The sequence below is a fragment of the Osmerus mordax genome, chromosome 10 (genome assembly GCF_038355195.1).
Source record: "Osmerus mordax isolate fOsmMor3 chromosome 10, fOsmMor3.pri, whole genome shotgun sequence".
Lineage (NCBI taxonomy): Eukaryota > Metazoa > Chordata > Actinopteri > Osmeriformes > Osmeridae > Osmerus > Osmerus mordax.
This window is the reverse complement of record NC_090059.1, coordinates 12,361,803-12,431,940: the sequence shown is the minus strand read 5'-3', so window position 1 is coordinate 12,431,940 and position 70,138 is coordinate 12,361,803. Positions and strand designations below refer to the sequence as shown.

Below are 70,138 nucleotides of genomic sequence, written 5' to 3'. Positions count from 1 at the left end.
CATAATAAATTATATCAACAATGTTTAATCCATTGTTATAATAGCCCCCTTAAACACAAAAGAGGATCAAGTCACAAAAATCGTTTGTAGTTTAATCAGATTACAATCCTGGGATTAAAAACCATCATGGAAAGACTAAAGGCCTTTAGGGTATATGAGATTTCCGAAATAAATGGACATGGTAGTTCATGCGTCATCCCCAGTTATGGACAGTAAAGCAGGTGTCTGATGGCTTTAACAGTGGTGGAATCACACCACTTAGTTTACAGAGATGGGTGGAGCCCCCTGAATTGTGCTACCAGACACAAATGTTTCAGTTTAGGCTTGTGGAGCACTGTAAATCTAACCCCTGGCATGCAACGATGACTGCGCCAAATGAACTCATCATAATTCATTTGATTTTATATAACACATAATCCTGCAATCCAGAGGTAGAAGCTTTAAACTGTGGCAAACATATTTTGGTAGTGTACACATACACACATACACAAGCAAGGTTATATAAATTTAGTTATGAAAATAATAATCATATCATGAGTTTAAAAAGCACAGAGTGCACAGGGATCATCATTACTAATGAATTGCTTGGCTTCTAATTGTGTTACACAATGAAGGCATCGCCTGGCGTTGGTTACGATGACCCACAGACATCAAGTGCAATATATCAGGAAGACATGGCACCAGGCAGCAGATTCACCACCAAAACGACCATCAACAGGTCTCTTCTCTCTAACCAAGTTGATACTGTTCATCACTAGCATACTGCCCTCTAAAGACTCTCTGTCAACAGAAACACAGTGACATCTTTCTAAACTCCAAAGCCGCCAATATGATCCTGAAATTATATCTGTGTCCATCTGTGAGAGATGCTGGAGACAAGGTGAGTGAGATGAAGGTCAAACATCACCATGAACAGTCGTGTTTGCAACGTGGGGCATCCAGCAGCACGCTGATGGTGCAACAGTACAGTTGTTTTACTCACTCATACAAGAGATGGCAATTATTGGTTGAAAAAGCGATCAGGAAAAATAAGAAGTATTCTATGTTGTTATATCTGTCTCAAAACAATCTTGATCATGAATCACAAATCTCAAAACAACCCTAACAGGCTCTGAAGTCCAAAAAAATTCTAAATGAAGTCGGATGTAGGACAAGCAGATATCAGCTATACACCAATAATTCAACTACAGTACATTTGCACTGTATGAGATATTTTGTTAAAAACATGCACAACAAAAACGCCTCTCTGTTTTCATCTCTTCCTCTCAGTAATCTTTGCTTCGAGAAACACAAGACAACTGATGATGCAACAGGATTAAGCCTGTGTGAGATTAACCATGAGAGTACAGGGAGGAGAATGGTAAAGTCTAGTTCACTTTAGAAATCTGTCGTGGTCAACCTACCAGCAGAAGAGAAGTTTCTCATCATGGTGACTGGTGGGCAGGAGGCCAACTCCTCTCGGGCAGATCAGCAGAAACGCTGTGAGAAGCTAGAAGGTCCAGCGCTGACCAGACATGTCCTGCGTATGTGAGTGTGTATGAGCGTGTGTTTGCCCCTGCCGCCCTGCATCCCCACATGCTGCCCCAGAGGAACCCTTGGAGTGCACTCAGGCAGCAGCTCATTGGCTTAGCCAGGGATTTAACGTTTGTTAGAACACGCCCCCAACGGGCACACGCAAAGCTCAAAGGCAGAGCTCAGATTATGTAATTACTTTCATCTTGGTCATCATCACTAGCATCATCCGGCAGCAGTGACCAGGGCCGGGCAGAACCAGGAGGGAGGTTGGTGGGGGTGGGGCAGGGGAACTGAGGAGGTGGGGATGAGGGAGGAGAGGATTAGTGGGGGTAAAGTAGAAGAAATAAAGATGTGGTAATGAGGGCCTGCCTGACTTGATGAGATAATATGTTGCTTTCCATCATATCCACCAAAAACAACTTTGAAGAGAGAGAGAGAGAGAGAGAGAGAGAGAGAGAGAGAGAGAGAGAGAGAGAGAGAGAGAGAGAGAGAGAGAGAGAGAGAGAGAGAGAGAGAGAGAGAGAGAGAGAGAGAGAGAGAGAGAGAGAGAGAGAGAGAGAGAGAGAGAGAGAAAGAAAGAAAGAAAGAATTAGACAGACAGAGAGAAATCCCTGTCTGCAGCCTGGTCTAGCCCCCCCTTCCCTGTCTGTCACATTTCCAGGAGGATGACATCATGTTGTTGCACCCAGCAGTGTGCCCGTTGATGCCCTCCTCTCCTGCCCTCCTCTCCTGCCCTCCTCTCCTGCCCTCCTCTACTGCCTTCCTCTGGGACTCTAAGCTAGAGGCACTGGCAGACTTCTCCACAGTTGATGTCAGCATATTTTTATTATTATTTATTTAGATATTTTGTCACTTCAGAAAATGTTAGAGTGAAGATTCAAAACAAAAAAAATAATACTTTTGAATATCTTCAAGATTATATTTCTAACAGAATAAATACTACTATTGCCTATGAAATATGCCATTACGGTGAATGTAGTGTAACCAATATGTTGAGATGTCACAACAAAGCTGCTATAAAAGGGTATACTAAATGTATTTCCGTGCAGGGTCACTGTGACTACTCTGTCCTTTATTAACCTCTGTGTCTGTTGCACAATAGACAGACAGAGCTGGCCAGCCATGCACAAAGACCATCTTCATCCTCCACACTCCTCCAACACAGGGGCCCTGATTCCTCTACAAGGACCCCATTGAGAAAGACTAAGGGTGAAAGGAAAGAGGGAGAGGCCATGGGTGAGAGGGGGGAGAGGAGAAAGAGAGAAAGGAGAAAATGTGAGAGAAAGATAAATATATAGAGGAAACTTTGTCGGGGAAACATTTTTGAATAAACTGCCAATGGAAGATAGGAAGAAATTGTATGCTTTTGTTTTACCTAGTACAAAGAATGAGATGGTACATTTGGTGCAGATACCATATTTTTCTAAATTAAAAGCATATGTCTGTAGACTGGTTAATTCTAATAGCATAATTAAACTGTAAAATAACCGTGATTGTTGGGCTAAATGACCCATACTTAATGTCTGTGATTTAGGCAGCAGATGGGGCCCCATTGTTCATCTACACACATACACACACACATACACTTCACAAATCACAAATAAAACAAACCTATGTTTTTCGAAAGGCTGGAAACATCTGAATGCAACACATGTATGTTATGGGTTCTAGGCTTAATGTTACGTAATGTCACCACATAGGCTCCTACAACTCAGTTAAGACCATTAGTTAACCACTACCGCACTACAACAGACCCAGCCCAGCCCAACCCAGCATAGGCCAGCACAGGCATTGCCAGCCCAGCCCAGCTGTACCCAGTCTCAGTGGAATCAGAATTAACATTTAATGGCTTCAGTATCAGAGAGACAAAAATAGACAGTGCAGCACCCGACGTCATGCTCCAGCCTAATGTGACCAAGCACAATCTTCTGCAACCGCAGCCCAGTGGACCTCGTATAGTATGACATAGGATAGTCCTGCTCCATTCATCTAGGATACACTACATATTCCTTGCATCACACTGTCCTATTGTAATCTTTCGCGAACACTCCATGGGATTGATAGTGCTTGACAACCAGTCTCAAGTTCGCCTCCATGTTTGTGACCCAGGTGCGAGATGGACTAACGACGCACTGCTGTGCCCTCCAGACAGACCCAGGCAAATCTGACACTGCGAGAGGAGAAAGGATGATCTCTCTGTCTTTGTCTTTGAAACACCCAAATATGGACTTCCTGTCTGCTTCGGGGTAACATGCAATGTCACAATAATTTTCAATTAATTAATGGCATTTCTGAGTGTATGAGACTTGCTGGGGCCAAGAGCCAACTGCAGTTTACTGCAGAGCTTCTTCAGCAGTAGGTTGATCTGGTAGTTGCTAGAGGACGCTAGAGGGAGGAGGGCAGTAGACTGCCTGGAGTCACTGCACAGAGACATTGTTGAACCATTTCCCTGGCTGTTTTACAAGGCAAAGCAGTAGTAGAAGGACATGGTACACACAGACACTCTGCTCTCACCAACAGACACTCACAACTCGGCCATTTGCATAGCCAGTCTAATCAGGGTTTTACAAGGCTTCAACTACGTATAAATGGCTGTCATTTGCATTTGTGAGCAACCATTCTGCTGATAATCTGTCACAAGAGGCACACACACATACACAAATGCACATGCACACACACACACACACACATTCACAGTAACAAGATAGTAAGGGTGTGGACCCTGCCAGGAACAGTTATTGGCAAGACAAGGTGGGAGAAACACATGGTTTGTGTGAAATGGTGCCGCCAATGTTAGCTTCTCACATTTGACACACACCAACACAACCAAGAAGACAGTCTGTCCTCTCTGGCATTAGAATCCATTAGACTGTAGTCCCATATAGAACATGAACCTTTTAAAGCAACACTATTATGTACAGTTGTGGTGGTAGCACCTTAAGCCACTGACAAACCTTTACTGGTCATTTATTTTCAAATTGTATTTTGCTTTTGCAGTAATAGGAATATTTATTTTTTCTGAAAGTACAAGAATGTAAATTATAATCTTTGGCTTTCTTTCACCAAAACAAAAAAAAAAACGAGTGATGCAAGAACTAGCAACATTAACATGCCATTTATTTGTGCTTACACAATGCCACTATTAACTTAATCTCCTTTTAGGAAATGACCATTTCCACTCCAGAGTGCTGGTACACACACACACACACACACACACACACACACACACACACACACTGTGGGAGAACACCAGGTGTGGCTTAAAGCTGTAATTCTGCTTTGCATGCTGGGTATAATACTTGACAGATGACATTTGCATGTGGATGTTGTAACGCTGTGGTGAGACTCCCAGCTGAACCCTCCAGGAGAGAGACAGAGCCAAGCCCCAGGGGAGTGCTTCTGTCCTGGGGCAACCTCCATCGCCCTGCCCCCACAGACACAGCCTCCATAAAATATCCTGCTGTTTAATGGAGACTTTTCAGTCTCAATGATTAACTGTCTTCAAGCAAGATGGAGATCAAGTGCATTGCCATCATTAGGATTAACCTACTATGCATACATCAAGTTTACAGCAGAACAAGCATGAGCCAGCTCTGCTACTAACATGAAAGGTGAATTAGTGAATCAACCTTCTCTTTGACAATCACAAAGAGTCAATAACCTGACTTTGTTGTTTGGGTGACATGTTGGTTCATATACTCATTCTCATGGCAGCTCAGCTAGGGTGTAATAAATGGTTCCTTTTATGTGGGCAGGGTCAGCTACAATAGCAGTTGGTGGTTCCTGTCCTGTCTGGTCGGGTCCCACTCCTTTCACATACATCTTGTGCTACGGTTTGGTCAGCTCAGTTTTCCATCTAATGAGGAAGGATTTAAGCAGGGAAAGAGGGGAGGTTGTATCTGTACTGAATGTAAGGAACAACTTCCATGAGAGAAATCCTTTCCAGCAGATCAAAGAGAGGGCTGGTTACATCAACAGTGACAATGCTAATCTCGCCCACCACTTCAATAGCTCTTTCTTTCCCTCTCCCTCCTCTTACTGTATTCTAATGACAGCAGTGGTGAAGGGACGCCGGGTTTCCTAACACAAGACAAGGAGAGGGAGAGAGAGAGAAAGAGAGAGAGAGTTAAAGAGAGAGAGAGAGGAGAGAGGGAGGGAGAGACAGAGGGAGAAAGAGAGAGAGAGAAAGAAAGAGAAAGAAAGCCAGAGAGAGAAAACGAAAGAAAGAAAGAGTGAATGAGAGAAAGAAACAGAAAGAAAGAAACCAAGAAAGGGGTAAGGGGTGGAAAGCAAGGAACACAAGGGAAGGAATATCAAGCAGGCTCAGTCTCTAGGGCTCCACCTGCCCTTCACAACTTTGGCTCCATGCTCCATGTAAGCCTGCAGCTAAAGAACAGACACATTACTGACATGACAGATAGGAATCGATGACTATTTTGTCATTGTTTTGCTAAAAATGTGTCACAATCCGCCCATAATAGACTGCCTATCATCTAGGTACTGTATGCATCATACAGTAGGAAGCGCAACCTCCCAAACATCCACGTCAGCTACATTCTGTGTAGTAAGCTACATTCTATGATGTAATGCATTCGCCTAATTGGTCGCTTTGTTCCTGCTTTCTGGTGTGTCTTCTTAGCTGGGTGGTGTTGAAAATCTAATGCAGAATATACACATTATCATGTAATGCAATGTTCATATAATGTCATTCGCGTCAGTCCATTTAGGTTCATAGACTGAAGATCAGAGAAAAGCTGCGTAAGGATCTGCCCTACAGAGTGCACCTCCTTGCGCTGCGCTGTGGTCCGTGTCCATGGTGCTGAAACACTGCGCGAGCAGCGCACCGGCACGTCCGGTAAGAGCAACACAATGAAATCTGCGTGAGAAATGTCCACATTTTCTTAAATAACTATGTCATCACATGTGATCCAGAGTAGAATTACCGCAATTTCCCAGCAAGGTTCCTTTATAAGATCAAATATATGAAATGTTTTTTATTGAGATCTTTCTAATTTACCCTTCCTACAAAAAGCTGTGGCATGCATTAACCAATGGACACATGTGCTCATAATGGTCAAATGAACACCTAAGCCCCAAAGGATCTATCAAGCCAATTAAACACACAGCTAGACTACAACACAACCAATACGCATCCGGGGGTCCGGTCAGCATCGCCACCTACCCTCTCGGTCGCATAGCTGAATAGCGTCCAAGCTCAGGTTCTTTATGTCCACGCACGGGCTGGTCGGGCTGCTGATACTGTGTTCCACGCGTGGAACCTCCATTTCCAATTGTGATTCCGTGAATTTTCTCTCCAACTGTGAATTTTACCTCCGCCGTGTCGCAGGATTGATCTTCACCTCAATACAGTCAGGCCGTCCACTCACACTCATTTGCTGTGCTGTGCTTCCCCTCCTCCTCTCGTTCTCCGTTTGCCTCCTCTGGCTACTCTAGTGAGCGTCAGCACATCGTCATGGCCATACGACTGTTCAGCAAATGTTCTACGAGACGCGGCACTTTAACGTCAGAAAACGGAGAAATGTGGGTCTCAGGTAAACATGTAAATCCTGGCACCACCATGAATCCTTCGTACATGATTTATTAATGAAAATCCACAGGCTGCCAGCCAGCCACAAGTGTTTATGAAGCCGGATGGGACATAATAAACGGGAAGAAGGGATTTTGAGCATGTGTAAAGTTAATGAAAGAGTTCCTCTGTTACCAGATAACCCAGCTGCTGTCCGTGTCTCTTTGGAACAATTGAATCCTCCTTCATCGCTTTTTTCATCATCAAATGGATCTTACAAATTGCCTTGATTACTTGACACAATCAAGTTAATTTTAATTCAATGTGTCTGTTGGCCACTGGGGCCTCCACAAGGGCACTTGGGTGGTCTACATGACTGGTCTCACAGAAGTCTTCCTGTAGTAAACGCTAGCAGCCTCAGTTGTGGGTTATTGAGAATCAGAGAAAAACGTAGGAGAATGGGAGATGAGGATGTAGGAGAAAAGAGGAAAGGAAAGGAGGAGAGGATATAAGAAGACGGAGGATGGAAGGACGGATTACAGAAAATGAGAGGAGTGATGAAGCAGAGGAGAGAAGCAGAGGAAGAGAAGCGAGGAGGGATGGGAGGACAGAGGAGGAGAAGGGAAATGGAGAGGAGAGGACTATTTCCAGAGAGAGAGAGAGAGAGAGAGAGAGAGAGAGAGAGAGAGAGAGAGAGAGAGAGAGACAGACAGAGACAGACAGAGAGAGAGAGAGAGAGAGAGAGAGAGAGAGAGAGAGAGAGAGAGAGAGAGAGAGATGGAGCCATCTGAAGGCGAGCGTTGATCACACATTGTCATTGGCACATCAGATTATCTACTTATAAGGAGCGGGTTACGCAAGACTTCAGAGAACAGAGGGAGAGAGAAGCCCCACTGTGAAGAGTTCAACCCTGAGAGCCGAGAGAGAGGCCAGCGGGGGTACCCCCCAGGGGAAGAGGGGGGGGGGGGGGGGGGGTTAGGACTGAGGGGTTGTGTCTGGGTTGAGAGGGTACTGTGGGAACTGGGAAAAGCAACACAAAAAAAGAGAACATCGTTATGACAAGAACCTGTGCAACCAACACAGATCAACCCCCTATCCCTGTACGTCAGGCCCTTCACAGGACCAAAATATGTTCTGACAAGGTCAGAGAGCAGTGTTTGAGATTACATGTTCCAGGCCTTATTGGGAGAAACTGCTTTTGAACCACCCCTGTACACTAGTCATTGTTATGCCCATGTTAGGAGGAGACAAACCCTGGCCCACTGCCAGCCTGTGACCTGAGCCTGGGTCTGTCTGTCCAGCCGAGGGGAGCCTGGCCCACTGCCAGCCTGTGGCCCGAGCCTGGATCTGTCTGTCCAGCCGAGGGGAGCCTGGCCCACTGCCAGCCTGTGGCCCGAGCCTTGGTCTGTCTGTCCAGCTGAGGGGAGTGGACCCAGACCATGGTGCCCAACAGGACAGACCTGGGAGACCAAACGCTTGACTGGCTCTCAATCACCCACTGTGTGCCTGTGTATGCACCTTCCCAACACACACATATGCAAGCACACAAACACACACACTGTGTCAGTGATGTCACATCCCTTATCAGCCCTCCCATCCATCACCAGCATCACTTTTTGTTACATGCATTCGAGCATGCATAAGGGTGACGTCTTTTGCGGAACATAAGATATTAATTCACCATCTATCTCAGTGCACGTTAATGAAGCCATACCCCCCCCCCCCAGTGTGTCATCAGCAGCTTTAAATGTATCCGAGTCTGCCCTCTGGAAATTCTAGCTGTATTAAACTATAAATAACCCTGGATAAATAATTCACAGGTATGACAAGACAGAATATTTCAGATGCTCTGAGATCCAACAATGTCAAATGGGGTGTTCTGGCCCCCTCTAGTGCGTAAGAGGATGAAGTAATCTTAAATTTACATTTACATTTAGTCATTTAGCATTCATTCATTTAATTTAGTCATTTAGCAGACACTCTTATCCAGAGCAACTTACAGTAAGTACAGGGACATTCCCCCCGAGGCAAGTAGGGTGAAGTGTCTTACCCAAGGACACTACGTCATTTGGCAGAGCCGGGAATCGTAACCGGTAACCTTCAGATTACTAGCCCGACTCCCTAACAGCTCAGCCACCTGACTCCACCTCAATCTTGCAGAATGAATATTATGTAGTAAGCCAGCTCACATGAAGGGCTTTTTCCTGTACATGAGCTACATGAGCTACATAAATGTGTGGCTGTCAGTGTAGGTTGATGTCAATACAACAATGCCAGTCGAGCACAGGGTATAGCCTTGTGATATATCTTCAGATTGGTCATATAGAAAACACAAGCTACAGCTGGGTTGATGGAGGAACATTCATCCTTGGTCCCAGGGCGCCACTAAAAGTGAAAAGCAAAAACTGCTAAGAAAGTAAGGGGAAACCTTACTGCCTGAGGTCAACCTCAAATGACACACACACACGCACACAAAGGATGTGAAATGTGATAGGCTGGAATAGTCACCTCTAATTAGGGCTGGCTGGATTAAGGCTCTGATAGGAGGGTCAGAGAGCCACATCCTGTAGGGGCTTCCTTCTGTTTAACCAGTAATATTAGAAAGGCAATTATTTAGAGACCCTCCCTCTTCTCTCTCTCTCTCTCTCTTTTTCCCTCCTACTTGATCTGTCTCCTGCCCACACAGTAAATATTGTATATTTTCATGAATATAATGAAACCAAATGCTTGTTACTGTAGCCTATAATGTGAAACAGATGATGGTGGAAACAAAGAATGAAGAAAGGAAACACATATTTGACATTGTCTGATTTCACAGTATTTTACAGTATAATTATCCATAATTATCCACATAACCACGGCCAGTTCATTTTTCCGGAGTGGATGCTATGAACATCCTAAAACTCACATGTGAATGGCTTGATGAGTGTGGACAACTTGTGGGTTAGTACACACACACACTGGGGACAGCAGCATTGCGGTGAGATTGTTGCATACATTTATCAGCAAGAAAAGCAATCATTCTTTCAAGAGAAAAAAGAAAAGCCAAAAAAAGGGAATTGTTGAATTTTTTTCTATAGCAGTCGTCACCACAAACCACCAGTCAGATCCATCATACTGCATTCCTGCTGTCTATACAGTAGCTGATGGAATGTGGCTGTCTCTTTACTGTAAACACCTAGCATGGTCATGGCCAAGGAAGTGGTGTGGTGTTAGTAGATAGAGACCTATTCTAACATCTTATTAGCAAATGCCGTTTTTACATTAGTGACAATTGAGAAGTGAGCCTACTCTATAGATGGGCGATGCAAGTATACTCTGCAGGCTTCTGCATGCCCTTGACTTCTTGGCAGGGCCAGGGCCCCTTGAGACTAACACCTCTGATTAAAAACACTAGCGCTGCAATATGTCTCCATGTCTAGTGAAGTGCTTACTCTCTTAAATCAGATTTATTCTCAATTTTATTAGATGCCCCTCAGCTGAGGCGTTAGCCACCACCAGTCTTCATTGGGTCAGAATAAATCTACTAAATCATATTTAGCATAATTATTCCTTAAGGGAGGTAAATAGTGTCTATAAGAGACTGACGTCAGTTTTGAAGTGTTGCTGACGCCTTCCCATAATTCTCTCTGTCCCACATGGTCGTCACGCCATTCCGGGGCTGGACGCTTCTGTAGCACAGAGGTGACATCACTGACATAGTTGTTCAGTTCTGTAAGAACTAAGGCTGGCTTCCATCCTGTGTTCTAGGGAGTGGTCGCTTTCTGGCCCAATTACACTCAGTTTAACCTTGTCCAGACCCACCACTTCCTATTACTTTCTATATGCAGTAAAGTTTGTTAAAGCAGAGTTTGTGTGAAATGTGGATGTGCTTGCGGTTAACAAGTCCAAATATCTCCCCATCTGGACCTCCAGGGACTTCCTTTTTGGTCTTGGGGCAAGGTTTTCCCACTGGGGACACCTACCCAATAGATCTGGAGGGGCTGGGGGTCAGCCCAGTGGGGAAGGTTTCCTTCAACACGGAGGAGCTACTTAACTCACCATCTTGTTTAAAGGTATTTAGAGAGAAAACCTCACAGATTTGCAAAGCCTGCCCTGTGGCTAACAGTGTTACAGTAAGTTAGTTCAGAGATTGAACCATATACAGGTATGCATTTATAATGTAATGTATACTCAATTATGTTTATTGTAAAGGACAGTGCTAAGACAGTATAAAAAACACTCACTCTGGTAAAGACTATGATTTTTAATGTTTTGTAACAATGCCTCAAAATGGGATATAACAAATATAAACAGTATAAAAAACTATGGAACAACTTTCTCTGAGAACAGTGTGAATAACAACTGCATCTGCGACTAGGTCAAAAGGTCAACTGTAAGGCACTGGGAGATGTGTAATCAACAGACATGCTGAGTGTGGCTATACTCAAGCCATGCCATTTGTACATTCATTCCATTATATATCATGTCCCTTATATTATCCTTCTGTATTAAAGTATTCCTCTGTGACAGTGATGGTCCCTAGCTTACCATCATTACAACTCAACTCTGTTGCTGGTTTGTGGAATAACAATCGGTTGGCCGGTAGGATGAACTCTGAAGTACCAACAAGTACCAAAGTAAAATACATTAAGCATATTTGGATGGAGGTATTTGAATGGGCGTCACCAGAATCAAGGAGGTGTGAAGATTCACTAACTTATCATCTAGCCCTTAGCTCTAGGAGCCAGGCCATGTCCCCCCATCTCCAAACCACCTCCTTTACACATGTAGAGATGTCTCTCGACAATGTCCACATCATGACTGGGAGTTTACAGCCCTACATAAAGTATAAGTCTCTGTTTCAATAATATTCCCTGTTTAAAATAATTGTGTTTGATATATAGAAGCTGTGAACCGAACCTTTACTAAACACGTAAATACCTGTTGTACCTCTAGCAATACACAAAGTCAACATTCCATAATTTCAAAGTCAACACACAATTTTAGCATTACAGTAAAACATTGGATATTTCTAAGACACTGAACTGCCCAAGGAACACTGTAACCATTCCATGAGTGGTTTACATTTACACACACACTCTGAACCTGGTGGCCGCGTACCTTCTAGAACTGGGGCTTCATGTCTGTTTGAGTTGTGCTTGATTTCCACAGTCCTGCATCATGATCAAGCACATTTTATGAGATGAATCCATTTGTTCCACTGGACCAGGAGAGATCAATCAAGCACTCCTCAACTCATTATAAAGGACTGCACCACCGAGTTCAGAATGGAGGAACATTGAATACAGACATGCAGAGAATAGGCATTTTTGATGCAAGGCACTGCTGTTGGTTGTCTACAACTAGAAAAAATGGCTTTTGTAACAGACAACTATGAACATTCACAGTTTGACATCAACACAACACTACCTAATGTCCTTCATTGGCGGAGTGTAGAAGTCCTATTGGCTACTTTGGTCCGGAGATGACAAATGTTGTAACAAAAACAATTTCAGGACAGGAAACAAGATACAAAAACTGTACAATCAATACTGAATAGTGTCCATATAGTCCTCACCTATACTGACTGGACAGAACATGGATGCTCCAGTCTTTCCACATTCAGATATGTAAGGCAGCAACACATCTTTACAAGGCATGAACTCATCTCTGGGTGGTGCTGTTGACGTGCAGTCTCACCAAAAACACCTCATCCCAAAGAATAAGACCATGCACAAGTGGTGTTATTGTATTATGAAACACACAACTTTGATTCTGTTCTATAGAATGACATCCCACAGTAGTTAATCCCAGAATCTAGTTTAAGGAAGACAAAACTAATGCATTGGCTTTAAATAATATAGGAATCCATAGAGAAATTGTAGAATTACTTCCTACACCTCTAAAGGGACAGTTCACTAATGCATTCCGGGCCATAATCACAACTCCCTCTAGAAATTCAAATCCAAACAACCCAAGGATTTCCTGTAGAGTCCTGTCTTATTATTGACATGTGGAGCAGAGGACAAATGTATCCACAGGCAAGTTATTTGGTAATAAATCATTTTAAAGTGCAAGAAACTTGAACAACACCAATGGTATTTGATTCCCCTTAACGGGTTGTTTTGTCTGCTCCTGTCTGGTCCCTTTTAGAGATGTCCACTCTGCCACCTCTGAGGAGTCCTTCAAATATGACCCCTTGGGTATACACACAGCATACACTTATTGTATGTACAACTCTTCACAAAAAAAGTACAAATAATAACCCTAATCAACCACAGAAGGTTTTTAAATGGCCTCTTCCTCAATGTTCCTTTTTGGGGTTACTCTTTTGTCCAGTTGGCTGCAACCGCTGATGAACTCAGGGCTCTGATTGGTTCTACCACCTGCCACTCACACTAGCGATGTCTGTGTGGAACTGGCGCGTTAGCCGGCCACTAGCGCCCCCTTCCAGGAAGGATGATCTAATGTTGGAGGCAGGCTCAAACAGCTTCCTCCTGTTCTTGTTCAGTTCTGATATAGAGGGAGAGGGAGGAATAAATACAGTTTTATTAATAAAAAAATATAGAAGCCCATAGGATTAGTTATCAAGACCATTCCATAACACCAAGACAAAAATACAAAAAAGTAATTCTTCAGCCTATCTCGTCTTCATTCTGGAACAAATGAGGTGACTTCCAACGTCTGAGGGCGAGGAAGATGAAGCACCCGTCTTCAAGATTGGACGAAAGTAAAACAAGCAATGCTCCTTCTTTAAGACTCTTTAAGTGACTGGACTGTCAGCACACGGTGATCAGCACACACTACCTCAGTTCCCAGGTTGGGCCCAGACTGGAGTATGAATGCGCTATTCCAGCCAAAGGCAACACAGGGCCCGACGGGCTGCTGTTAGGAGAGGGCTTTTCATGTGAGAGGAGTGGCACTCTCTGTTTATTGTGCTCTGGGCTGGCAGACAGACAGGACCTGACTGGACCGAACATGAGGAAGGACGTTTATGAGGATGAAAGAGAGATGGAGTGTGTCTGAGATGTGTGTGTGTGTGTGCACGTGTGGGAGGGGAAGTGCGTTACATGTGTATTGTGTGTGTGACTCCAGATGACAGTGGGTCGGTGAGTCCATGTTGGCCTGTGAGCTCAGTAGAACCATAATGATCCAGCAAAAATCTTCTCCTGTTTTCTGGAGCCTGCCTAACCACACCAGGAAGCCAAGGAACTCATAAATACGTAAGTTCCTTATTTAAGTAGTTAATGTTATTGATATTTCAGTCAAGATCCACACGATGTTTTGTAACCACCTGGGATCTACATGAGCTAACTCTTGCATGAGTGTGTGTTTACCTGAGATGGCTAGCAGCATCTTCCTGCGGGCTCCGAAGGTAGAGATCCCCAACTCCTTCAGGTCCTGGTCTGTCAGGGTCAGGAACGTCTGGAGATCAATCTAACACACACACACAAACGCACACGCACAGGCACACACACACACACACACAGTAATCAATTACCACATGCAGTTATTGAAAGTCACAAAAATGACAAAGCATCTTACATTGATAAAATGACATTGTGCCTGTTCTCGATCATTTCTATAGTGCTCTGTTCTGTGCTGACAGGGGATGTTACCTCCTGCTGTTGGAAGATGTCTGTGTACTTCCCCAGGCCCAGCTTGCTGAAGAGCTCAGGCAGGTCGGAGCCTTTGAAGGAGGAGTTGAGGCTGCAGGCCTTACTGGAGGCCAGGGAGGAGGCCAGGGAGGAGGCCAGGGAGGAGGCCAGGGAGGAGGCCAGGGAGGAGGAGAGGGAGGAGGACAAACAGTCCACGTAGCCCCCTCCTCCTCCACCCCCACACCCCCCAGCACTGCTGCTGCTGCTCAGGTACTGCTCCACTGGGGACAGCGCACAAGAAACATCGGCACTGGACATTGAGAAAATGTTCTAATGATTCACGTTAAGTACATTTTTATATATCTATATAAACTGATATGTTAACATTTTGCATACATGTTCCTTAGTAGACAATATGATTTCTTGTTCTATTATGATTGCAGGCTGTGTATGTATCATACAGTACTTGGTGCTTAACCAGTTTCAGTCGGGGGAGGCGTCTCACACAACTCACCTGCTTTGTTCTGCTTCCTCTTGGGACAGAGGCCTGATGGGTATTCTGAGTGGGCGGACAGAGCCAAGCTGTTCCTGTCTCTCCAGTTGTCTGATTCGCTGCCATTTCCCAGGACCTCCCTACTATTGGAGCGGGACAGGGACAGAGGTGGATCCTGATAGGACACAGAGGCAGGGGGAGGATCAGTGGGAGTTCTGCTCACACATACATGACACAGAAACACACAGAGTTCACCCTGATACCCAGACCAGTAAGGAAAACCTGGGATACTGTGGATGAGTTAGGGAGGTGTTTTGTACGTTCCTGTGGTGTTCCAGAAGGTTCCTACCTCGTAGGTGGTGCTCATGGAGGGTTTGTAGGGTACGTGGTTGGCCCTGCGCAGCTCCTTGATGGCCTCAGCAGGCATGGACTTGGAGAAGCCCAGACCAGACCAGGTGTTGGTCGGGGTTCGAACCTCCGTCACCACTGGCTTCTTCAACATGGCTGGAGACAGACAGCTCCATATCAGTGGACACTAGGATTATGCAGCTACAACAACGATACGTGTTGACAGTAGATTGATTTTACTAAAGTTATCAGTGCTATGAGAACATTTATCAAGTTAGAACATAATAAACAAGTAAGAGACCAAGTTAGATTCAAATCTGTTCAAAAATGTCCACTTAAAAGGAATTGAATTGGAGGCAGACATCCTAACCCAGACTGCGAGATAAATTACATGCTTTCACTGGTCACATCATCATTTACAGAATGTTACAGAGGCCATTACCCTCAACAAAACAAGGCATTGTGTGTGTGTGTTGGTGTGTATGTGTATACTGTAAATCAGAAATAGAGATATAATGATATGCTGGGGCCAGCCAGACTAGTAGCTCGAGAGCCCCAGGCTCTGCTACCACTGCAACCAGACAACATCTTTTACAATTTGTGTCATGTGTTATGGTATGTCATGGCTTTATTTTAGACTATCAACACTCCAGCCTTTATATTTATATAGCCTTATGATTAGTATACTATTTATACAGTACTCCATTAAATGCTCCAGTGAAAATACAGTTACACTTTATCTTTCTCTCTCCCTTTCTCTCTGACCCCCTTCTTACCTTTAGTTGCCAGAAGTTTCTTCTGCTCGTAGTCAAAGGCCTGCATGGCGAAAAACCAGAGACACATTGTGTTTATATTCTACAAGTTATACAGCGGGCAGGTCACGCAGATCTGACCTACATTTCCCAGATCCCCTCACGGTCCAGTCAGCCCACTGTTTATCATTACCCCATTCTGTCACTAGGGTTTAGCAGGGCTGCAGTCGCACACTCTCATTCTAGGGTGATATTTCCATCTGAGCTGACATGTCAAAGGGGGAGAGAGTGGTAGGGAGGGAAGGAAGAAGGTCACAAGGGCTGAATTGTGTTTCCATACGGTCATGAAGGACACCAAGAGATGGGAAGTGCCATGGAGGAGATAAGGGAGATAGACTTTGGAAAAACAGAAAGATGGTGAGATGAGAGTAAGTGTGGACAGGTAGCTAGAACATTTGATCAACGAAGAGGAAAATAGTGCGAGACAGGTAGAGCTTGAAACAGGGGGGGTCACACAGTAGTTGACATTGAGTATCAGTGAATGGATGGAAGGATTTGAAAGATGACAGATGGAGGGAGGTAGTTGGACGCATGGACTGAGGGACATGAGGAGGGGCATTACATGCGTCCATACCTCCATGTTGGCATACGAGGGCTGAGGTTCCAGCCTGATCCTGTCAGAGGTGTGGTGCTGGGCAGCTGCTGCCCGTTCCGCTGCCCTCTCACTGCCCGGCGCCCGCTTGTCTGCCACAGGGCTGTCAGACGCACTGGAGTCAGAGTCAGACAGGAGGCAGTCGGAACTGGACAGGGTGGGAAGGGGAGGTTCAGTAACTCACTTTACCTAAGGCAGTTAGAGGGGGAGGTTGTGTAGAATGCTTGGTGGGGGGTAGGTTAGGGTACTTACTGCAGGTGAGAGTGCTTGGAGCCCTGCAGCAGATCCAGAGCCTGTCGCTTCCCTGAGGCGGTCTTACAGGAAGCCAGCATCTGCTTCAGCTCCACGCCACTTCCTGACTGGGAGGGGCTTCTGGGCATGCCCACCTCCACAAATGCATCATTGGAGCCTGTAACACACAACCATGCACGTCAAACACACACTTTCTTCTTAGCACAGCTCATAATCTCTTTCATTCAAATACATCTGTTGTTCCTTCATTCCTTTCAGCTATCACTGTTCATACGTGACTTAAAAATGTGGAGTTATTCAGTTCCAGTACCCTGGTCCTGGACAGTCTTGCTGGAGCAAGGTTCTGATGGACAGCGACTGCCGGGCTCCTGGGCCGAGTCGCTGTGGTTACTATGGTTGCTGTGGTTACCATGGTTGCCGTGGTTGGGGTTCAGCACCTGGTCAGCCAGGCAACCTGTTGTTGACATACGACTGTACACGGAGCTGGGGTGCTGGACACACGCACATACACACACACATTATTGTTACAAAACTACATAGAAATTCTTGATGGACTCACTCATTTAAGAAGGACCGTCCAAGCTCCTACCTTGACAAGCCCGTTGAGCACACTGACAGCCTTGCTGCAGTCAGGGACCCCATTGGTCTGGGAGTCTCTGGGGGTGAGGCCAGGGGGAGGGGAATGAGTGGAGTGTGTGTACGCCTGGAGGGGGGTCAGGCCTGGTGGGGGGGAGGGGGTGGAGTGTGTCTGTGTGTATCCCTGAAGGGGTGCGAGGCCGGGGGGGGGAGATGGGGTGGAGTGTGTGTATCCATGGACACTGGAGAGCAGGATGCTGGTGAGACGGGCCTGGTTGGCTTGATGGATCAGCAAGGGAGGGGAGAACCCTGGAGAACACAGACAGATGCCCTCAGCCAGGATGGAGACATACAGGGGTCATCTGTGTGTGTGTGTGTGTGTGTGTGTGTGTTGGGGAGCCTTACCAGGTGTGCCGACCGTGTTGGGGAGGGAGGGGGGCCAGGGGGTGGGGGTCCCAGAGCCGTGGCCAGGGGTGTGCAGGGGGCTGATGGAACTGTTGAGAGCGTTGAGCAGAGAGCTGTGAGCAGCGGAACTGGACATGGAGGCTGAGACTGGACCCAACAGACCTGAGAGAGAGAGAGAGATAATTAGTTAAAAGCCTAAACCAAACCCTACAAATATCCCTAGGCGTAAACACACTACAGAACTCTCCATAAGACTCGACCATGAAAAAAAACAAGTGAATGTTCAGGGCCTGTGGGTTAGAAAACAGTCATTACGCTCCTGAAATACACATCAGATCAGTCAGAGCTACAATCAGCAGAAGCTCTGCTCGCTATAGAGCAGGTCTCTACCGCACGGTGGTTAGCCAGTCCAGGAAACAAGCTAGCTTTACTAACTGTTGACGCTATATCCAGTATCCATGCAGACACAACTGAAGCAGAGCCAGCACGCATAGCTCCGACCTGCGACCGGCGGAACAAAAGCTACTAAAATGACAAACACAAACCACCAGACAAGGTTGAATTTGAGGTGAATCCAGCTCTGCGACTGAAATGTGACGACGACATGCTGTCGTAAATAAACAGGATGTTTGAGAATAGTCAGGATAGTTGTGGATTGTGGATGTGTTTCGTCTCACCCAGGCTGGTGAGTCCCAGGCCAGCGGCGGCTGTGGCCGAGGCCAGGATATCCAGCGCTGTTGGGGTCCCGGCTGGGCCTGTAGAGGGGGGGCTGCAGCGGGACCCGGGGCCGGGGGAGCAGGGCGAGGAGGAGGAGGAGAGGAGGAGGAGAGGTGGAGCGGAGGAGAGCCCGGTGGTGTCCAGCCCCAGAAGAAACCTTCTGGCCTCGTACATGTTGACTGCATTCCTCTCCACGCTCTTCACTATTACAGACTAGAGGAGAGGAGGGAGGGAGGGGTAAGGACGAGGGGATGGAGATGGAAGGAGAGTGACGAGCAACAGATACAAAAAGAAAGAGTGAATAGACAGAAGTGAGACACCAGAAGGGAACCTCCACTCTCCACTGACAGAGTTGGGAGTCAAAGATCCCGAGCTTCTGGAAGGCCCTGAGAATATCTCTCCGTTCCACCAGAATCAGCCAAACGGACCAGCTCAAACAAAGCTATCAGGTGTCTCACAGTAACACAAGGAGCCACGCTCCACACTGATCCACTGGAAGTTTAGAATGGAACCCAAGGCTACTTTTATTCAGATTTACAGCCATGTTCAGGGTTGTGGAGGGAAACACAGGGAATGTTTCCACAGTCTATCCGGAACCACAGCTCTGATCTACAGAACCAAATCTCAGGGGTATGATTATAGTCTGAAACTGAGGTGGTTTAGTAAAGACTAGAGACTTAAAAACTGCTTTCGCTTAAATGTATTTTGTTCAGGAAACCCAAGTCTGATTCATGCTTGCGTGTGCGTACCTTGTTGGGTTGTTTGGGTTTGGGTTTGATGCTGATAAAGACATCCAGCTGCTCCATCAGAGAGGAGACCACCTGGGGATCCACCTCCAGCTCCTCCTTAATGTCAAACATCAGGACCAGCGGCAGACAACCCTGCAACACACACACACACGCAAGCACACACACACATTGTGGAGGGGATACCACTTGTAAATGAATTGTTCTATGATCACGCTACACAAATACGTACTGAAGACAGTGTACTCTGATCATTTGTCTATGGAGTGGCGTAGTCCTGGGTCTTACCATGAGATACTGCCTGGCCAGACACACGGCCTCGATGCTGCCCTGGACAAACACCGTGGACTTCCTCGGGGCGCCGCCTCCCGCACTGCCCGGCTCGGGGAAGTGGACCTGGGCGCCGGTCTTCTGGGAGATGTGCTTGATGTTGGAGGCGTTGCGGCCCAGCATGAAGAGGTGGTGCTGGGGGGCGATGTCCAGCTGGGTGGATACAGAGATGGCCCCTGCCAGGCCCCCCGCCAGGTGCTCAAGCAACACTGCTGTGCCACGCTGGGGTGGACAGAGGGGGGGGGGGATAAACATGCAGAAGGTCACACACACAGGGAGGGCAGCACACACATCTGTGTGCACACAGAACATACACATACAGCCGTGGCCAAAAGTATTGGGAGCGACATACATTTTGTGTTTGCAAAGCTTGCTGGGCCTTGGCATAAAAAGACTGCTAACATCATTTCAGTAAGTCATATCATCAGCACAGGGGAAAGTGTGAACTAGTGCTAGCCAGGTGACATCATTCTGATTGGATTTTAAGAGTAGATTGAATGCTGTGAGAGAGGGGACTATTTGCATATATTGAAAATGTTCGCCCCAAAAAAGCTTAAAAAATATGAAATGTGCCTTATTGTATTCCAGTATTCTACAGAAACATTTGAAAACATTTTCCTCAAATACTGAACCAGCAAACTTTGCAAAACAAAACATTTGCCATTGCCAAAATGTATAGCCACAACTGTACACATTCGTTTGTAAGTGATTGTGGTTGTGCACAGTTGAGTACAGCACAGCAGATATGCGGCAGAGCAGAGCTGTAGTGGTGAGCAGGACCGGAGGCTGGCCTGGGTCTGCTCTAGCCACTGGGTTTGGCATGCCCCTCTCTGACCAGACCTTGTAACACATACCACTCATAGTAGGAGGCCCACACACTAAATATCTTGCTTTCAACACATAAGCACAAACACATGCGTGCACATACACATGTTAACACGCACGCCATAGGTCCATCTAGAGAAGTGTGTGCTGTGGGAAAGGAAGAGGCCAGGCTGCACACACACACACACAAACTCCAAGGTCAGGGGGAGTGTGGGGGAACCAAGACCACAAGACATACAACGTACAAGACTACAGACTCCAGATCTAATTCCCCGCTCCCTGCCCTTGTCTCTACACAGAATGCCATAAGCAAGCCTGTGGCCAGCCAGTCAGCCAGCAAGCCAGTCAGTCAGTCTGCCAGAGCATGTACATGGGCCATCTCTGAGGACGGGAGGAAGTCATGAGGAAGGTATTACAGTAACTGTATTATTTGCAGGCACAGTAGTATGAGGGGTGTACAGTATGTAAGCAGGGATTTTGTTGAGGTTAACCAAACCAGATAACGAATCAAAGCATGGACGTAGGTCTGACGGTAAAATACACTTTCAGTCTCTCTCTCTCTCTCTCTCTCTCTCTCTCTCTCTCTCTCTCTCTCTCTCACACACCCTACCTTGACATTGTCTGTGTTGTTCTGCGACCCGCGGACCACGCCTGTGGTTCCGTAGAGGCGCGAGCGCTGCCTGAAGGCCACGGAGATGTTGTAAGTGTGGGAGATGTGCTGGATGGCCGGGGAGCTGGGGTCAGGGTTCACCTGGACTATCACAGGGAGCTCAAACATCAACACCAGGGGCAGCAGCTCCTGGGGGGGGGGGAGGGACGAGAGGAGAGAGAGAAGGGTTACTATGGCCGAACACACACTTACACAAACATACACAAGGAGGTGCAAGCACAGAGACAGACACGAGTTACAGTACAGTCTGGTGTACACAGGGTACCATCAGAAGTATGCAGTGGGTTCCCCCTCCAACGTACAGGGAAGCCACACATTAGACCTCGGCCCCAAAACATGGGCCTGATCAGATCCATATGCTTTGGGGCCACCTTGGGGAAGGGGAAGAGGGAAGGGGGCTCACTGTATGGCTCAGTTCAGACTAATGGGGGGGGGGCACAGAGACACTAAACATACATGTCGTGATCTCTTTTCCGGGACTCTCTAGGAAACTTAAGGTGGATGTAAGGATTAGTATTGAGATGACTCAACCAACACTATAAAAACCATCTTTTTCTTGCATAGACATGTTCTTATTATCACAGACATTGTATTGTTTATGTATGCCCTGTATTTTATCCCCAGCGTGCTGGATGGGATCATTCACCCTGAACATTGCACTGAGACACTTTGGCGGATCTGGGACTCTCTGAAAATGCAGACCGTTTTATTTTGGTGTCGTTGAAGCAGTTCTGCAGCATTAGAGAAGTTTATTTTATAAACAGAGTTGCCTAGACGTCTCAGCCGGCTCCTGACCCTGGTCAGAGGCACTGCTGCTTGTAATAATGTATTATGCATACTGGGAAGTGTATTGACTTAGACAATACATTAACAAGGGCTTGTTTAATAATTGTGACTCATACCACATGAATGTGATCCATAGAAAAAGCGTGGCAAATTTAACAGCCTAATATGGTTCCGGCATCAGGCCTGCAAGGCACAGTTAATCTAGTGGACTCAGTTAGCGGCCGTCTATGAACTTGTTCCACAGGAAACAATGGGAGAAATGGGTTTATGTCGGGAAAATCTGCATCTCTTCTTGGCAGCTAAATGAAGAGACCAGTTGTTTTCAGTTTTTAACAAATATTTGAACAAAGAAAGAACGGATAACCCCTCCGTCCAGCTGTGAGGATTTGGGTGAGCAGGTCTGACGTGAACACTGCCTCAGCTGTCCACTTGGTGGCACTGTGTCAGGATCCCAGATTGGTGCTGACTGGAATTCCGCCTTCATAAACAGAAAAAAAAAAAATAGAAGGCAAGGCCAGTGGTGGGAGATGGAATTTATACTGGCACCCTCTGGAGTAGTCACGCGAGGAGTTGGAAAGAGATTGAGAGAGAGAGAGAGAGAGAGAGAGAGAGAGAGAGAGAGAGAGAGAGAGAGAGAGAGAGAGAGAGAGAGAGAGAGAGAGAGAGAAAGAGAGACCACTCATCTCACCACTCATCTGTTGCTTATATACTCTGGAGCCACGGCCCAAGGCCTCTGCATTTCCAAGGTGCTCATTTCTTACAAATTTCTTGTTAAACAATGGTTGAGCCCTATGGTTGCTGGCTGTGGCTGGAGAGGAGAGAGAGGGCTGGTCTAGCTGTGGTTGGGCCCCTGTGCAGACAGAGAGGGAGGCCGACAGCCCAGCACCACACTCCACCTTGTTATTCTTGGTCCTCTACGGAGAGGAAGCATGTGTGTGTAAGTGTGTGTGTGTGTATGTGTGTGGGTGTGTGTGTGTATGTGTGTGGGTGTGTGTATGTATGCAGGTTCAATAGCATGCAGAATGTGCGTGTGCCTGTATTTCCAGCAGTGCTGAAACCTGAGCAGGATTTGGACCCTGGGACTACACCCATGGTGTACCCAGCACACTACCTTCACCTCCTTTACCTCCAGCTATCCCATCCCCTCCTCTTCCTCAGCCTACCCCATCCCTTCCTCCACCTACATCCTCATCACTTCCTCTACCTCCCCCTTTTAATCCTCCTCCCACCACTTTGACACATCCACCTGGATCTCTGATGTGGATGTAAGGAGAACCAAGACACTGATGTAGAAAACAATGACATTCAATAGGACAGAATGTCAACAAGCAGACCAAAAACACTGAATTAAGGATTTGGGACTTAGAGGGATTTGCTGTTTACAACGGAAAACGTGCAACATGTGGTTCAACCACGAGGCTAGCCAATCCACAAGGTTTATCATCACAGCTTGACCAATCAGGGTCAGAGTCTTATTCTCCCAGCCTTGGCAGCTGTGTGGGAGTGTTTGTTGTGTTGCCATGGAGATGGAGACGCGGGGGGTCTGATAAGTGCGTGCACACCAGAACTATGCAGCCCGGATGGAGAGTCGAGACAAACACACACGTGCAGTTGTCGTTACTTACTCTGATTTTCGCTCTGGCTGCTTCTACACCCCCTGGTTGACCAGCAATGGATACCTGAAGGAGGAGAGGGAGAGATAGTATGAGAGAGTATGAGACTGAGAGCCAAAGACATTGAGACAGACAGAGACAGACAACCCTTGAGAAAGTAACACAGATAAGATAGTGGTGAATCATAAAAATAAAATAAAATCCTCCATTCATGTCTTGCATCATGAACACTACTCTGGGGGGAAAAGTGAATCCAGTTGGTAGGTTTCATCACTTCAGGGAGCAGCACACACACACACACGCACACGCACACACGCACACACACACACATTTTGTATTATTTTACATAATCTGCGTTTGGGTCTAACTGGTACCAGTGATTTCCACTCCAGCCCCTGGTGCTACCTGTCACCAGCTCCCCTCAGGATCCAGGGAGAGGGCTGTCTGAGCAAGGGGGAGCTGGGCTTCCACAATCATATCTTTGCTCAATATCTACATTCCCTCATATCAACAGGTTGAGAAACACAGCTCACCTCACCACAGACTACTCCAGACAAACTGCCTCCTTCTCCTGCATTTTACTCCTCTATTTCTCACCTCCTCCACTCCCTCTATATGAAGCTATGTAGATCCACACAAACAGGCACACTTTCCAATAAAGACAAACACACTATCCCCCACGCAGCCAGCCAGCCAGCCAACCAGCCAGCCAGCCAGTCAGCCAACCAGCCAGCCAGTTTGCCAGCCAGCCAGCCAGCCACCACTGCACCATAGTATCAGACAGACCTGGTTGCTCTTCTCCGCCTGGTTGTTGCGGTTGGAGTCAGGGAAGTGGATGTGGCAGCCGGTCTCCTCCATCACCTTCTTGATGTTGTTGCCCCCCTTCCCGATGACGTGGGAGTGCTCTGTGTGGGACACGTCCATCTTCAGGGTCACGCGGTTACTCTGGCAGGAAGACACGGGAAGCACAGCAGCAGGACTGCTGATCACACACGACATCCATCCACAGAACGTGGTAGGAACGGGGAGGCTGCGTGTGTGCGTTTCACCATGGTGAAAACAGGTACGGGAGTATTTGCATCCATCACAGTTTGTTTGGTGTCTGACAGGTTCTGGCTGTGTGTGTGCGTGTGTGTATCTATCCATGTGTGTCCTCCACTTACCTTGGTGTCAAGCACTGACATGATCCTCTCCTTAGCCTCCTTCACACTCTCTCTCTTCCCACACACCTTGATGTGAGGGTCTGGGGACAGAGAGAAATAAAGGGAGATAATGAGTGGAGTATAAGGAATCGAGCGCTATACAGACAGATGAGGGTAATATACTTATAGGACTGTCATTCCAACCAGCTCACCCTGTCTATCATCTTTGTCTCAAACACACAGTCTTTGTCCTACAGTTCTCTGGCTGTATGCTCATAAATCTTCAGTAACTTACTGTAACATCCTCCAGAGCAAATCCATTTCTGGACCATTACTCAAGGCTCCACAGCTGCATATTGCATGGAGCTTTAACCCAAAACTGGACTGACTAAACCAGAACGAAGACTCACTAGTAAAAAGGTAAAAAAACAATGGGTTGTTCAAGTACATGGGAGTTGCCATCTACCCTTGAATGGAAATGTTACTGCAGTAGACTTTCAGAAAGGACTGATTCCCCTGATGGTACCAGAGTTAACTTTCATGCTACTCTGTGACTACTGGGTCTGGGCCACCGGGGGAATGCAAGATGGTTCTGAATGCCAGAGGCAAAAGAGAGACAGAGAGAGAGAGAGAGACAGAGAGAGATAGAGAGAAAGAGAGAGAGGGGGGGGGGAAGCCTTTCTAAATTCCTGTACAATGCAGCGGTGTCTCTCCCGACCATGAAAACTAGAAGAACATTGATTGGTTCTGATTAAACAATTTGACCGCAAAGAGAATCTGGTTGTGGGGAGGAGAAGGAGAAAGACAGCCAAGGCTGATCTAAAGACTGTCTAGCTGCTAGCTGCTAGCCACGGCGCCTGGGGAAAAGAGCATTACACAAATTACATGTAATGTGAGCATTCTCTGAGGCCTAATCCATGCTGCCTGGAGACCAGCCTGCTAAACTGTGGTGAGTTGTCAAACTCCCAAACCACACAGAAATATTATAATCTGGATGGGATTCTGGACCCTAGTCAATGCAGCGCGGTGGGAGTAGGAAGTGCGATTACATTGGAGGTCGCAACATCACGAGTTCCTGTCTGTCATCTAGTGTCACTTTGCCTTTGGTGAGCCTTGACAACAGCTGAGGTGGTCAGCTAGTAACAGCAGGCCGACACTACTTAGTCACCACTCAGACTTTAAAACTGTTATTGATGGAGGCTGGAAGTACAAGGCTTACTCTCTGTGTTGACTGTTCACGGAAATCTCTATAGAAGTCTTAATAAGTACTATTGACAGACACTTGGAGCACTTCATCAGAGTATTGACTGTGTGTGTGAACTAGCCGTGTTGGTTTCCAGGCCATCCCTCTGCATCCCTCTCTGTGGCAGGGTCAACAGTGAGTGTCAGGTCGGACACACACCATGTGCTGGTGCCTGTTGACAGAGCTGGAACACAGCAGGACAACACACAGCCGTGACAGCACACAGTGTCACACGCACGCATACACACACACTTACAGATGGACAAGTCACTACAGACACAAAGTTATGCCCTTTTGCACAAGGTAGTTAGGTAGATACACACACATACATATGCTCTGCACACACAAACACACACACAGTCATTGTGGGGTAGTAGAGCTGAAGCATGTGACCTAAAATGGATAGATGCTTTATCTTGCTGACAGAATGTTTCTTGGACCCTTTTCTGACATCGGTTACATTACATCTGGAGTGCATGTACTGTACGTTCTGTACTGTAACCACTAAAAGACACAGACACAAACAGCTGTGTTTGTAAACTTGCTCTGGACCTGTTGATTGGAAGATAACAACAAATCAAGAGTTTGAAGGTGAATGAAAACAACCATGCGATCGTCTTCAACCAAGTCTAATCCCTGGGAATCGAAAGAAGAAGTGAACATTTGGAAAAGCAATGTTCTAAAACAGCTGCTGGACTGGACAATCTTATAGTGTTTTTGAGACACAGTCTCATGCCTCGTCCCCCTCAACATGCAATAATGATTCCAACATTTCCTTTCAAGCTACCTTTAATTTCAGTTGGATTCCATGCCTTTTCATCAAGCAGTAATGGAACAAGTTCTTGAGCAATAAACAGACACAAAAATGTGACTTTGCTCAACGATAATAACCAAACACATATTCAAACACTTATGAGACCATTAAGCTGTCACGAATTCTGGTGAAAAACTGGAGGGATAAAAATAAGACAAAGAGAGAGAGGGACAAATAAAACGATAGAGAGATAAAGACCAAGATATAAAGATAAAGACCTTGCTTTTGAGTCCAAAAGCAAGGGTAAGAGTGTAAAAGACACAGAGAGAGAGAAACAGATCAAAGGACAGAGGCAGAATGGCCAGTTAATGATGGAAGGTTCAGTTGAGTCTCAGTAATCGTGTTGCAGTGGAAGAGTCGGGCTGTCCCCTGGCTGTTCTCGTCAGAGAGGCAGGAAACATATCTGTTTTTCTACAACATATTTTGAATTGTTGCACAGCCATAAGCAGCAGCTCTAGGGCTTTGAGATTATTTGGACTTAAGGGCACTGAAGACACACACACACACACTCACGCTCACAAACGATTCTGAAAATCCACTCACAAGTCTGCTATACTGTTCAGACATCTCCACCTCTTTGTCTCCTTAGCGTACACTTTAAGTAGAATAACATCTGTGTATATGATATCACCAGTGAAGACAGCTGATTAATGCTGGAGGTTTTAAAGGGAGGGGGAAGGGGGAGTAAAAGGGGAGTAGGACAGCTTCCTGTTGCTTCACAGATAAAGGCCAGCTCTTCTGGGAATAATACACTGTTTAAAACAAAACAAAAATAAAGTTCCAGTAAAGCACATATCCACACTTTTAGTCCACTAATCAAAAGTGTTAACTTAAACCAATCATCTAAAACCATATAGCAGACCGCTTCGGCTTAATTAGAACACACACATTGTAACACAACCATAAATCAACATTTGCCTGACAAGGTCATTACATTCTAACAACCAAACAGGGCTGTTGTCATGGTGACAACTCATTTTCATGTCCGGAGTGTATCGTTTATTTATTTTTTACACTATAACAAATGTCTGCAGGAGTGATTCATCTCCCTGGGAACCGGAGACCGGGAGTGTTGGCCCAGACAGGGCCATGACAATGGGGTCCACGGGCCACCGTAAAACCGGAGAAGCCAGCATTCCCTCTGGACCCTGGACAGTCAACCTGGAAGCATGGCACCACACCAAACCAATCAAAGGCCTGGCTCTGGGTTGCCAGGGCAACGATCAAGAAACTGTCACGTGTGAGTATGACAATAGTTGTGTGTGTGTGTGTGGGGGGGGGGGTGAAAAAGAAAGAGAGCCAGAAAAGGATAGAACTGGGTAGCTCCAACCAGCGTTGTTCCAGCTGCTACCCCATAGTGGATACCTAGAACATAGGCAGGCACCACTCTCTGGTGCACCCATATATCAGTGCAGAGCAGGGCAGTCTGGGACTGGCAGGCCGGGCCACAGGGACAGAGCCTGATTTATACCCCAGGTCATGGTTGGTTTGGCTGGGGTTTGCGAGGGAGGAGAAGTGAGGCTAAATGTCAGCCAGGGTCTCTCCCTAGGTTTATGGGTGAAGCTGTTAAAGGTTTTGGCCAAACTTGTCGACTCTGAGAGGACCAGGGGGCCTCGGTCAACAGAACAGAATGATTCCTGTCAGGATGATCATGGTGATGATGAGGTGGCAAAGGAACAGGCCAGGAGTAAAAGAAGGAGAAGGGGACATAAAAAGAGGAGGAGGAAGGAGGATGAAGAGGGTAGAGAGAGGAAGGAGGAGAAAAAGAGTGAGGATTCAAAAGGTCAACAAGTTAATAGATACATCTCCTCTCTCTGGTGAGTCCTCCTCTCTAAGCAGTCAGAGTGAGCCCCCTCTGCTTTAGATTTACTGGATGTATCTGGAGAAGTCCTATAGTCAGCTGGTCTCATACCACAGGCTCAGAAGGTCTCCCACTGGTACACCCCGGAGTGTTCTGGAAAGGGAATGTTCTGGGAAAGTTCCAAACTCTAAAACAGTCTGAGTTCTCTGTTCTGCAGGGTGAGGTGGATGAGCTGTCTATTTCAGCGAACTATCAAACACTCCTACATGCTCACTGTTACAGTCAAACACCGAACCAGCACTGACGAAAACTAGCACACGCAAACACACACATGAACTCACAACACTCACAGACATGCAGGCAGACAAGACAGGGTGCTGTTCTGCCTCTAGGGACCCTGGGAGTTGGAGTCTGGTGGTACCCCCACATGTCAGAGCTACGCTGGTGTCTCTCTATCTCCAATTAGTCCAGTTGCTGTACGCACTATCAAGATAACTGCTTACCGTTATGTAACATTCCTCTCTGTTTAGTCAACGTTCCACGGCATCTGCCAACACATACCCACACACACGTGTACACACACAGGCCTGAGATTGGAATGACCTTTGACCTCAACCTTCAGTAAACATCTGAGTACCATTTATGGATGAGCGTACGCAATGTGGGAGTGAGGGTCAGATCAGACAGTCTAGAGGATCCCTGATCTAAAAACGGGTTTATTAGTGCTCTGGTCTAAGTGTGCTGTGATTTTTTAGATGGACTACGACATTGTCACTGCAAGACAAGCGCTCCATCCTTGTTCGCACGAGAACGCGAAACAGCAAACACAGGAAACCGTCCCGCTAGGGTCCAGTGACCAGACCGTAAACACCACCAGACCTCACCAGAACATCACAAGGCATGCGAAGGAACGGTTGGAAGATCCCTGTGGTGAGTAAGGGACCACTGAGGGTTTAAGAAGCTTCCTCGTCCACAATGTTTGGCTTCCACGGCTTGAGTGAGATCACAGCCCGAGCTCCAGAAAATTCCCTGGAATCAATTTTGGAAAATGACTTGAGCTTACATGTCCCTTTCCGTGCCACAAGCCTCGCAAAAGGCTTTTTAGGAGTGTTACATAGGGTGTACAGTGCAGTAGAGTGCCGTCCACCCATCCCCTGTAGGGACTCTAAAGGAGATCAGGATGTGAAGGTACAGTCAGCAGTGGACCTACCTGTGGGGAGACAAATAGAGGCTCCCACTAAGGACTCACCCTTCTTGGACTTGGCCCCGATTTTCAGCTTGGACGGCCAGGCTATCTGGGTCCTGGTCTCCTCCATCACCTGCAGGGGAGATCATTAGACCATTAGGACAAAAGGACTAGTTGGAAGGAGAGAGATGAAAACATTAAACACACACACCAGAAAGTCATGACAAAGAATTGCCTTTTTATCATGTCAGGTTTGGATACTGTACAAATGTGTGTTTGTGTGCGAGGGTGCGTGTGTGTGCGTGAGAGAGTCCAAGCAAAACAATGTGAACCACGACATTTACAAGACCACCGCTCCACAAAGTTCCTGTCCAGAAACCAGGGGATTTATTAAGACGAAGACAAAAATGCAGTTGGTGAACTTGGAAAAAGAGCCATGAAAACCTTGAAACCTAGCCCAGAGAGTTTCTAGCTGTCTGAGATGTAGCAGGGTGTCAGGGTCTGTTGGTATAACTGCTGCCAGCTTCAAACACTGTTCACTCTGACCCCTATCTTGGTACAGTGAGTCAATCTAGCAGATGCACACACATATGGATAAACAACAGTGAGTCAATGAAAACAAGTACAATATATTCTCATCTGTGTACAGTACAAAGGGTGTTGTTCTGTTCAGGGGTGGACACTGTTCATGGTCTGGTCATGCCAGAGCACACACACACACACGTTCACACAGATATACACATGCACACACACACACACACACACACACACACATTGTCTTTCTGGAGAGGCAAATGTTAGTGTTTTATGACGTGCTATCAAACACTTATTTTTGTTTTGACAATTGACGTTTGAGATTCACTGAAATGTGACACAGCATCACAGAAGTGAATGAAAGCACACACGTGCTCAAACGCAGATGCACAAATGCGCATAAACGCACATGCTTACAGACAGACGCGTATCTTACGCGTTTCGGCGCTATTTTGTCGTGGGATACAGTAATGTTCTACTTGGGACTGACTGTGCTCCTCCAGTTGATCGATAGTAACCTCTCAGACGTACTCAGGGCCCAGGGAACCTGTCTGTCCACAGCACATCTGGGTGAGAGCGTGCAGAGAGGAGCGTGTCTGACACCTGTTCTCTCCCTCTCTGGATCCCACTGGATCAGTTGCAGTCCGTCCCCCCCCCCCCCCGAGCGTACACACCTGAACGCACCAGCCAGGACACGGCACAGTACTCCCAGTCCACACACCCACCCACCCAGTCCACACCCCCACACGGCTCAATTAGAACAATGTTAAAAGAGTGTGTGACTCCGACTGTTAGTTCAGCTGGGTCCTGTGAGACCTGCTGAGCTGGCGAGGAGGAGGAGGGAGCAGGATCAAGATGTGTTTGGCCTCCCTCACCCTGGCTGTGAATTCATGTGTCGTCTGGGAGGAATACAGGGTGTCCTGGATCATTGCTGAACCCTGGTCCCACATCTGCCCCGTGACATTCAGTTTATAGTGATCCTATTAAGTACAGCCTGGTTCTAAAACCAGATTAGCCAAACCCAAATTTTTGGTTTGGCTTCGATGATAACTTGATTCTGATTGTCTGGATGATTTGATCACTTTACCTTTACTGACAATTGTACATTATGTGCATTTCACAGCTCTTGTGAGTCATTTTCCTCTTCTCTTACCACCCTTCACATTTACCTTGACGACGCAGATTTTGTATAGTGTGGCGGTTACTCCGTGGTGTTGAGCTATGTCTTGCAGTAGCTCCATTCATACATACCACAGACCTATGTAATGGACCTAGTGACTAACTAATAAAAGAGAAACTGAAATAACTCCTTCCTTAATGAAATACACATGGCTAGGCTAGAGTGCTTCCCAAATACAAAACAAACACATCCATACACACACACAGTCAGAGAAGAGTCATAGCCATATTGTATACGGCAACATCTGTGAACTATTAAATGGACTCATCATCAGTAACAAAGCAGGACCTACACCAACGCAAGACTCCCATGGGTTCCTCTCAGTGGACTTCTCTGACCAGCATCAACTTCTCAGGAGTCAGACTGAGCTATGATCTCAGCCACTTTAGATTCAGAGATGATTCACAGGGGATTTTGAGCCTGGCTATTTATAACCACACACACACACGTTATTTTGATTAACATTCCCTCAAATAAAAGCTGTAATCTGAGACTAGCTCCTGACCTGCCTGCCTGCCTGAAACACAGGCCTGTATTGTCATCCTAAATGAACTAGCTGAGCGTTCTCTGGCCCCAACTCTGGGATGAGCAGTTATCTCATTTCATATCACCATTGTTTACACTGCAGATCTGCTTAGTCATTCTGTCAATGGAGCTTCGCATAATACTGAACGTGTATGAGTACTTGGGGTCTGGGCTGGTCCGACACACAAGAGCCCTGGGATGAGCTGATCTTAAATCAACTTGCCAAGGCAGAAAATTGGAGAATCCCAGCAGAAACGACCCTCGGCCAGTTTATAGGAGCATTACTATACTCACACACACACACACGTACACACACACAATGTGAGTATAGAGATATAGGGTATTAGAAACACATGGACATCTATCCCACTCACAACCTGTTGCAGGGCAGGGGAAACCCCGAGCTATTGTTATGGTAACCTTAATGAAGACAGAGAGGAATACCCCATAGCCTCAGCACTACATCACAGCCCAGAGGAATCACGCACAGACGGTAAGAACACAGACCAGTCATCTCTCACACTGAGTGGGAGGAAGAAAGGAGGTTGAGGGGAGGGGGGGAGGAGGAAGGAGAGTGGTTCCATATGATTCTTTTCCGTGAGATACTGTTATCCCAGAGAATTCATACACAAACTCTCTCCCACACGTTCATTGTGTTTGTCACCCTGATTCTCTTTCACCCTCTTGCCGTGGTGACGTCAGTCAGGTGACATCACTGTATGATGTTCATTTGTTTCCATGAACGCAGTTAGAAGGACTTCAAGGTGAGTCACAGTAGAAATCTAACCTCTAATCCTAGAGAGCTTGAAAGGTGACGGGTCAAAGGAGAAGAAAAGAGGTGGTGGTTTATATTACATGTGTATGCATGTGAGTGTGTTTGTCTAAAGATAGTTAATAAATCAGTCTGGCAGGAGGACTAGGAGATCAGCAGGGAGCTTCAGATCAGCAGAGAAGGTCAGACATATTAGAAATCTCAGCCATCTAAATCTTCTTCTGTCGATTCTCCAGGTGACATCAGAGTATGACAGTGACACAGAGAGTCTGGTTTGTTCACTTCATTACAATATGCTACTTTATTACTAACCAGAGAAGTATACCTTAGCCTACAGTAGACAGTAGAGTACAGGATGGTCCCACAGACTACAGTACAACACAATACAGTAGAGTCCAGCAAAGAAAAGACTGTCAGAGTACAGTAGAGTCCAGACATGCACTACACAAACCCCACAGGTGTTGACGTCCTGGTGGGGGTTGTGTGTTTAGTAAATGCTCCTGTCAGTGAGTATTGTAGTGGAGGTGTCCAGAGTGAAACAGGACCTGTTAGGAAGCAGCTCTGGTGAACCACACTGTCACCTCCACTCACTTTGCTAACCACAGCACATGTGTACACACACACACACACACACACACACACACACATAAACACACTCACGCAGTCAGGAGTTGTACACACTTTAAAATACACAGGTGCAGTTCTAATATGAAACATTTGTGCTGCCCTCCAGCTTCACAGAAGCCATAGAAAACAAGCATATGTAAGCCTGAGCAGGAGACCATGTGGACTGTGGGCTCAAAGCAGGATTGTGCTGACTGTACGCCTGTACATGTCCCAGATTCAACACTGCAGGACACAAGACATGCTTTTACTGACTGGCAGGAGAAAAGCTTTTAGATGAATTGAGAAAATACACTTCCATGCATCTCTGTCAGCCATAGTGTTGGGTTTCTAGTTGGGTTTGTACCCTGTGGAGCTCCAGGCTCTTCATCAGACCTCATCTCCACTCACATGGTGAAGGGAAACACTGGAAAGAAGTCTGTGTAGAATAGCCCTCAGTATGACTGCTGCCATGAAGATCGTGTGTGTGTGTGTTTGTGTGAGAGATCATGTGTGTTTGTGTGTGTGTGTTTGTGTGAGAGAGCATGTGTCTGTGTGTGTGTGTGTGTTTGTGTGAGAGAGCATGTGTCTGTGTGTGCATGTGTCAAATGATTGATTGCCTGTTAAATGTTGCTTGTTTTATTATTGAAGCAGTATTGCCAAAGAACACAGGGAGCACAGCTCAAGACTTTCAGCAGTTAAAACGTGGTTTCATGTTAGAGGTAAAAAATGTAAATTAAAAAGGAAAGAGAAAAGAAAGAGAAAGAGAGAAAATCTACCTCAAATTATTTTGAAAACCATCGAAGTCTCATTTGTCAGTGTCTTTGGGTAGTGGTCTCATTTCACATTCCCTGGCAGAATGTTTAGAGAAAGTATCTCTTTTCTCTCAGTGGGTTTCAACGTAGCCCTGCCAGCCCATGGTGGCCTAGTTTATCATGGTTTAGAAAGCTCCACAATGGTGAGGTGGAAATATGCCTTCACACATCCCAGAGGCTCTCCAGGACTGCCTGCTGAAACAGCAGGACACAAGAGGCAAGACCTGGAACCTGAGAGGAACTCTGTCCATAATCAACCTCTCAACCCCAGGCTTTCGCTAAAGGGACAGTAGCCACGTCTATATGCATCCTCTGGGAATGAAGGCCCAGTCCACTAAACACCTCTAGCCACAAGACACTCAACCCTATTTGGTTTTAATGGTCATGAGAAGACCCCCTAGCTTCTGTCACTAACATAGAATAACTATTTTGCCTTTCCGCTGTCAGTTATTTCTTCAATGTTTACCTGTTTAAACATTTAACCTCAATTGTATTAGGAGGGCGGTTTGACCCAGATCCTGGTAATCCCAGAGGCCTCGCTGAGCAGCTGAGCAGACCTGAAACTTGACTCTGGGCAGGAGATGGCCTGACGACTCTTACGCTGGGCGTAGGATGAGAGATGGTCTTACCTTCTGGAAGAAGTCCTCGCCTCCGTTCACCCTGCTCTCAGAGGCGGCTGCAGAGAAGAAGAGGAGGACACGTTAGAAACATTTGCACCCTGCAGGTAAGGAATCACCTGCTCATATCCAGGCTCCCACTCACTATTTACTGCTTCGAAGCTTTAGACATGTTTCATCATTGTTACTGCGGCTCCATCTGTTTTACCAATCCAGATCACTCAATCTTTGCATTTCAGATTGTGGTCACTGTGAACTCCTCAACTAAAACTGTCTGTGGTAAAATAGAAGAATCTGATCAATCCATTTAAAGGAATGATGATATCAGTATGCAGAAACCATGTGGTTTCCAGCCTGGCATAAGATGAGGTCAACTAAATGTACTGTGAGAGTTAATGACAAAGTGGGCCAACAAAAGCTTCTCTCTAGAACACGCTAGGATCATAGATCAACTGAATGATTACAGTCAAGATGACATGAGCAGAGAACCACACAGAATCCAATAAATCACAGAGACACACAGAGACAGACACAGACCTGAAACATCTTGACGTGAATCTTTGAAAACAAATCCAGTCCACTAGCAGACTTACATTAAGCTGCATTCAATTAGAGAATGAGGCAGCACCAACCACAAACAGATATAACTTGCACAGCCAGACTGTCTGAATGACACAGGTTTTGTTTAGTAAAATGAGTAAAATGAGTAAATGACAACAAAATGGTGATAATGATGTGTTTGCTATGAGTTTACTTGTAAACTATTTAACCTCCTGTAAAGATATGGTGATGGTAATGATGAAGATGAGGAAGAGGATCCAGTGGATATCTAGGGGAATAGTAAGAATCTTTTGTTGCCCTAGAAACGCTTAAACTTTCTGCCAGATGTCTAATGTTCCACTTCAGGAGTGTGTTGCATCAACAGCAGAGAACAGAACAGAACACACTAACTGCATGGTGTGTACTTCTGCTGGCTATACAATGGCTGGTCAGAGTGTCATCACCAACTCCGAGCTTTAATGGAAATCTTACATAATATATACAGCACAGTCCACTGCTTGCGCCGCTGGGTAATGAATGCTAAAACTCAGTTAAATACATCACATATTACCAGATTATAAACAGACCCAGAGCAGAGTTTCAGCCTCACTATATACCTTGCTGTAACACAGTGAATACCTCCCAAAACCCAGAAACATTAATAACCTTAATTCCCAAAGATCCTCAACCTAATCCTGGGAAATACACTAAAGCCATGTATCTGTTGCAAGCCAACTTGGACAAATAGTTAACACTGGATTGGACCATGTTTCAGGCTGATCATGCGTGTTTGATTGAGTAGAGTCCAAACTGTGTGTTTCGCTGGGCTGTTCTCCAGTGAAGGACCAGCCAGAGCCTCAAACACATTCCTCTCCCAACTCACATCCTGTGCTCCTTCTTTCACTGAACCCTGCAGACCCCATTGTCAGTCAGCCCAGCATCTCATCATAGAGTAACTGGAATACCACATAAATCCCATGTACTAGGGACCGCTACGCTATTGCACGTAGTAGCAAAGTTATTGCTGTTGGTGCTACAAGCGTTGCTATTTTATTTTTATTGTGGTGCTTTTTTGTTACTTGCTACTAGTCAATCCCATGTGTTCCAACAGTCAAACACAAGTTCAGGCCTCTCTCTCTCTCTTTCGTACAGTTTCCCACACAACCATGAGGAAGTGGAAAATGTTTTCCATAATTCCCTCAGTCTGTCTATCAATGTTATGGCAACGCATTAGAATGTAGGAGACTGCAGAAACTATAAAAATGAAGTGAAAATTCAAAACTGTGTTGTTAAAACAGAGAATCTACTCCTGGCCAGATGGACCATCTGTGTATAGATGCTACAACACTGGTAGTCACCACAGTCAATGTTCCCTTGGTCCATGCCAAGGCCTACACCTGCTTCTTAGATAGGCGTGGGCTTTTGTAGGACTTCAGACATCCAAGAGTGGGGAAGAGGAGAAGGAATAAGCAGAGGTGGTGGATTAATAGGATGATAAGGCAGAGGAGGGAGAGGAGGAAGAGAAGGAAGGAGTCTAATAACCATGATAAAATCACACATGGCAGATTTGACCAACATGGCTTCCAATAGCTTTCCATTAACACAGTATGGGAAGAACATGTTGTGTTTTGTCTTTCAGATACAATCTTAGATGTACATATCTGCAGCATATGAGCACACTGGCTTCATTAAACTAGCTCTGAATGGTAGAGGACATGGTGTGCATTGTAGTAATCACATTTCCTGGTCATGGCTGACACGCATAGTGAACTGGCCCAAAGTAACCAGATACATGGTAGAACTACAATGTTCAGATGTTATCAACTCTCTGGCTCAGACTGGTCTTGCTCTATTGATGATCTGTAACTATATTACAATCTAAATCAAACAGGCCAAACTTCCTCCAGTCTATGAGTTCTAAATGAAAGACATGCTGTACACATCTTGATACAGGACCCTTCTATCTCCCCGCATATCCTCCACATCCATACAACCTGGTGAAGAAATATTGAATCAGTACAGTGTCTTTGCAAGGGCAAGAAAGAAAGAAATCAAGTAGTGGTTAGGCTGAGCTTGATGATTTACTGGGAAAGAAAGAGAGTTCAGGAGTGAGGCTGCCTGGAGTGAGTCTGTAGATCTACTTCTATACCACCTTGATTGAACGCATGAGCAAACTTTGTGCATCTTGAAGAGCCAACTTGTCAATATGATATAAGCAGGGCCCTGCTGGAATATGTCATACATCCTTCCTTTGAGAAATCAGAGATCTCATCTGACAGTATTGGTTACAGCTGTCCAGAGAAGCACACACTTCCACATGTCTGGTCCCATTAGCTATCAGAGGTCATATCAAAGAAGGAAGGTTGCATGTTTACAGTAAAGCTAAACTGGGTCCAACAGAAGAACCCGTAGCAAGTAAACTCGCCAGATGACTGTCGGACAAGGAGACCTGATGTCTGATTGGTGAGTAGAACTGACTAGTGGTTCCCAAGGGAGATCCACCCACAGTATGAGGACAGATTGAGGAATGTACACTTCTCACCCAGCCAAAACATTACGACAGGCGGACAGAGCCTGAAAGCAAGAGGCAGTCAGAGCAGGGTTTAAACTGTTGCAGAGAAGCAGGAGTAACAGGAAATTATCATAACCCTGATCATAACCCTCTTCTGATTACTTTCAACAGGCCAAGTACAGATGATGTGGTCAACAAAAAGCATTGAGGAAATACAGATGAATGAATGATAGAACAAGCATCAATTCCTCTACAGCTCCAATAGTATAGTCAGGGGGAAAAGACAATCATGATCAAGAGGAAATGGAGACGGCAATAAGACTGTGGTTATTGACATGTATGCTGGGCCTTATATCCTGTGCTGATACATGCAATATGTAGCCTATCAATTGTTTTGAAACAAGGTTGATAAATTGTTAAAATATAATATTTAGTGAGACATTGTCTTTCTTCTCTATCTACCTAACTCATTAAAAGTTATGCTACTATTCACCCAGAATCCCTTTACATAAAACCCGGATTTTTCTCACGTGCTTTCCATGAAGTCTACAGAGGCTTGGTACATTTACCCAGTAACAAAAGCTCCAGCTTCTTGCGGTCCACTCGAAACCTATCTTCGGTCCACTCGGGGTCAAACGGGGCCGGTGTCCCGCACGAGCCATCCTCCGAAGCAGGTAGTGGAGAATCCGCACTGCGCTCGCTATTGGACCCTGGATCGGACTGTTGCAGGTATCCGCTCAATGAGTCGCTCTGAGCGGCCATGGCATTGAAAGAGCACCGCTGAGTTGTTAGAGCATCCAAGCACAACTTTTCAGATATGTCTACTACTTTCGGACATTCCTCTGGCCAGTAGATGAAACACGTTTTAGTGTGTAGGACAGCTGTGAGACTGGAATCGAGCTCATTTCACTCTCAGCTACCTAGAGTTTTTTGTCCTCTGTAGCGCCGCCCTAACTTGCATCAACTGACTAGGATACAGAATTGGCAAGACACTAGCTGCTCTCCTTTGAACACAGGCCGACACAGACAGTGTGCATGTGTTCCATGCATGTAATTAGGGCATCCTAGGAGATATGCCAGGCTCACAGCAGGAGATGACGGTGATAAACTATATTAAACTTCTCCATAATATTACACATTTGTGTTTCTCTAATCCTTGAAATAAAAATACTAAACATTCTAACTTAACCGAATCCTTTGTAAATAGGTTCAAGTCAGACGCATTGCCATTATTTCTGATATAAAAGAGCAAGGCAACACTGAACAACCAACAACACATCTTTATAATCAAACCCAAAGGCAATACTGCCATCGTGTGGAAGGAAATTGGATTGTATATGGCAACAAAAAGGAAAACAAAAAGCTGACGGTACTTCTGTGAAGAATTGTTCACATCGAATAGCACATCGAAAATTTGTGTTACATCAAATTGCATGATGCAATGGATGACTGTGTTCGGTATTAAATGTAAACCCGTGATGGCTAATTTGTTGGCGTGATCAGGTAGGTTATAATAACAAGGCAGAATGTTCGTGAATGAGAAAGTCACGTTCCGACGATTAACAATGTAACATTTACCGCTCACTCTACTGAACACTCCGCTCTGCCAATTCACTTCTAATTCACTTCTAATGTTGCGTGAGGTTGGATTGGATGTAATGGTTACTAAAAGGAATGTGCTTTCCATTCTGACACGACTGTCAAACGATTACAGACAAGATGGAGTCTGTAGCTTGCGGCGACTTCTTAATTCACAGGCTTTGTTGTGGGGATAACCAAATGCTACCTGCGTAGTTGAATCTAACAATATATTTACAGGCTCAGTTGGCGACGTGGTCAAGCTTTTAAAGAAACCGAAAGTAGAGACGCTGAATCTCACATTTATTGAATTTGGCCGATGTTTATAAGTCAACCATTTTAAAGATAAGCAGAAGACGAGACAATAAAGTTATACAGCAGCCTTCCATAGATCACTGAGGTAGTCAGGTTAACCAAGGATGCAAGATGACTGATCCGAGTGATGCCGCTGGATCTCCGGGTACCAGCAACTGTCGGCCGAGTTTGGCTCAAGGAACAGCTGGGCTGGCCGTAAGAACACTGTCCTCTCCACCACCGCCCCCTGGAAGACTCACCTCTCTACGTTCAAGGGATCTGACTTTGGGCGGGTTTAAAAAGGTAGCCATGTTTACTGTAATAGTTGCACCTCCTCTCGAAAGGGAACTATAAGTAGTGTAATAATGAATCATGTTATTTGTTTCTTTCCGGCAGAAAACCTTCGTGCCCAATGTGCAAGCTGTCAGGAAAAGCAAAGAGGAGTAAGTGTGTTAAGCACGGACAAGATGGCCTACCCTAATTCATATGATGCTGCACAGTTTTTTAATCACAAACACAATGACAATTTTGTTCCATTAGGTTAAGAGAAGAAAGTAATTTTGTCCCAAAGAAGGACAGAAGAGAGAGGGAAGAGAGGCACAGGGAGAACAGAGGGAAGAGGAGGGAGAGACCTGCAACCATCCAGTCTACCTCTATCTTTGAACAGGGTCCTGCTGATACCATACGCAAAACAGGTACAGGGTGGATGTCGGTATTAGGCTACTATTGTTATATTTGACTCAAGCAGAACCCTTACTGTTGAAACCTTCAATCTATGAACATCTACACAACACAGCAGTAACACAGTATATTTATCTACACACAGGAAGTAAATGTGTTGCTACTTCCTCCTCAGCAGGGTGGAGGGCCAGAGACCTGAGTGACAGTGGAACGTCCCCTCTGGCTAAATGCGTGAAGAAGGAGAAACATGACTCAGAGGAGGATGAGGATGAGATACTAAACAAACTTCAGCGGGACGATGTGTGTACAGGTTTCTCAGTTCTCTACCTGTGGCGGCTGTATGCAGTGTTAACTACACATCTGAATCCTTTTCCCTTTAGTTTTTGGATGATCCTGGTTTGAAGAATGATGACAGCCAGAGGCCCATCCAACTCCCATTGTATCAGTCTAGCAGCTTCCTGAAAACAGATGCGCCTGCTACATGTAGGTACAGGACATACTACTCACAGTATAAAACTAAACATTATTCTTCTAGGGGTCAGTCTTATATAAAATGTGTCAATCTTATGTGCATCCAAGGTATAACTGATAAAGAGGAGATGACCCCCGAGCCGGCTGTGTTCAAAGCTCCTACCTCCAGGACCCCTAAGGTTCTCCATGGTGGGGCTGAGGTGCCCCGGCCAGAGCAGCCCTCCGTGGCACAGCTCTTCCAGGACCTCAGCCTCTCAGAGAGGGAAGAGTTGCTCTTCATCCAGTTGCCAGACACCATCCCTGGTAGGCCCAACACGGCAGCTGCCTCTGAAAAACCTGTCAAGAAGGACTCCAAAACTGAGGACAAGCGCTCGGCACATGGGAAAACGCATGTGAGTAAAGTATGGAGCTGTACACTGTACTGCTATACTTTGTATTTATGATGTCACTGCCTTCCCTCCTGTTGTGATGATCATGTGTCCTCTCAGATGAGCAACCTTATTATGATAGCATTATATACATATCTTGAATAATCTATCATCTCACCTTAACAGGAGGCCACAGTAAGGGAGAGTGTGCCTGTCCTGTCTGACTTCTCAGAGGGGTTTATGGGTAAACTGCAGATCAGGAAATCTGGGAAGGTTCAGCTGGTGCTGGGTGACGTCACAATGGATGTGTCTGAGGGTGCAGCCTTCTCTTTCCTACAGGTACAAACTATACATCTATCATCCACTCACACTACGCAAGGAATATGTCAACCAAACGCCAAGCTGATTTAAACTTTCTTTTCCATCCTCTTTATAGCAACTGGTGTCGGTGCGCATTTCTGAGGGTCTGGCAGGGGACATGTGTGTGCTTGGAAACGTCCATCACAAGCTGGTGTGTTCTCCTGATTTTGAAGCTCTTCTGCAGGGGTTTCAGCCCAGCAAACACAAACCATCATCACCTTTCTGACTTTCTGCACTGTATTTGTGTGAAGGTTTTTGAATATTGTACAGCATTTTTCTATTACCATGTTGCAAAAACATGCCTATTTATAAGTGTTTTTTAGAAATGTTTTTAATGTTTATTGCAAAAAGTACATGATACAAAACAGCCTATTTATACAGGCAACTAATACTAAATACATTCTACAAATAAAAGTAACTTGTACAGTAAGTGATAGTTTGGATGTTTTCAATTGGAAAATAGCTCATCTTATTGAAATGACAACTGCTTTATTACAGTAACAAAGCATTTCATACAGAGCATGGTGAAACAAAGCATTTTGTGATTCTTTTCCAAGCAATGTCAGTTGAAAATGTTATTGACTTGGTATTTATACACTCAACTTGGTATTTCTCAGTTTATGATGCCAACTGTACAATGTATGACAGATTATGCACAACTAGTAGGTACTTTAACCGAGGAAAAAAAAAAACTGTACGGGACGGTAACTTCCTAACGCATCCAACACTGCTTCAAATGGACCAACTCCTTGGCATTGTTCTACATCAAAACTCAAGAGGCCCTTACAAACACACATTAGTGGAGATATGTGAAGAGCTGATGGGTCTAAGCGCTGTAGTTCTAGCTCAATCATCCCCACTTTGGTATAGAGGCTAGGACCTTGTGTCTGATGTGGTTTCTTCACTTAGGCCTTCTTCCCTCCTGCAGACTTCACAGTAACCACCTTCTTTACTACTTTTGAGCCCTTCTTGGCAACAGCCTTCTTGGCGACAGCCTTCTTGGCGACAGCCTTCTTGGCTACAGTCTTCTTCTTGGTGACAGTTCTTTTCTTTTTGACTCCAGTGTCCCCTGTTACCGCAGCCCTTGTCCTGACCAACCACTTCCTCCTGACCAGGTCCTCTCGTCCAATCTCCACCATCTGCTCCTCCCATGCCTTGATCTCATTTTTGTAGCGCACCATGTCATCCTCTGATAGCTGCATGTACACCTGTGAAGGAGGGAGGGAGAAAACTAAATGAGGGATTTGGGCATGAAGCAACAACTGCTTGATATATGTATTTGCAATGTATCTTTCAGTAAAGTACCGCACACTACTGCAACTTCACAGCCAGAAAGAGTGAGTTTGTATAGATAGATGGGTAATGGACAATATGAACCATTATGACTTGGTTATTGCTCTCAAAGCTTTTTTTTTTTATGTCCATAGAAATGACATCAAACCTATTTATGTATAACCATGGGTATTAAGTGTGTGTCCTTTAATGGAGGGTTAAAGAGCCTCAGACAACAAACATTGAGGACTCACTTGTTTCTGAAAATCTGTCTTATTTTTCCAGTCCTCCGACAGTGTCTTCATCTTCATCTGAGAAAACAATGTATCAGCAAACAAGACAATTTTGTGATGAGCTTCTAGCCATGTAACAACAGGCTGCCAAACAGAAGGTGGACCTTATGAATATGGGTAAATATCAACATGGCTGGGCAGAAAAGCAAAACACACAGGGGCAGAAGGAGGTAGAAAGAGAGATTTAGAAAGGAAATTAGTAAATCAAGTTGTCACATACCGGAAAAGTGATCCCTCTGGCCTCCTCAAAGTGCTCTGTCATGTAAATGTTGAAGGCTGAACGGGGACGCTTGGGTTTCCCCAACCTGTTTAACTCCTGGCATTAAGGGAAGGACTGTTTGAGATACATCTAGAGGCCAATTGTACATATCGTCTTGGATGGTCAAACTAAAAGTTTGTCATAGGTTGAGTGTTTCCAGCAGCATACAAGTATTTGAACCAATATCTCTACAGTATTTTTTTTTTTAAATCTGCAGTCGCAAGTATGTTAATAATTTCATATATTAGCCTTCGCAAGCAGTTTCTGGGAACTGAAAGTTCTAGGAACTTGCGATGGAAACACAGCTTTTATTGATGATTTCTGGAAATTGTCCCTAACTAGACTAGAATGTAGAGGTGTCTTGTCACATACCCTTTTCTTTCTGACAGCCTTCCTTTGAGCCAGCTTCTCTCTCCTCTCCTCTGCCAGGGCAATGCTCTGGGCTGGGGATAGCTGGGCCTGGTACTGCTTCAGAATAACTTTGAAACGCTCTCTTTCCACCGCTGACGCCTCCTCAAAAGGCTGGGAACAGAGAACACTGATTCATTTGACACCATAAGCTATGGGAATCAGAGAGAAGTACAGCACCTTTAAAAAGAAAAATCGAGAATCTTTGACTTTCAAGAAAAAGACAGCAGCACCTTAAATAAGATTGGTGCATTCTTAACTGACACGTCACTACATTACACTAGACTGCCTGTTGTATACAAGCCAGTGGTTTACCCGTTTCTGCTCAGGACTCAGTGTCCTCCACTGCTGGGCCACCTTCTTGGTGATATCCACAAATTGAATAGCTGTAAAAGGAGGGCAAAAACAAGAGTCATGTAATATAAAAAAAACTACTGGGATTCCCTTTCCAGACACAGTAGTAACAATACTGTCGGAGGTAGACACTGACATCACAGGTGAACCTGTGCGAAAGATATGACACATCCTGCTATGTGGCTTGGGCCTATATCTAACAAATCTTAAAAGTTATTTTTTAATAGGGATAAGGCATTGTCCACCAGAGTTTGGAGTACAGATATTGATGGTGTTTTACTTAGAACACATTCGTCACCTGGATTCTGCCTGAGGACTATTGGTCGTTGCTGGTTCAGAAATCGCATATATCCATTGAGGGGTCTTTTCGGAGGCCCTCCTGAGGTTGTGGAGAAGCACTTGGTGGCTGGAAATGCACTGGTCCACCTACACAAAATGAGCACAAACTAGTCAATAGACATTGGCAAGCACATTTAACATTTGGAATCTAGTGAGCTAGTCCATCTATCCGACCCATTTCGACAATGACAGAGACGGGAATCTACATACTATTACTAACTCCACTATTAAACTTGTAACTAGTATCTGCTCACCGCTAGCTGGCACTCCAGTTACTTTACATAGATAAGGCTGTCTGTAATAAGTGTCATTAAAATTACTCTATTGCTTTGTTAGTGTTGCTTCTTTTGTTTATCAAGTGTGTGAGAATATACGTTTAACTAGCTAGGTGAATCTGCTACGCTGGTAAGTAAATTAATTTAGGTTAGTAGGTAATTCTAAAACACGAAAAAGGACAAAACAATAACGTTCTGGAATTAAACTAGGCAGAAGATGAGCACAGCTATACCATTTGCAAAACAAAGCTCGCTAGCTACTAGTAGGTGTGAAATGCATGACCAGGTGCGATTGAAAAGCACGCATGGACAGAACGTTTATAGTACTGTACCTTGCAAGGCTGGAAAAACTAGAGCACAAACCCAAGGACTTAGCCAGAAGGCTACCGCCACTTGCTGACAACAACATTAATGGAGCCATGACTACACTATTAACCCGGTGTTTCAGATGCCGAACAGACGACGTTATAGTCCCAGGAACTATTTATAGATAGTCCTTTTGTATGAAGCAACTTTCGAGATCGGTTCCTTCGTATCCTCCAGACCTACCCATGCAGGCATAAAGCTGCAGAAGGCGCCTTCGCTGTCGCGGTGCCTTGTGGGATAAGGTCATGACTGTGTTTACATAGTTTGTTATTCAAGATGGTACATTTAACAAAATCTGAAAACGATCTGTACATCATTGTGAAATTAAAACGGCGTAAAAAAAAGTTTTAAGCTTCAGAATTTCCGTCAGAATTTTGAATCCGTATGATGTGTGCTATTTGAATTTAGGTTGGTAATAGTGAATGGATATCCTTTCATTTCAACCACGCACTTTCGTCTTGGAACTTTGAACATGCTCAAACCATAATCTGTGCGGTAGTTTGTTAAAGTCAACTGTTTTAGTTTATGCCCATAAATTATCTTCTGATGAAGGTTGTGTTTCCTCTGCAGAGAATCAGAACACACGGACATTAGATAATGATAAAAAGTCTACCATATTTTAATTTTACAAAAGGTGCCAAACGGCATCATCTATAATTCAAGAGCCAAAATCGTTGTTATTTGCAGAGGATTTACATACATATTTTTAATGATACCTTTACATGTGTATGTGTTTATGGAAATAAACAGCAACAATAAACATAGGTCCAGGATAGCAATAATGCTATACAATAACAAATCTCTAAAAAGAAAATACACAAAATAATGAAAAAGTACAGTCATTGATTTCTTAATTTGCCTCTTATAGTGAGACTGCAACTGTACAGTATTCATGTCTTTTCATGACAACAAACTAAACAAAAATAAAGGTGCCCAAAACCGGTAATCATAAGATACTAAATCAATGTCACCCCAGAATTACATTGTAAAGACAACACCCCTCAAATATTCTAAATAATCTATCATTGTTTCAGAATGATAAATGTTTAAAGTACAATGTGTTCAATGTTACCCATGTTTACATTTTTATAGTAGAATTTACAGTGTTTTGTGACTTAAAAAAAACATCTTCTGCTGCATCTTTACATTGCATACTTTTGGGTCCATTCTTTTGCTAGTCTGTTGTATCTGGAAGACAAGAGCAGTATGAGTGCACACTAGCAGCCCAATGATTCCCCAACACTTATGTTCAATCAGAGAATCACAGGGGCTTTGGTGGCTGAGAAGCACTTGTCGGTCACTTGCTCAAGATTGTGGACATTCTGGCATAAATGTTACTCAAAACAATCCTAAATTCCATACTCACTTGTCTTTGTCTGATTTGTAGATGTGTGCTATGTCTGGAACTAGGGGGTCATCAGGGTTGGGGTCACAAAGCAATGAACATATGGACAATAGAACTGTAAACCAAAAATAGGTTTATTTTTATAGTATAATTAATCAAATCATCACAGTCTGATATAGTAAAACAATTGTCATGTCATGTTCAGTGCACACATGGTACAATGATCACTTACATATGCAGTACAGTTATTGAATTATATTATGTTCTATTATGTAAGGTTGATAAATAGTATAAAATGATGGAACTGATGATATTATCTGTTTACCTTTTGATACCGTTAGTGCTGGGGACCACTGCGACCTCAATATATCCAGGCAAATACTCCCATTACTGTTAATGTTTGGATGGTAAATCTTTGTCGTAAACGCTACCTACAGGAAGACGGTAGTGGTTTAAGTTTGGGAAAAAACTTGAGTCTGAGCTCACCCGTACAGTAAACAGTAGTCAAGTTCCATGAACATGACTTTACACCTTTACACTGAAAAGAAAATAAATTGAGATTTCTTGGAAAAAATTCATAATGTTTACATTTAGTCAAGGACTAGATTGTATATCTATCCAGGAAACTGAAACTATATTGTCATTCAGAGTAGAGTAGTAATTGTGATTCATTTCTTGCCTTAGGTGGCTTGAAGGGATAGTCAGTGGGAAAGTGGATGGTGAGGAAGAAGACCCCTCCCTGGTAAGGACTGTCAGGCTGTTAGATGGAAACATCAAACCAGGCAGACAAATTAAAAGGTTAAGGAAATCGATTATACATTTTCTATAATACGTACAATAAGTATACAATAAAGCGTCTGCTAAATGAATAAATGCAACTATAAGTTACATTTTGCCTTCAAAAATTCAACCAGTGCTGCAATCAAACATTATAGACTGACAGTATAAACGAGCAGCTTGCTAGTTTCTAGGCTACCACCTCAGTGCTGTTTAAGGTTCTGGATTATACTTACAGGTCCCATAATTGTTGCTTGCCAATGGAACACTAATAAAGATAAAGAGAGCATGAGAGAGGGATAGGTCAAAGGGGAAAGTGACACTACAGTGTGGAAGTTACAACCCCAGTACAGTCACTTCACTTACAATCCTCCCCCACAGGTCCAGCTGAACACTGGGCAGGAGGGTCCCTCTGCAAGTCTTGAAGCTCCTAAAAAACAGAGAACATGGAACAGGAGGGAGTGTGTGTGTGTGTCGTTGAAAGAAAGAGTACAGAACAAGTCAAACAGGTCATTGACATATTTCAGCATTCTAAAAGTGTTCGCTTAAGGGCGACTGGGCCACACTAGTAGTGTTACAACACAATGTCAAGCACGAAGTCTGCCTTCAAAGGTATCTTCATAATATGACCAGTATCATACCCCAAAATCATGTAGATACATTTAGTAAATACAAGTATTATTAAAAAACCCTGAACTATTGTCACAGCTTCTGTTTTGACATGTACTAGCTGCCGCTAGCTAGCACAACTGAAAATGAAATAATTACAATTTGAACATTGAAGTTCAAGTGACAAATGTCTAAATTCCTCGTATAAACTCCAATCCCAATGGCAGTTTAACATTCAAGCTATCTGAGTGAGGACACAACTGTCTGCTCTGATTATTATGATGTGACATTCCTATATTTGCTTTATTACAGCTAGCTTGCTGGGCTGTGTTAGCCAGCTAGCAAGTGAAGTGGCGAAAAGATGACAGTCGATGGGCCACACTGAGTTCAGCTGAAGAGTTAAGTAAGACTCACCTTCTGTATTCTTTTCAGAGCCATAATTACTGACTTCAAAATACGTTGATTAGTCGTTCACTTTCTCTTTTCGTAGATGTCGACTGTAATAGTATTGCTGATGAGATACAGATAAATTCAGTTTCCCTGAACAGATCATCAAGGGTGTGTTGTTGGATGTCTTTTGTTTCCGCCTTCTGTTTACGGTTGGCCTTGGCCAAGGGAATGCTGGGAATTGTGGTTTTTAAAACGAACAACCAGTTTCTTGTTGCCCATGCCCAACTCTATTTCTCAGAATTTCTATAAATCTAAACAGCGTCTCTTGCTCTTTCCATCTCTCTTTTTTTCTCTCTGTCACTCTCTGTCGCTCAATCACTTACACTCACACAGAAGTAAAATGCACTGGTCGAAGATGACGAGAAATAACTGACGGCAGTTCTATTCATTATTAATGCATTTAGACTTACACTATTTGGAATAGTCTCTCAATAGAATTCCAAGAATGCAAATGTATATTCATTATTGCCAGCAATGTAGAGAAGTGAAGTGTTATTCAATGTGAATGTCACAACAAAATCATACCAATTTACCATGTTTTATCATGATGGGAATAAGGGGAAATAGCGGCGTAAACAGTGGTGCATTTTGTTTAGAAACCCTGTTTAGACAATATTGCTCTATTAAGATGTTCCATAAGATAGGGCCCATCTGTGCAATTACCACTGCCGTGGTAATTCATGTTTTGATCAGTCCGATAAGTTGATAGCCTACTCGTTTATACCGCACCAGTAAAAGCAGAACAAAAGCAATTTTAAACAATTTCGGGAACATAGGATGTTTTGCAATACCCTTCTTATGACAACGGTGGAATGGACCGCGTGGTTCTCAATCACACTTCCTACATGACTTTCCATCTGAATCTGGTGTTATAAAGTAGAAAATTGATAAGTCATGTAGACAGTAATGGAAAAGTTACCAGCACTGAAGTTACCAGAAGGGTTTGCGACAGTAGTGGCACTGTCGTAAGAGTAGGTAGGTGCAGATTCCTAGCTAGCTAGAAAGCAAGGTGTCATGTTGATTGCCGCCCATACTGGATATGATAATCTCCAAAATAGGATTATACAGAACTCGTCAAAGATTTTCGATGCTAACTGTTTTTCCATCGTCGCATTGTACTCTTCTTTTCTGATTGAACGAGGTTGTACGTCGTCAGACATAGATATGTGATGTCACGCAATATCAACCGAGCAAACCAGCCTGTGGTGTGGAACGTGTAATGTGGCGAGGTAGCTAAGAACCAGTACCAGAACCAGTTTATGCATAGATTTTCCAAATAGATAATTAAGCTGTCTCGTTCAAAGAGGATTAGTTTCGAAAACAATTCGGAGGACGTTTGCCAATATCGGTCTTGTGTCATTATAAAAGCAATTTGGGGGAATCGAGGAGTGTTTACGTCTCCCTAGCGAGGAAGTGGGATGTGGCCAGCCTGTATTTATGCTGCCGTTCAAGATATGAAAATCATTGTAGCAGTGGTTTTGGAGCCTCGCTACATAGTAAATAAAACGGGATACTCGGCACTGGACGATAGCCCCTTTGATAAATTCGATGACGACTTCTACATCCTTCGAAATTGTTCGGGGGTATCTCTGATTACATAATATCAATATGTGAATCTGACAGGCTACCTATACATTTTTTTGGAACACCATTTATTGATCGCGAATGTCAACTCAACATCAGATAATGGACTCATCTTTAGCTCTGGGAAGACTGGAACTGAACAGCCCCATGGTCAAACGGGGAACTCGGCTCTCCGGCGGCCCGGTGAAGGAGAAGAGCGTCCAGCCGAGCTTGCAGGCTCACCTGAACGGATGTGTGCCGCTTTCTCATCAAGTGGCGGGTCATAAGTATGGCGTTGATAAAGTTGGTGAGTGACTGATCTGAAATGAAGACCCCGGTTTCTTTCAATGGAACACAGTGATTGTAACGAATAGTCGACCATAGTTACTTTCCAAACGCATCTTATGATAGGTGTGCAGTGCACTAGGCTGGTTCAGTCAACCAAGTAGAGATAGCACTTTCATTTACAATGTCTGCTGACATCCAGCTCTCCTAAATAGCAGTGCCTTGAGAGTTTACACAGCAGCCAGATCAGAAGCAGCTCCCCCAGCTTTGCACAATGTTTAACTAGTAAAATGTTTTTGTTTGACTATGAGTTATATATAATAGACCCCCCCTGCTTTCTACCCATACAGTGTAACATACAGCCTGTAGTTTTGTGCTGTTTAGCAAGTCTCATAAAAGATAGAAAACTCTTGAATTTGTAACTATTTTGGCAGGTCAAAATTCGCTATTAATAGTTTTTTCACAATGGACAATCATCTACCTCACACTTCTAAACTCGCACTTTCGTTCACCAATGCGTGGAAAGCTACAACCTATGGGGGTCAGGGCACTGGTCAACCCACTATCAAGATGTTCCTACTATTATATTAACAAATGAACTCCAGTTGTGTAGACAAGGTAGAAGATAAGGTGCTTCTTGCTGTTGAAGATTGTTGAGGCCAATTAGATTACTTTCTTCTGCCCAAAGACACAGGATGATCTGTACCTGGGATGTTTCAGTTGTCGTATGCTGTCTGTCGGCTGGGCCTCTCAGTGTCTGTCATAGGTTACAGATTTAAATCCCTGCTGCTTTCCTTATTCCCTAAGAGCATGTTTATCCTGGATGGTTCAGGGGGTCAGCCCTATTGATGTCCCTTTCGTACTGTCCTGACACCCACTAAACTGCTTGGCTGATTACTGGTGGATGGAGAATATGAAAATATGGATGTAAAGAGGTAGAGAAAGAGGAATAGAAAAGGGGAGAGAGGGATGGATGGATGCACTGACAGAGTACTCCTTTACTGCCATTGGGAAGGACATGCCAGACCAAATCATCTGTGCAGGAGACAGACAGACAGACAGACAGACAGACAGACGGAGAGAAAGAGGCAGAGAGACAGAGAGGGGGACAGAGAGATGGAGAGAGAAAGACAGAATGGACAAGAGCAAGGCATAGAAAGAGAAAGCATAGCTAAGGGTTAGCTAATCCTCAATCCCCAAGCCCAGCCCAGACTATATGTAATCCACACTGGCTTGCATACTGTATATGGTGATGTAACATACAGAAACATGCCCCAGCTTCCCAATTCTGTTTTGTGATTCACTTAAGCTTTTAGATTTCCTGCATCTCAACCATGTCAATGAGTTTATTGTCCAACTGATAAAGTTAAACTGAACTGGTGGGATATGCCTTTATACCCTATCATTTTTATCTAAGTTAAATTGTGTACAAAGAAGAATAAAGTGAGTATAGTATGCGATGTGAGTCCACACCTTCTCTAGTCTAATCTAGCATGGGGTCAAAGTCTGTGTGTTGTTCTGTAGTTATCAGGAGAAATTATTCATCTGCTCCATGCGCAGTTGCCTTCGATGAATGAGTAAACATTGATATATGACTGTTTGTTAAATATTCAGACCTTTGGACATCTCAGGGTCCTTCCTTTCTTTACTTCATTCTCTACTTGCTAACACAATTAAAGCAATGAGAGAGAAGACCCTGCCACATTGCTGTGTCCCCATTCTTGTGAAACCGTTCTACTTTTGGAGGTTACCACAGACAAATACTGACCGGCCACTACTGGATTAGCATAGACAAGCAGGCAGTACGTGGGTAACAGCTTCCGAGTGTGTAGTCGGCGGGTGACAGCTTTCTGTTGTGTATGTAATGGGTGAATGACAGCTTCCTGTTGTATGAATCATAGGTGTGTCACTGCTTCATGTTATTTCCAACAGGTATATTACAGCATCCGGATGGTACTGTACTGAAACAGCTGCAGCCCCCTCCTCGAGGCCCCCGCGAGATGCAGTTCTACAGCATGGTAAACAGGGGCCCAGCACACATATTTCCGCAATCTCACTCTTCTCTAATCACCCTACTTATGATCCCGTGCTAAATGTTGTTGATAGGGGCTGTTGAACTGATCAAGGCCTACAATGTGTTAACAAATTCTGTTCACCGTGTTGGATCTTAATGAAGACCATGTAGACAAATACAGTAGCTTGAGGTGGTCTATGATCCGTAATCTTTCTTGCATACTCTTATGTGTTATATATGATTTAGGAAAATAATATAGGAATACAATAGTTTTCAAACCGTGACTGTAGTGCTGATAAAATAAGAAAGGCTGTTCCAGAGAGTTTAAGTTGAAACTGTAGATCATTTACGCTAAGCTAATAAAAAGTGAGTGATTATTCCTAAACTGTACTCATTAAAAACGGCCCCAAAGACTTAGGAGCCCCAACCGTGTGTCTATTTATCTGTTTGTCTCAAGTGGGTCCTGTAGTAGTAAGCCATAAGTGGTACTGTAGTTCCCAACAGGCTAGAAGACTAGGAGGGGTATCGTAAAGGTATCGTAGGCCACAGGTAACTGGTTGAGTAGGGTAGGGTGTTGCATGCTGAAGCCTGTTAGTTGTCAATGCCAGAATGCGTAGTTCAGGCTGGCTAGCCAGCAGGCTACAGAAGTCCCACACGCGGCCAAAGCCCGGGGGGTTAAATGTGTTTGGTGAAGGGCTTAGCAAGGTGTGGGCCTCAGCAGGTCTGCTGGAACAACATGAAGTCAGAACATTACCAGAGATTTCCAGCCCCTCTGTATAGCTAGTTCACCACCATCCTTTGTCCTGTACCAGCGAGATGAGTGGCAGGGCCAGATTTGCCGTCTTTAGACGTGCCCTCTCTAGGCGTGCTGTCTAGATGGGCTCTCTCTACGCGTGCTGTCTAGATGGGCTCTCTCTAGACGCACTGTCTAGATGGGCTCTCTCTAGGCGCGCTGTCTAGATGGGCTCTCTCTAGACGCACTGTCTAGATGGGCTCTCTCTAGACGCACTGTCTAGATGGGCTCTCTCTAGACGCACTGTCTAGATGGGCTCTCTCTAGGCGCGCTGTCTAGATGGGCTCTCTCTAGGCGCGCTGTCTAGATGGGCTCTCTCTAGACGCACTGTCTAGATGGGCTCTCTCTAGACGCACTGTCTAGATGGGCTCTCTCTAGGCGCGCTGTCTAGATGGGCTCTCTCTAGACGCACTGTCTAGATGGGCTCTCTCTAGGCGTGCTGTCTAGATGGGCTCTCTCTAGGCGTGCTGTCTAGATGGGCTCTCTCTAGGTGCGCTGTTTAGATGGGCTCTGTCTAGGCATGCTGTTTAGATGGGCTCTATAGATCTGTTCTCTCTAGACGTTCTCTATAAATCTAGCCCAGTGTGTGTGTTCTAACAGTGTGTATCCTTCCTGGTCTCATCCTGCCCCAGGTTTGTGACGCAGACTGTCGTGACCCGTGTCTTCTGGAACTTCAGAAACACCTACCCAAGTACTTTGGAACCTGGTCTTATCCTGACACACCCAACGGTAAACACCTTCCCAGTATTCTTTTAACATGTGAGGTTCTTTGTTATTGGTTGAACCCTTTCACTTTCCATGAATATGTAAGCACACTCCCTGTATACACTGTATAGTAGTATCACAGCACCACAACTCGATGCATGACACATTGTCAATACAGCTGTCTGTTTCTGTTCAAACAATCAGGCCATTGTTCACACGACTGAAACTATCCTACTAAAAACAAAGACCTCTATCATCTGGCAGATGTGCCGTCTTTAGACGTGCCCTCTCTAGGCGCGCTGTCTAGATGGGCTCTCTCTAGGCACGCTGTCTAGATGGGATATGCAGAGATATGCAGATTGTTGTTGGACGTCCCATTGAAAGTCAGAGCAGTAGTGATGGATTGTAACAGTAGGTCTGTCTCTTCCCCTCCCCCTGGCAAACCTGCTCAGACCTGTACCTGAAGCTGGAGGACGTGACCCGGCGCTTCCACAAGCCCTGCATCATGGACGTGAAGATCGGCCAACGCAGCTACGACCCGTTCGCCTCGCAGGAGAAGCGCGACCAGCAGGTCAGGAAGTACCCTCTCATGGAGGAGATCGGCTTCCTGGTCCTGGGCATGAGGGTGAGGCCTACTCCCAAGCACGGCAAAAAACAAGCTCCTTACACTCCTCTCCCTTGGAATACTAGAGGTCCCATAAGTCATGCTCAAGAACTCGATGGTATATAACTCGAAGAAATCCATTGGATTGTCTGGTTGTGTTTTGAGTGAAATGTCTCTTTAAAGAGCAGCTTGGTATTCATGTGTTTCCCCTCTCCCGCTGGGCTAAAAGAAGTTCTCATGCTGCCTCGCTGGCTCTCATCAGTCTCCCAGATCACTGTTCACAACGCTCAATCACTTTAAAACAGGAATTAATTAGTTTGTCAGAAACTGTGCTATGAAGACAGCAGAAATAATTTGGAGGTTGGACTTCATTTTGATTCAATTAGGATATTGAATAATAAATATAAAATATCCCCATGTTTTGGCAGTTTTTGCAAAGAGTAGAAAAACTGTTTGTACAGTGGTCTCACAGGTGTGGGTTAGCATGGTCCTGGGACCAGGAGAACAAGGGACATCTGGGACCAGATGGACCAGTTTGGATTCTTGAACCAGATAAGCCAGAAACTCTGAAATGCAGGCTTGAGTCAGGGAGCCAGCCCTGGGCTGAGTGGCTGGTTACACTGTCATTATCTGCTTGGGGGCGGTCATGCTGGCCAATCCACTGGATGCCTCTATGTTGTTGTTTAGTGAGTTTTAAATGAGCAGTGTCTGTAGTTATGCAGCAGGTTCTGGGACTGTGAAGCCTAGTCCCTCTCACTGGCCTTGTTTAGCAGTTAAACAGGTGAAGTATACCAGCAGGTTTTTAAGAAGGCTGTAGGTGATGTATATCTTTCAAACCTGAAAGATATACATACCAACCCATTATTTGCATTTATGCAAGCAGGTCGCCAGTGAAAGATGAAGTCTCCTCTTTTGTCAAGGCCTTTACATTGAGGCTGTTTATTTAGCTCCAGTAGGATCTAATGTGTGTTGTTCAGTACTATAGAGATACTTATTTTTGAAGTGTGCTATTGGCCTACATAGAAAGGCATTCTGTGTTTTGTATATTGTAGCCTATTTATTCCGAATGGGATTCAAACTGACAACCTGAGTGTGAAAGATCCAAGCTCAGCCATCTGGGCCTCTGGACCCCAAGCTCTCCAGGGTATCGCGGTAACCAACAGGAAGTTAGTAGTTAGCCTATCGCAGAGACAGGAAGAAGGGCTTGGCCTAGTCTCACTGCCCCAGGCTGACTAATCTGCTCTCCCATCGGCATTCTACGATCTCAACTGCTATGGGGTTGCCTCCCCTGTCTCTCAGGGGCAGGGTCTTCTTCACTAGACTCCCTCCCTTGTCCCACGATAACAGACCAGCAGATTGAACGCTAGCAACACGCATGGTAAACACTACCTACACACACTCCCTACACACACAGTTTAACCGTCAGGTGCTGGAGCTGCTAACCCACCTTGTGCACACATTGTAACATGCGGTGTGAATATAAGGTGATTGATTACAGCATAGAGATGCTTTCAGTGACGGGCTTTGCCAACCTGACCCAGCCTCATTATGTGTGTGTGTGTTACACTCTCCGTCTAAATGACAGCTTTATCAGTGTCTGCTCCTACCTTGTGTATACAGTGCTGTATGCCAGTAGACCTTGTGTTGGTCATAGTCCATTCACCTTAACATCCAGTACAGAGGACCGAGAAAGCTCAGGGTTAGGTCAAGAACACAGCCCACACAATCTTAGATTCTATTTTCTGTGCCTTTTCTGTCTCAAGTGACAGCTTCATGACCTTGTCCCTACTCTGTGTGTGTGCACGCACTATGGGTATGTGGACATGTAAGTCACACTCCACTCCTTGCCCTTCATGCTCTCAGCCCTCCTCCTAGCATTCCTCCACACCCTGGGCTGCATCTCAACAATGTGAAGTGGCATCCTCTCCTGTCCTTGCTAAAGGGCAGAGGACAGTAGGGAAATAAACAGGCCTGGTTTGGACTACTAAAGGGACAGTAAGAGTTGTTTTTTGTGAGGGCAGAAGCTGAAAGAACATTTAATTATATCTGTTTGGCTCGCAGCATGGAAACTTGTTCTTATCTACTGCGTGTTTGTGTATGTGAAGGGATATATGTCATTAGTGATAATGAGGATGTTACTGATGGTTAGATATGGGGAGGGACGTGTGCATTTACTCTGGTAAACAGGCCTGATCAGTGTCTCTAAAGGGAGATAGGACTGGTGCCACAAAAACACAGATGCTCAACACTCATGTACTCACACCAGAATAGTCCTGGCTGTGTTAGTATATACTAGGGCTGTCAAAGTTAACGCAATAATAACGCGTTAACGCAATCTCACTTAACGCAATCAAAAAAAATAGTTCCGTTAACGGTTTCTTTTTGACCCTGGGAATTACCTGTCGTCACATGACTTCGACTGCCGACTGTAGCTGAATGATAGAGAGAGCGCTTTTAGATGGGAAGTTCCATTTCATAAAGTTGCGAGACGACTCGGTTGACAAAACTAAGGCTGTGTGTACTGATTGTCAGGCTGAGTTTAGTTATCACCGGAGTACTTCCAGCCTAAAATATCACATGCAAGCAAAGCACACAGCTAGCAGCAGCAACGTTCGCTCCGGTAATATATGGCAGACAACACTCACAAAAGAAGCGAGCAGCTGGCTGGGTTCAACAAAATAGAAACTATTGTTCAATAGTAAGTGCAATCTGTGGTTGCTTAAGTATCTGAAGTATGTTTGAGTGAGATTTGAATATTATGGAGCAGGCAGGATATCGTTGTAGGCTATGAGACAACATGTCTTAAATGTATTTTATATTTCAGAACAAGTCTACTTTTGTGGATGTTTATTATAAAGCTATACAGTTTGTGAGTGAATAAAACTCCCTCACAATTTAAGTTGTGTTCCATCTGAACTTGTTATATGGACATTATCATCCAGTTAGGCCTATTTGAAGTTTTTAAGTACACCCTTTTAATGTTATTTCACAAAGAAATATTTTATTGGGGTAAATATTTTGCAGATTAAATAGATTGAATAATTTTGCGATTAATTGTGATTAATCATATGAAATAATGCGATTAAGTATTTTAATATTTATGACAGCCCTACTACTACTATATTAGTGTAGTATTCTAGTGTTTCCACTAGAGGTAGGTAGTGTGTCCATGCTTCTATCCATACAGTCTGAAGAGTTCAGTGCCAGAGAGATCTGTCACCTCCTTTTGAAGTTGTGGGTTTAGTGGAATGTCACAGTGATGCGTTCTCTCTATCCCTCCCTCCCCTCATCTGCAGGTGTACAAGCTGGGCTCTGACAGTTATGACTCATATGACCAGCACTACGGACGCGGCCTGGTGAAGGACACCATCAGAGACGGTGAGTTGAACTTGAACCAGTTGTGTTGGTGCTAGGCCAGAAAAAAGAGGTCCAGGCCCCGTGGGTATTCTAGAACAGGGAAGGCCCCATATCTTCTTCAGCTTTAGGTTGGTGTTCAATCGACAACAACTTTTTCATGCAAGCACTCGTCATCTCCTCATCTGCTGTGCTACCAGGTCTATCTAAGTTCTTCCACAATGGGCTGGGTCTGAGGAGAGACGCTGTGTCGGCCAGTATCCTGAAGGTTCAGAAGATCCTCCAGTGGTTCGAGGAGCAGAGCCAGCTCACCTTCTATGCCAGTTCGCTGCTCTTTGTCTACGAGGGCTTGCCCACCCCCAATCCCAGCCCTGGGGGGCTCCTCCACCACCCCAGAACCCCCCTGGAGAACAACGCCACCTCCTTATTGGCTGCTGATGGTGACGCCGACCAGGAAGAGGAAGTGGTGGAGTACAACAACAACGTCCAGGTCGGCGTGCCGCTGGACTACAGCCAGTCCACCACATACGCCATGCACAAGAAATGCTGTCCCAAGGGCCATCACCACGGCAAAGGCCCCACCGTCAACCCCTCTGCCGCCGTCGGCGATGAGGACATCACAGCCCCCAACGCCATGGAGGACAACACCGCCTGGAAACGACCGGACGCCACGGAGCAGCCAAACGGCAACGGTTGTCAGGGGGACTTGGAAGGAGAGGGGGAGGAGGGGGTGGAACAGGGGGAGGGGGATGAGGGGTCAGCGTCGGAGGAGCAGGAGAAGGACGGCCTCAGCAGCAGTGTTAGCGGGGAGGTGGAGGTGAGGATGATCGACTTTGCCCACGTGTTCCCTTCCGAGAGCCAGGACCATGGATACATCTATGGCCTCAGACACTTACTGATGGTCCTCCAGCAGATCCTGGACCAGCCCTAGACCCTCTCATCTCCAATGTTCTTTAATGGTGCGTGTGTGTCCTTGAGTGTGTGTGTGTTGTACTGTAGTCTGTGAGTGTGCGAATGACTTCCAGGCCACCTCCCTAAACCTAATGTTCTGCACTATATGCACTATCCATGAAGGCATTACAGTCCTGCTCTCTCCCTAGAGACCGTCTTTAGATGGTCTCAGCCATTCCTAATACAGTATGCAGTAGAGATGGTCTTGAGATATCTATTTTCTACAGCATCTCTGGATATTCAGATGCTAAGATTCGTAAAATAACTACTTTTAAGGTTTGGATTATGGTTAAAAGGATGGCGAGATTAAGGTAAGAGTTAAAGCCTAAATTGATAGTCAATCATCTTTAGGCGTCGCTATCATGGCATAATGGCACGTTGTTTGTCTATAGTTCTTCGATGTGCGTGTATGTATTTGTTTGTTTTTAACCACTGTTGACAGGTATCTAACTCAGGTAAACAACTGTATTCAACACTCAGAGACAGAACCCTCTAATGTAAACTGTCAACCAGCCCACAAATACTATCTGCTATGTTTTATAGGATTGAATCAGTCTTTGTTTTAAAACCTTTTCATTCCTTTTGGTTCTTTAAGGTTTCTGATGGAGTCTTTTGTTTTATTGATCTCTTAACATTAGCTATAATTATAGGTGAAGTACTTTTTAATGACACTGTTATTATCATGTAGTTCTATTTTTTGCTGCCAAATCACCTGCTCTTTGAGAATCTGTGTTCTTACAGTGAGATTTGTGTGTGGTTCACCGAAGATCAGTTTCTAGAATGTCGCCCCCCCTGTCATGTGACGTGTCTGTGAGGATCCGGAGGGTCATAGGAAAATGCAATAGGTTGTTGTGATGACAATGAATTAATCAAGCTGACCAGACAGAAATGGAGAGAGAGTTGATGAGATTGTTGGAGTGTCTGTTGGTCAGAAGAGTAGAATGCCAAACTCGCGTTTTCTTGGTATTTAATTTATTTTATCAGAGCGAAAGATAGAAGGCTTTGTGGTTTCCAGGGTGACTTGCCTTTCTTAAGCACTGGTCTGTGATCAGCTGTCCTTTCTCTAGTACAACTCTTAACTATGAGAGGGGAAAGCATACAGCTGGCCTGAGACCAGTGCCTAAAGGTCAGCTTAACCTATGAGAGCACCAAGCCTTCCACCATGAGGCCTAGAGGGAATACTGGTGAATACTGGTGATTACTGGTGAGTACTGGTGAGTACTGGTCCACGTGTTGCTGTTGTCTTAACCCAGAACATGCTTCCAAAGTTTCATCTCCTTCCAACATTGACTGTATTTAGTTGCACAGAGCTGCTGTCCTCTCTTACTCTCCCTGAATCTCATTGATCGCTATAGACGTGTTGTTTATTTTCATTTTAATCAAACATATGCATATATTGACCCTACTTTTATGTTGCTTGAAAGTATGATTTATTGCAGTTGTATCTGATGAAATCTTAATTTGTTGCAATGTGAAATTACCTTGATATTTCTGTATGATTTTAAAGGTATGTTGCACCCTATAGAGTCTGCCGATGGTCTTATCTATAAATTGGTTGATTTGCGGCACATCAGAAGCAATCTCGAGGACCTTGACAGTTAGAGAGATGTTTACAGTTGAAAGATGAGCATTTTTGTTTCTCTGTCGTCACTGCCTTATTTAATGTCACTCCATTAGCCCCCTCTCTGATAACGGTGTATCACGCAGGCAGCTTTGTGAGGATACTCTCACACGCCAACTCAACGTGTTGTTGTTGTGTTGTTGTATCACACTCACACTATCACCCAGCAGCTTCGGCGTTTCTCCACAGGGCATTGTTTGTTTGTTTGTTTGTTTGTTTGATTAGTAAGAACAAATCTCTCAGTTATTGATTAGGAAAAGAAAAGGGCATTGTTGATTATTATGCAGCCCTCAACGACATGGTAACATTCCGACCTTGCCTCTGTGTCCTGTTCCACATTCTGGTGGGGCTTGTTGAATGCGGCCGTGGAATGTGTGAACCGACCAGACCACATTCTAAGGCAAGAGCCGGGTGGGCGGGCATGAACACATAAGAACCACTATGGTTGGAACAGGAGTGTGGGCTTGAGAGCGGTCAACCGTGTCTTGTTGAAGATTGATTTTCAAGCTGTTCTACAAAGAATTGAAATCTCTTGTTTACATTCGATTGATTCTATTTGATTCATCTGGGTAAAATGTGTCTTTGTAGTAGTCATGTCATGACGATGCATTATGGCCAAGTAAATGAACACACGGCCCATGTGATGGCCAGGAACCTAACCATGTTTGTTTTGTTGGCTGGAGTCTTCTATTCTTACATTTTTGTATCAATGATGCACTGAAAACAAATGAATAATAAATGTAGAACATATATTTTGAACCCTTTGCTGTGAACTAACCAATGACTTACAGTGTGAGGGGCACGGCGTCATTCTTAGAGACACCTCGCTGAAATATGGAGGTCCGTAAAGGGTATATTATTCATATTTGGTTAGACTGGATTTGTATCTGATAAATTGAGCCAAGCAGAAGAGTTCTCCTTATTGTATATAGAAAATACTCAATTGATATACTCAATTCTGCAACAAATCACTTTATTTTTGATTTAGCAACAAACTGTAAAAGTTTCAGATGGTTTGATTGATGGAATTGTTTGTCAGTGTGTTCTCCCAGTTTGTTCTCGTCGTTCATGGGTTACCAGCAAACCTCTGGAGAGAGTTTCCGTCGTGCCTTTCTCCAGATGGACTGGAATATGCCTTGCAGAACACAGGTGTGGGTCAAATGGTTTTTGAAGTCCTTTTGAGTTCTGGTTTTTGACTGATGGAATCAATGGAATTGTGTGCATGATGACGGTATAAAGCATTTCCCTCTAGTTGTTCCCCATTGTGTTATTTGAAAGGAGGATTTCAAAAACTGTTTGAACCCATGTCTGAAATAGTTTAGTTTTTTTCTGAGTGGTGTCCATGGTTTCTCCACTGTCATCTTCCCCTCCCAGTGCTGACCTTGACAGGAACAGGAAAGTCAGAAGAGGAAGTGATGTGATCTACTGTGTCTCTCTCATATCGGAATCAGATTGAAATGGACTAATTACTACTATTTTGTAAATGACATATATGTAAATGTATAATATGTAGACGGACCCAATAATGGCTGTATATTTGGCAGATTATTATTACTAATAAAAATATTCCCAATGACAAAGCTGTGGGTTTTTCTTATGTTATCGTTGAAAAATCTTTAAAAGAGAGAGTCAGGTGGCTGAGCGGTGAGGGAGTCGGGCTAGTAATCCGAAGGTTGCCAGTTCGATTCCCGGTCATGCCAACTGACGTTGTGTCCTTGGGCAAGGCACTTCACCCTACTTGCCTCGGGGGAATGTCCCTGTACTTACTGTAAGTCGCTCTGGATAAGAGCGTCTGCTAAATGACTAAATGTAAATGTAAATGTAAAATATTTTATTATTTCAGTCCACCAAGCAAACTAAAGTCATCATAACATCCCCAAAAGTAACAGTTTAGTAACATTACTGTAAAGACTGTAGTTGAATAGTCCCGATTTTAGACAGCAGAGGGCAGTGTTTAGTCAGGAATACGCTTGCAGATCATTGTGATATGCTGTCCTCTGTTCTCAGAAAGAACGAAACACAGTCCAGTCACTGGAAAGACACACCCTCCCAACAAAAACACACACAGTGGCACACAATACACAACACATTAGAATAAGCACATGTGAACAACCAGTAATTACCTTGAGAAGGTTTTCTATTCAAGACAATTGTTATTGGTGTCAGATTAATAGTATAATGATGTATCTCACCCAACATCCAATCAGAACAGTTACATAAGCAGCCGAAAGGACGTTAAACTATCCTTCAGGGAGGAGACATGACAAGTCTAAACTTTATTTTTTACAAACTGATAAAGTTAGACAACAGAATCACACAAAAGCACATTTGTTTATGTAGTAAGTACAGCATCAGTAATACTGTTAGTGAATCATACACTGTACTTAAACTCTCTCCGACCTGTTTGATAACCTATTCCGTTGGTATTCTGCTGCTCCTCTTCACACAGAATATTAAGTATTCATCTGTCTCTGGAGCCTATTCCAACAGGATCAAACCAGGGCTGGGGGATGTCCAGAGCAGGCCCCTGCAACCAAGCAGTGTGGACCAGAGGAACCAACATGTGCATTCCACTCAGTGTGTCCAAGAGATCAGAGATCAAAGAGAGAGACACTCCCCTAGTGACCAGTGTAATGCAGATTCCCTCTGATAGTCTAGTGATCTAACTTTTGCTTTGAAACTGACATACTGTCAGTCAAGGCTGTGTGGTAAAGATGTGTGTGTGTGTGTGGGGGGGGGGGGGGGGGGTGACGGGGGGGTTATGGGTGACGGGGGTGTGGACTTCCTGCTGCTTGCTGTGTGTAAGAGGCTGTGGATTGATGTTTCCAATTAAAGGCTGCTCTCAGTCAACAGTCTGACAACTGAACGCACCTCACAGGGAGTGATGGGAGACGGCCGCTTACACACACACACACATGCAGTGCTGCTCAACCAGGCGCCTCATCAAAACCCTGATGGCAGGAGTCTGGCAAGCCCACCAATCAATGTGTGTGTGTGTGTGTGTGAGAGCGAGAGAGAGAGAGAGAGAGAGAGAGAGAGAGAGAGAGAGAGAGAGAGAGAGAGAAGAGAGAGAGTATTGTGTGTGTCCGTGTGTGTGTGATGCAAAGCTTTGCATCATGACCGGAGAAAAACAAGGTGCTTAGTAGGCATCACACATTCAATTACGGCAGGTTGAGAGGATTTGATCTTTCCTAAGTGTCCGTCTGTCACCTGCCTGGGGCACAAATTCCCGACAACAATAAATATCCAAAACAACACAATTTTTCCCAGTAGCATCAACATGGTTCTGATTACCTTTTTCCTAAGAAAAAACATGTTCTGATTACCTCGTCCTGAGAAAGAGAACCTTCCGATGACCTTGTCTGGCCTGAGGTTTTAAGGGGCAGCAGGCAGGGGAGTAAACTCAGATACTCCAGGGTCCTTTAAACATGTGATTACAGACAGATTGAAAGTGTGCACACGTCTAAATGAGTCCACTTTGCCGGACTAATTATTTGCCTCTGCTCAACCACGTCAATTATTTTGTGGAACACGGTCGAGTCAATGCCTCTAGGTTCCCCTGACCTCCAAAATCTCCCCACGGCACCGCAATTACCATCCAGCTCACTCGGCACAAGCAGCGCTCATAGCATAATACATGTTTAAATTCTGCTCAGAGGAAAACGCAAATTTTCAAAACGTCTTGAGCCAGGAGCCTGAGGGAGTCAGGACAGCTCATCAGCCTGGCCAAAGATTTGAATTTCAAAGCAGGAGCATCAAAAAGGCTGGCACTGACCTCCACCTTCTGATCAGGAGGGAAGAAGAGAAGCAAGAAGATAACAAGCTTTTGTGTCTCCGTGTCTCTGGACACACTGGAACATACTGGAATACTCACAATGTGAATGCACCCAGGAATGAGTGTATGCGTGAACATTTATTTGTTTGTGTATGTGTGCCAGCGCTGTGCGCACCTGTTTGTGTTTGTGTGCATGCGAGAGTGCTAGAGGTATGACAGCCAATGAAATCATGGTGAAGCCAAAAAGACCTTGGACAGGAAACTATATTTTTCCAGTATAACGCTGTTTCCTTTGCATTCCCACAGTGTATAATTGGCACTCCGTTGTCCCAGTGTAAAGGTCAGTCAGACTGTACCTTTTATCTATTATAGCATGTCTGGCCTCTGCTCAGAAAGAGCTCTTGTTATTTACCTTTTAGCGCTGGCTCCATTACGCAGAGAGAAGGGCCTGAGAAGCGAGGCATTAATGATTGTGGGAGCCTATTAAATCAATGAGCTGACTCCTTTGGGAGCCAACTAGCAGCAGGAACCAACCAATCAAGTCCAGCGCCCAGCCCAGGCTCAACGGGACTATTAAAAAGCTGCCACACACACAAGTAGAATTATGCAGGGGCTTTTGAGGCCAACATTTAAAGGGGATGCAGGAGGAGAGGAAGATGGTGTCTGTGATTTATGTCTCATTTGAAGGGCTTTGCATGGGAGGGAGGAGGCAACGCAGGCAAACAAAACAAGGACACTGGGGAGGGGCTGAAGAGGAGAGATGTGAACGAGAGAAGAGGTTGCCTCTGCTCAGAGGAATGACGATTTGGAGAAGATCATAGACTAGGTAGCGTTTGAGAGACACGTCAACATCTCATTAAATCACAAGTAGAGCACTCATCTAAAACTGCACTCACTTAATGACAAACTCCCATCCTCCCCTCTGTCGTTTTTCCTCCTCAAGGAATATTGTATGTAATCTTTCAAAATCATTGAGGCAACCTTTAGAGGTTCCTTGGAGAACCCTGGGAGAACCTCTATGAACCCCCAGGGAATCCTTAAAGAACTTAGGAAAAACCTCAGAGAACCTTAGCGAATCCTTAGGGAACCCCTGTGCTACTGAAAGCAGATTATATCAAGCTTCTACACTCTCTGAAGTAGAACACAGAAATCAATGTTTCTTTATAATGTAAAGTAGTATCATGTAGCAGACCACAGAGGCCTCAATGTTCCAATGGTTGTTTCAGGTCTGGTAACAAGTGCTGTACTGGGATAGCGTTGATTGGTCTCTTACTCCCCTCTAAATATGTATGAGAGAAATGTAGCTTAGCCAGAGTGCCCTTTAGGCACAGGTAGGTTTTGTGGATGTAACAGTAATCCATGATAACACCTCAAGCTCTCAGTGCCATACCAGAGAGCAGGATCATGTTTGCCCTGGTGCACAGCACTGATGCTGCTTCTCAGCAGTAAATAACAAATAAGTCAAGGGATGAAAAGAAGGGAATATTGATGAAATATTTCCAATAACTCTGAAAGCTGCAACTTAAATATGCAAACTAAAATACTCCATCAAACACAAGTACACACTTTCTCTGTTTCTCTCTTTATCTTCATGTTAAGGACAGTGACAAGGTGAGCATGTGTGTGTCTGTATGTGTGTGTGTGTTCTGGCTATAACTAGTGACTTGACTAAGAGATGGTGTGTGTGTAGTTGGTTAAATACACATGTTATGTGACGGCCCTTTGGCTCACTGGGTATCGCTTGATGCAGGAGCCCGGGGTTTGAACCAGGGGCTATTTCTTCTATGTTTACCCCTCTCTCTCTCGCTCTCTCTGTCTCTGTCTCTCTCTCTCTGTCTGTTTGTCTGTCTCTCTCTCTCTCTGTCTCTCTCTCTCTCTCTCTCTCTCTCTCTCTCTCTCTCTCTCTCTATCTCTCTATCTCTCTCCCTTTCCTGTTTTTCTGTGTCACTGTCTCAGTCAAATAACCCCCCCCCCCCCAAAAAAAAAAAGAAAACATTTTATGTATTCAGGATTCTCAGTCAGAAAAGAAAAATTCAAATCACATTACAGCTTCCATGCACTAACTCATTACTGATGCAATACCATTATTTCCAATTAGTGAGAGGAAACAATTCTTATCTTTCAAAGGGTCTAAATGTAAATTGCCTGGCAACCGTCTGCTGAGTCAAACACGGAGGCTGGGATGGGCCCATTACTTAGCGAACACGCTGACACAGGCACTGTGTTTCAAAGTGTGCCTTTGTGTGTACTTACCCTTGTGTGCATAGACTAGTGACTAGTGTGTGTGTGTGTGTGTCGGGGGGGGTGGGGGGGGGGGGCATTACCCCTGGGTGGCTTTAGAAATGTGCTGTAGGTACAATGATGTGACTTGATGGTGAAAGCACATCACAAACTCACATGGCACTAAAATAACCTGCCTCTTGATGGCTCCATCTATTATGTAAATCAATAACAGCAGGTAGTCTTGAACAGGACTGTACAGATTACATAAACCTGAATTCAATTTTCCACAGATGACTTTCTATGGGAAATTACAGAGTGTTGAGGACGAGGGGGAGGTTGTAGTTCAAGGAACACTGTGAACATCAAAGGCACACACAAATATACTGTGTGGACTGTACAATAAAATAATACACACAAAAATACATCTTATAGTTTGGCAGACAGACCAAGACACAGATATCGATAAGCAGAAAAAATAGCACTAATTCCACAGACACTCCATTCTCACTCAATCTTGAGGAAAATAGGTTTGAAATAATATGTTTTATGGTGGTTATTGCTATTGAAGCTCTAATGAAATATTGCTTTAGTTGAAAAAGGTTTTTGTGTAAACATCATTTATTTTCCCTGACTGCAAATAATTATAATAACAAGACAAAGTGAATTGGACTTCCTTAATTGGACAAATGATGTAGTCATTTGCTACACAATGTATTCAAATTTTAATTGCTCCCGACATAAATTATTAAAATATGATTAAGACATTACTGACGATAATCATAATTCAGTTAGTCTTGTACTGCAATGTTGGCAGGATTAATGGAGTGTGTATAAAAGTTGCCTATCCTAGTTCATTACTGAAAACTAGACACACATCCATCCACCCACACACCCATTCACACATATACGCGCGCACACACACACACACACACACACACAAAGTCCCTTTAATTCAGAGAAGATTTATCATCAGCGAGTCTTTGTCCCTCCTGACAGGGTTCCTCTTTGATTTACCTCTGTCATCAGCAGGCCGGCCTCTGTCCAGAAAACGAGGAAGAGGGGAGGGAGGATGAGGAGAAAGAGTGATGATAATGATGATGACGATTGTCTGGGATGCACTGTCTGTCAGCCACATAAATGAAAGGTCAAGAAGACATGGAGTAGGAGTGTTTTCAATTCTTGAAATAATTCTCACATAGACATGAACCTATCGAGCAAAAGAGGAGATAGAGAGCGAGATAGAGAGCACACCAGTTAAATAACCCTGTCACTGTCTTTTGACTCAAATTCTTAAAGCTGATTAAAAATGTATGTTCTTTTCTCTGTTCAGTTGGCAACGCCACAGCAGAAGACAGAAGGAAAGTGAGTCCCAGAGAAAGCGAAAGACAGAGATAGATTAATAGAGAGAGATGGGGAGAGAAAAAGACACACAGGTAGAGAGAGGGCCAGAGATAAAAAGAAAGGAAAACTTTGAAATTGGGGGAAGGGTACAGGGAGAGGAGGGTGGGGGGTGGGGAAAGATAAAGGAATGCAGAGAAGGAGACAGAGAGGGAGAAAGTTGGGTGAGTATAAAAAGAGATAGATAGAGAAAAAGAGAGAGAGAGAGAGAGAGAGAGAGAGAGAGAGAGAGAGAGAGAGAGAGAGAGAGAGAGAGAGAGAGAGAGAGAGAGAGAGAGAAAGAAAGAGGTAAAGAGAGAGAACAGATGAGAATATTACATGACATTACAGTATTACCCTTCCCAGTGCCTCTGTTGTACCGTCATATCTCTCTCTTTGATTAAATGAAATTCAATGATTTCAATCTGAAACCTCTGAACCTTGCTATTTGTCAAGGATTCCTCTGCTCTACATTTTAATATATATAAGATCACAGGGTTTAGATCGATGAAATTGTCTTCAATGACAGTTTATAAGAATGGGAATCCATAGAGACCTTTCTGCTGGTTGGCCAGGCTATCCGTATAGTCACATCAACTGAGCTTCTGGTATTTGTCTTTATTTGTGTGTCTCTGTGTGTGTGTGCCTCTGTCCCTCTACCCTCCGCCCCTTTTGCTGCTAACTTCATGCGGTAACCTCTCAATGGAACAGTGTCAGAATCCAGCCACGGTTGGGGTGTGAGTGGGTGTGGGGATATTCCTGGAGAGAACCGGTCTTGGACATTAGAGGTGGAAGGACAGCCTTGTGCGGCCCTGAAGAACAGAGCAGAACAGCAGTGCCACAGGGGACTCATTAGCACCCTCCAACTGTCTGCCAGGCCTCAGGGCTGTGGTGATGATCACCCAGACGATGATCACCTGGAACCACACTACTGTATGTGAATTGACATGCATGGACACACCAACACTCCCACCCGCAAACACACACACACACACACTCCCACACACGCACACATTGACACTCCCCATGCAAGGTACCAAAGTAGTCAGTTGGCTGAGCGGTGAGGGAGTCGGGCTAGTAATCTGAAGGTTGCCAGTTCGATTCCCGGTCATGCCAACTGACGTTGTGTCCTTGGGCAAGGCACTTCACCCTACTTGCCTCGGGGGAATGTCCCTGTACTTACTGTAAGTCGCTCTGGATAAGAGCGTCTGCTAAATGACTAAATGTAAATGTAAATGTAAAGTAAATGATGTAAAACCACATGTATGGTAAATTCAGTTGCAAAATGTGTGATAAGGTTAGGTAAATTCAATAAAATGAATACAATGAAATGATAAGAGAATCCCAATTAAATAATCACATTAAATATTGTGATCATGTTTATTCACGTCACATTCATATTTTGTAGTGATTGAGTTGCATTCATAGACCTAATGGGTATTGGTAAGTGCTGATGAGACAATAGCCTGTTTGCAAACCCGTGTGTGATTCAGAGGGCGCTGACAGGTATTGTCTTATTTTAGAGTATAAAAAACTCTGCTGCCTCTCTGGACTTAGCTGGCTCAGAATCCAAACTGCATTCCAACAGCATCAGGTTAATAGTGTGCATGGTGAACACAACTCCAGACAATTCATAACAAAAAGCCTTTGGCAGCCTGACAGATTCATGTGCTATGTACAGCAGACATGTTTGCTGTCCCTGGGTGTTTGTAGAAGCACAATGGGCCTTACTTACATGCACGTACCTTAGAAGCCAAGAGGGTTTGGAGTCTTCTTCCATATGTATACGTCATCACATAGTCAGAGCTACAAAATGGATATCATTTCAAAGGAAAGGTGGTATTAACCTGCTGAAAAATGATGAGCAAAGTTACAATAAATGATTTGGCAGACAGTGTGTCTGTGTGTGTGAGAGAGGTATCGAGATAGAGAGAGAGAGAGATGACGACTCTGGTGGTTTGAATTGGCCTAAATAGAGACACAACATTTGGAGAAGATGATTCTGCTGTTACTTCTGCCCACACTCCCTACCCAGAGGATGTAACAACCGAACAACGACAGAGAGAGCGCAGAGAGAGAAAGAGGGGGAGAGAGAGAGTGAAGGACAGAAGGAATGAGAGACAGAAAAAGAGAGAAATAGCCTTGTGCGTCTGGGCTGCGAGGATGAGATAGGTTTGTTTGTGAAAATGCATTAGCATCCTGGCACCATTCTTCTCTGTTCTCCAGGCCGCCTGTCCGCCTGCCTGTGTGTGTGTGTGTGTGTGTGTGTGTTTGAGCAGTCAGAGTGACTGACAAACAGAAAC

At 44.7% G+C, this 70,138-nt stretch overlaps 6 protein-coding genes across 8 annotated transcripts in view; 2 read left to right on the top strand and 4 right to left on the bottom strand.

Annotated features, from left to right (window-relative positions):
* phyhiplb (phytanoyl-CoA 2-hydroxylase interacting protein-like b) overlaps positions 1-6,917 on the bottom strand; it is a 15,691-nt gene extending 8,774 nt beyond the window's left edge. Inside the window, exon 1 of one of the 2 annotated variants that reach the window (XM_067244382.1) lies at positions 6,698-6,917. In XM_067244382.1, the coding sequence (XP_067100483.1) occupies positions 6,698-6,800 (103 nt within the window). In that variant the 5' untranslated portion in view covers positions 6,801-6,917. Of the gene's footprint in view, positions 1-1,403; positions 1,533-6,697 lie in introns of those variants that run through there. The other variant, XM_067244384.1, reaches the window with a different exon arrangement.
* Positions 6,918-11,273: 4,356 nt separating this feature from the next.
* On the bottom strand, positions 11,274-38,913 carry LOC136950907 (protein bicaudal C homolog 1-like). Its single transcript, XM_067245424.1, has 21 exons — positions 38,641-38,913; positions 35,032-35,078; positions 30,037-30,106; positions 24,951-25,030; positions 24,574-24,732; positions 23,800-23,853; positions 21,329-21,517; positions 19,852-20,115; positions 19,567-19,698; positions 18,778-19,030; positions 18,101-18,262; positions 17,709-18,004; positions 17,430-17,610; positions 17,120-17,276; positions 16,850-17,015; positions 16,240-16,279; positions 15,465-15,619; positions 15,137-15,290; positions 14,644-14,903; positions 14,362-14,461; positions 11,274-13,537 (listed from the first exon to the last, which is right to left on the bottom strand). The coding sequence occupies exons 1-21, from the start codon at positions 38,831-38,833 to the stop codon at positions 13,404-13,406; spliced, it is 3,246 nt and encodes a 1,081-aa protein (XP_067101525.1). The 5' UTR covers positions 38,834-38,913; the 3' UTR covers positions 11,274-13,403.
* A 514-nt stretch (positions 38,914-39,427) lies between these two features.
* On the top strand, positions 39,428-42,207 carry zgc:171971 (uncharacterized protein LOC569690 homolog). 2 transcript variants are annotated; one of them, XM_067245050.1, is made up of 8 exons: positions 39,428-40,246; positions 40,340-40,386; positions 40,484-40,638; positions 40,803-40,924; positions 41,005-41,107; positions 41,204-41,487; positions 41,650-41,802; positions 41,900-42,207. In XM_067245050.1, the coding sequence occupies exons 1-8, from the start codon at positions 40,076-40,078 to the stop codon at positions 42,047-42,049; spliced, it is 1,185 nt and encodes a 394-aa protein (XP_067101151.1). In that variant the 5' UTR covers positions 39,428-40,075; the 3' UTR covers positions 42,050-42,207. The 2 variants fall into 2 exon arrangements, with proteins under 2 accessions (XP_067101151.1, XP_067101150.1); XM_067245049.1 differs by having other exon boundaries at positions 40,800-40,924.
* Positions 42,208-42,292: 85 nt separating this feature from the next.
* tfam (transcription factor A, mitochondrial) lies at positions 42,293-45,621 on the bottom strand. The gene is made up of 7 exons (XM_067245051.1): positions 45,356-45,621; positions 44,708-44,835; positions 44,371-44,441; positions 44,020-44,169; positions 43,609-43,704; positions 43,350-43,406; positions 42,293-43,031 (listed from the first exon to the last, which is right to left on the bottom strand). Exons 1-7 carry the CDS (start codon positions 45,442-45,444, stop codon positions 42,729-42,731), a joined length of 894 nt encoding a protein of 297 aa, XP_067101152.1. The 5' UTR covers positions 45,445-45,621; the 3' UTR covers positions 42,293-42,728.
* A 363-nt stretch (positions 45,622-45,984) lies between these two features.
* On the bottom strand, positions 45,985-48,712 carry ube2d1b (ubiquitin-conjugating enzyme E2D 1b). Its single transcript, XM_067244495.1, has 7 exons — positions 48,535-48,712; positions 47,878-47,941; positions 47,748-47,779; positions 47,414-47,491; positions 47,060-47,165; positions 46,756-46,849; positions 45,985-46,577 (listed from the first exon to the last, which is right to left on the bottom strand). The coding sequence occupies exons 1-7, from the start codon at positions 48,556-48,558 to the stop codon at positions 46,532-46,534; spliced, it is 444 nt and encodes a 147-aa protein (XP_067100596.1). The 5' UTR covers positions 48,559-48,712; the 3' UTR covers positions 45,985-46,531.
* Positions 48,713-49,849: 1,137 nt separating this feature from the next.
* ipmkb (inositol polyphosphate multikinase b) lies at positions 49,850-62,040 on the top strand. Its single transcript, XM_067245284.1, has 6 exons — positions 49,850-50,440; positions 52,351-52,436; positions 53,858-53,954; positions 54,383-54,555; positions 57,831-57,912; positions 58,089-62,040. The coding sequence occupies exons 1-6, from the start codon at positions 50,236-50,238 to the stop codon at positions 58,817-58,819; spliced, it is 1,374 nt and encodes a 457-aa protein (XP_067101385.1). The 5' UTR covers positions 49,850-50,235; the 3' UTR covers positions 58,820-62,040.
* Positions 62,041-70,138: the final 8,098 nt, after the last annotated feature.

Bases quoted from the DNA above. Each gene is read 5' to 3' on its own strand.
- ipmkb (XM_067245284.1), top strand. From the start codon at position 50,236: ATGTCAACTCAACATCAGATAATGGACTCATCTTTAGCTCTGGGAAGA. The intron at 53,955-54,382 runs GTAAACACCTTC...AAACCTGCTCAG, and splicing joins TTATCCTGACACACCCAACG to ACCTGTACCTGAAGCTGGAG. The intron at 57,913-58,088 runs GTGAGTTGAACT...CTGTGCTACCAG, and splicing joins GAAGGACACCATCAGAGACG to GTCTATCTAAGTTCTTCCAC.
- ube2d1b (XM_067244495.1), bottom strand. From the start codon at position 48,558: ATGGCTCTGAAAAGAATACAGAAG. The intron at 47,492-47,747 runs GTAAGTATAATC...TCCATCTAACAG, and splicing joins AAGCAACAATTATGGGACCT to CCTGACAGTCCTTACCAGGG. The intron at 46,850-47,059 runs GTAAACAGATAA...TTTGGTTTACAG, and splicing joins AGCACTAACGGTATCAAAAG to TTCTATTGTCCATATGTTCA.
- tfam (XM_067245051.1), bottom strand. From the start codon at position 45,444: ATGGCTCCATTAATGTTGTTGTCAGCAAGTGGCGGTAGCCTTCTGGCT. The intron at 44,170-44,370 runs GTAAACCACTGG...CTCTGTTCCCAG, and splicing joins TGAGTCCTGAGCAGAAACGG to CCTTTTGAGGAGGCGTCAGC. The intron at 43,705-44,019 runs GTATGTGACAAG...CCTTAATGCCAG, and splicing joins AGGCTGTCAGAAAGAAAAGG to GAGTTAAACAGGTTGGGGAA.
- LOC136950907 (XM_067245424.1), bottom strand. From the start codon at position 38,833: ATGGCCGCTCAGAGCGACTCATTGAGCGGATACCTGCAACAGTCCGAT. The intron at 25,031-30,036 runs GTGAGTCCTTAG...CTCTGTCCCCAG, and splicing joins CGGGGCCAAGTCCAAGAAGG to ACCCTCACATCAAGGTGTGT. The intron at 14,462-14,643 runs GTAACATCCCCT...TGTGTGTGTTAG, and splicing joins ACATCTTCCAACAGCAGGAG to ATTGATCTCCAGACGTTCCT.
- zgc:171971 (XM_067245049.1), top strand. From the start codon at position 40,076: ATGACTGATCCGAGTGATGCCGCTGGATCTCCGGGTACCAGCAACTGT. The intron at 40,387-40,483 runs GTAAGTGTGTTA...TTGTTCCATTAG, and splicing joins GTCAGGAAAAGCAAAGAGGA to GTTAAGAGAAGAAAGTAATT. The intron at 40,639-40,799 runs GTACAGGGTGGA...CTTCCTCCTCAG, and splicing joins TGATACCATACGCAAAACAG to CAGGGTGGAGGGCCAGAGAC.